Genomic DNA, 68920 nt, shown 5'->3' on the forward strand with positions numbered 1-68920 from the left:
TGATTCTTTTCCATGAGGGGAATTCTGCTGCTTTCCCACATTCACTGCACATGGGGAGAAGGATGCACTGGCCAATTCAGTGCTTACACCTGAAAAGGTTTATCCAGCTGCTCCTCAGTGAGGTTTGTGGAATGAAGGAAGCCACTGACTGCATTTTCTTGCTGGCAGTGAACTATTTTGGGCTGCATTTGCTGTGACAGAGGCTGGAAAGTTTCATTTGTTAAAGGATTGTTCACCCCTTTCACTCCTGTGAACAAATCTGGTCCCAGGAAAGGATGTGCTGAAGAACAACACAAGTGCAGCACCTCACGGAACCATGGAACCATGGAACCATGGAATCATGGAATGGTTTGGGCTGGGAGGAACCTTAAAGCTCATCCAGTTCCACCCTAGGGACACCTTCCACTAAACCAAGTTGCTCCACCCTGGCCTTGGACACTTCCAGGGAAAATGCATTCTAAGGCTGCTCTAATAAAAGACAACCTAATTGACAGAGGAGGAGGCACTGAAAAATCTCTTTCTAAATCCAGACCAGAAGTGAGGCTCCTTCATACTCAGATCCCAGCAGATTTAGGCTCCATTGTGCATCATCCAGTGCAATCATTGTGCATCATCCAGTGGCCTCTGGAAAGAAAATGAACCTGTGTGTGAAACCACTTATTCCACAGTGTCAGAAGACATGGGAAGGGTGAGGTGCTCCATGTTCCCACCCCAGCTTTGCTGCTGAGGCTGCCCTGAAACACTCCTGGCAGGATCTGTGGGAGCACATCCCACAGCAGGGGAGGCAGAGCTGGGGATCTCTGGTGTCTGTGGGACACACAGCTCTGTGGGATGGGATGGGATGGGATGGACACACAGATCTGTGGGATGGACACACAGCTCCATGGAATGGACACACAGCTCCATGGGATGGGATGGGATGGGATGGGATGGGATGGGATGGGATGGGATGGGATGGGATGGGATGGGATGGGATGGGATGGGATGGGATGGGATGGGATGGGATGGACACACAGCTCTGTGGGGTGAGATGGACACACAGCTCCATGGGATGGACACACAGCATCCCAAGGCACAGGGAGAACCAGTTGGAATCATTGCAGGAATCTTTTCTGTCATTTCTGAAAGGTCATGGTGAAAAAGGAAGCTCCTGAAAAATAAACCTCAGCATCTCACCCATCTTCCAGAGGAAACTCAAGAGGAAGTTTGGGAAATACGAACAAGTCAGCCTCAGCTCAGTCCCTGGGAAAGTCCTGGAAAAGGATCCCCATGGAAGCATTTTATAGCCATATACAGGAAAAGAAGGTGACTGGGGCAGCCAGCAGGGCTTTGTTAAGGAAACAAGCAAGGGAAAGTGTAAAAAAAAGCTTTTTTTATTATTTTCCTTTCAATTTTGCATTCAGTTCTGCCCTTAAATGCATCTTCAGTCCAAGAGGAATGTTTCTGATTGCACTCTCTGGTAGGAAATAGCTCTTGAGAGCCTCTTTAACATTTATCAGGGAATTTCAGCTCATTTCCCACAAATGACAGGATAAGATTGCCCTCGTGTGGCTTACAAGAAAAATAAAGGCAGGAAAAAAAATTAAATCAAATTAATATAAAATAAAATAAAATAAAATAAAATAAAATAAAATAAAATATTTATTAAATTAAATTAAATAGTTTGTCAAACTCTGGTTCCTGCTGTCCTTCTCACAGTCATTACCCCTTCCATCATCTTATCCTTTTGTATTCATCAAGAGAGCTGCACCTCAGGGAAGACATGCAACAGCTGCTGTGATTCCAGAGAGGACAAGTGTCCCTGGAGGGACAGACAAATAAGAGAGGACCAAAAAAAAAAGCAGAAAATAGATATGATTGAGGTAAGGATGAAAACAGTCCTTGGGTTTGTAGGGAGTTGATAAAAGATGACACAGCTGCCCCATCCCTGAGGGTGTCCAGGGCCAGGTTGGACAGGGCTTGGAGCAGCCTGGGACAATGAAGGTGTCCCTGCCCAGGACAGGGGTAGAACAAGATGGGCTTTAAGGTGTTCCTTTCTACCCACACATTCTGGGATTCTATGAACTGCAGTAAAGGGTTGATTCAAAGAGATAAGGTTTCAATAACAGACATGATGAGGCTTTGGACATTTATGAGGAAATTGCAGAACTTCCCAGGTCTGTCAGGCTTAAGAATGAGTCAGACAAGCACCTCCCAGGAATGACCTGGAAAGAATTGCTTCTGCTTTTGTAGAAAATGTACATCTGTAGTTCAATGTAAATCTGTGTGGATCAAAAGAGCACACAGACCTATCAATGGATGGACCTACCTATCCACAGATAGATCTGTAGATCACCACAAATCTGGATCAATAGATCTGCAGCTCACCAAATGTGAATCATTAGACCTTTATCTCACTATAAATCTGCTTGGATAAATAGATTTGCAGCTCACTGTGGATCTATCTGGATCAGATCTGTGGCCCAGCAGCCATGTGAGCTGCTCTGGTTTCATAGGGACCCGTCTCCTGTGGCTCCTGGTGGCACTTGCACCCTCTGTTTCTGCCCTTCCACTCCTAATGCACTGAACGAAGAAAGCAAAACCCACCCACAGAGCTGCACATTCCAAATGTGAGCTCTGGAGTCAGAGCAGAGGATCCCAGTCCACAGCAGGGGCAGGAATGAGATGGTCTTTGAGATCCCTTCCAGCCCAAAGCATTCCATGATTCTGTCTCTGTGCCCGGTGTACAAAGAATCACAGAACATCCTGAGCTGGAAGGGACCCACCAGGATCATCCAGTCCCACTCCTGGCCCTGCACAGATACCCCAACAGTCCCCTCTGTGCCTGACAGCGCTGTCCAAATGCTCCTGGAGCTCTGGCAGCCTCGGGGCTGTGCCCATTCCCTGGGGAGTCTGGGCAGTGCCTGCACCCTCTGGGGGAAGAACCTTTCCCTGATATCCAGCCTAAACCCCCTGGCAGAGCTCCAGCCTTCCCTGGGTCCTGTCCCTGGTCACAGAGCAGAGATTGGAGCTGTCCCTCTCCACACTCCAATCTTTAATCTCACTGTACAAATCTCTTCCTTCACTTTCCTCTCCCTTAGGTGCCTCTGTCACCAGCCCAGGGATTTTCTCTCTCCCAAGACTCCCTCTAGCTGGAGGCTCTTCTGATCCTCCCTTGACTTGTGTCCTGGAGAGATCCCTGTGACCCAGCTGAGGGCCATGCCCTCCCACAGCAGGGCCCCAGAGGATCCCCACAGGGGGGGATGGTGTCCATGGACTGCTGTGACCCACCTGGGGACAGCGGGCACAGCTGCTATAGGCAGCTTCTGGAACAGCCATGTCACAGTCCTGTGCAGAGCTTTATCAGGTAATAAACATTAACAATCCCCAGCCCAACTGCCAGAGTATTGCTGGGATGGATCTGTTATTTTTATGAAGGAGAAGATGAAAGGCTGGTGGGAGAGAAGGCCCCAATTACCTGGATACCACCTGACTGTACACCCATAAAACTTCACCACAAAGGAGAGTGTTTTGAACCTGGCCCTATGTTGGTTTTGAATGACACAGTCTCAGTAACCAGGATCTGCAATTGCCCCTATTTCACAGAGAACAAACATCATTCCTGCCATAAACTCTTTGAGTCAGGGCTCCTGTTTCATTTGCATTCATTTGCTCAGGCTCTTTTCCAAGCCAGTTCCTGACATCCTGTACTCACAAACCCCACAAGTGACTCTCAGAGACAGTCCCTGACTAATTTAACTGAGGGCTCTTTTCTGATGCTGCTTCTCATGGGGAGCTGCAAATCTGGTACCCCAACAGAGGCAAGGCTGCCACAGGCCCACCAGGCTCAGCAACACTGAGCGTGTATCTCCAGTAGCTGCACATGAACCCAGTAGCTGCTCCTGGATCTTCCCACTGACCCCTCCAGACTCCAAGACCTCTCCAGCAATTGCCCAGAGCCCTCTGAGCCTCTGGTAGCCAAATCCCCTGGTTTTCACACCCTCATACACATGCAGACTCCTGGCCCCCAGGGTTCTTACCCAGCTGGTCACTCCCTGGGATCACATCCCCACACACCCACACAGCTCCAGCCCCTGGCACACCAGCCCTGCAGCCACAGTCCCACTCCAGGGGGCTCTCAGACTTCTCTGCAGAGGGAATAAACAGCCCCTGACCCAGGGAAGGATTTAGGAATGGAGGTTAATGAGAAGCCACGTCACAGTGGCTGATCAGGATCAGGATCACACTACCCAGTAAGCTCTTTACACAGCACTGGCCACTCTTGTCCCCTTGGCCTTATTTTTCTTCCCTGTTTTTGTTTCTCTCCAAATTCCATCAACCCCTCCATTTCCCCATCTTTGCTTCCTTCCCTGAACATTCTCCAGTAAATCAAATGGGATCCTGAACTTGCCTTCCCATGAACTTCAGAATATTTCCTACATCCCTACACAGGGAGAGAGAGAAGAGAGAAAATTCTGTTGGACTCATGGTGATGGATTTCACACCTGGATTACAGAATAGTGGAATATCCTAAGCTGGAAGGGACCTACAAGGACCATCCAGGCCAGCTCCTGTTCCTGCACAGACCCCCCAGCAATCCCACCCTGTGCCTGAGAGCACTGTCCAAAGGATCTTAAAGCTCATCCCATTCCACCCCTGCCACAGGCCCACTGTCCCAGGCTGCTCCAAGCCACATCCAGCCTGGCCTTGGGCACTGCCAGGGATCCAGGTGTGACAGTGTTCACAGGGGTCTTAGAATGAGGGAAGAGATGAGGATCTGACTCCATGTTTCAGAAGGATTGATTTATTATTTTATTATATATATATATTACATTAAAACTATACTAAAAGAACAGAAGAAAGGATTTCATCAGAAGGCTGGCTAAGAATAGAAAAAGAAAGAATGATAACAAAAGCTTCTGTCTCGGACAGAGAGTCTGAGCCAGCTGGCTGTGATTGGCCATGAATTAGAAACAACCACATGAGCCCAATCCCAGATGCACCTGTTGCATCCCACAGCAGCAGATAACCATTGGTTACATTTTGTTCCTGAGGCCTCTCAGCTCCTCAGGAGAAAAAGTCCTAAGGAAAGGATTTTTCAGAAAATATCATGGCTACATCCAGGAGCAGCCACAGCTGCTCTGGGCACCCTGTGCCAGGGCCTGCCCACCCTCACAGCCAGGAATTCCTTCCCAATATCCCATCCATCCCTGCTCTCTGGCAGTGGGAGCCATTCCCTGTGTCCTGTCCCTCCATCCCCTGTCCCCAGTCCCTCTCCTGCTCTCCTGGAGCCCCTTTAGGCCCCAGAAGGGGCTCTGAGCTCTCCCTGGAGCCTTCTCCTCTCCAGGTCAACCCCTCCAGCTCTCCCAGCCTGGCTCCAGAGCAGAGGGGCTCCAGCCATGAACATCCCTATGTCCCTCAGAGGCTTTTGTTGACTAGCAGTGACAAACCAGGTTTTGGTCACATCATCCACATGACATGCCTGAGATGCCCAGAGTTACCATGGGACAGTTCCTTGGCACAATCTATTTTCTTCCTGGAGCAAAGAAGAGAAATCTCTGTGTGATGTTCTGTGAATTCACTGCTCTCTGGTGATATTATCTCTGCTGTTGACTTAGGAGGGTTCAGACCTTCCACCCTCCCCAAACACAATCTGTTCAGCAGTTGGATTGCTGGAGTGGCACCTTTGTTATTCCTGCAGGTTTCGTGTTGTTCTCTGTGCCTTTGTGTGCTCACTCAGCCACATCTGCTCCTGCTGACCTCATTCAGAGCCAGCACAAGAGCTCTGTGAAGGTCTGAGTCAAAAAGAGATCAAAGAGAAGGAGCAGCTTTAGAGCACACAAAGGCAAATTACACCAGACAGGGGGAATTTAGCAAAATGATTGGGCAGCAGGTTCAGAATAATCATAAATATTTCTTTTTCGCCTACAAATATGCACCACACTTGGTACAAGCCTAAATTTATTTTTTTCTTAAATCTTCCAGAGGTATTAATAACCAAGCAGTTCATAAACAAACTGAGACATGGATCCTTGAAGGTGTCAGAGAAGTGTCACTGGATGTGGCTTTCTGAAGGATCTGGAAACAACAGACCCTCCCATGATTAACCTGTCCCTCACAGTTGCCCCCCTCACCCTTTTCTTCTCCCCTTTCCCAGATTAAAGAAGTTCATCTCCCTCCACTGATGTGCCACAGGCCCCTCACCACCTCGGTCACTCTGCACTGGATTTTCCAGTTTTTTTCCCCAGGTATCTCCCAGGAGAGGGGTTGGACTTCTATCATGAGATACCAAAAATCAAAATTGCCTGGGGTAAATCACCTGAGTGACAATTGAGGCCCCTGCTGGGACACACCACACTGTAGGGTATTTGCTCTTTAAAGCAGCTGAATGCCAACAGGAATATTGGGATTCACTGTGTCACTGGGACAGCAAAGCAGAATATTTACTGATCTGGTCAAAAAGTATCTTATCATGACAGGACTGAAAACAGCAATAAAATACCTTTATCATTAATTCTGATTAGTGAAATATAGTGGAATATCCCTGATAGGGAAATATCCCAGGCAGAGGAGAACATGGGATTAGTCTTTCAGGCTCCTGGGAAAATGAAAAAAATTAAGATCCTGGAAAGATCAAAGAGTCTTCCTATCCCATAATAGATATCCCTATCCCATGATGATAGTTTTTATCAGAACAAGGCAGTGATGCAAAATATTTAATGCAAATTTTCCTTGGCTCTGCCGTTGCTTTTATGGCCTTTTTATTGCTTAGAAACCAAATCACGTCATCGCTGGTACCTTCTCTGACCCTTTGGTTAAAATGTTACCCCAAGGACAATCTCATCTTTGTGTGCTCAGTGCTTGCTGAGCACTCCAGGATCCCTGGATTTGCATGGGGTGGGAGCAGAGCCCCACCCAGGGATGACAACAACCCCATCAACAGCGCCTCTAACCCTGCTGCATTTTTTCCATGAAAAGCACTGAAATTTCTTAAAAAAAAAAAAAAAAAAAAAAAAAAAAAAAAAAAGCTTAATTTGAAATAGCAAATCTTCTGTTCTTCTATCTCCTAGGTACAGGCAAGTCAGAAATTGACTGATATTGAATAAAAAGACAAAAAGAAGGGTGAGTGAGTGAGAACTGAAATGGGCTGCTCAGAGTGGTGGTGGAGTCTCCATCCCTGGAGACATCCAAAAGTCATCTGGAAACAGTCCTGGGCACTCAGGTCACAGAGAGGTGGGACTGGATCACCCCCAGTGTCCCTTCCAACCTCAACCACTCCAGGATTCTGTGAAGAACTGGGTTTGAGCCTCCATATTTTTGAGCATTTTAAAGGAGGAAAATGTTTTTGATGGTAAAACAAGTTCTTCTCCTGCTTGCCTCAAATTCTGGATTTTTCTATTTAGGGAAAAAAAAAAAAGACAAAAAAGAGGGGGGAAAATTAAGACTAAGACATAAAAAAAAAAAAAAAAGAAAAAAGAAAAAAGAAAGAAAAAAGAAAGAAAAAAGAAAGAATGAACAAATGAACAAACATTCTGAAATACAGGAAGAATATGGGCAAACCATGAAGTGATAATGGCCAGAGGGGTGGGAAGACAGAGGTTAATGGGAACAGAAGCAGATAGACACAAAATTTCTGGATAGAAGGGATACAGGAATGGGACTAGAGGGTAATGTGGGTGGGAATTGGAAAGAAACTATGGGATTAGGATTTTAAAAGGATCTAAAGCTAGTTGTTTGAGAACCCTGGTGGCTAGAAGAGGGAGTCAAAATATGAGAAATATGTAGAAATTATAACTTTTAAACTATTAAAGAATTATCAGTCCAGGGAATTTTGAGCTTCAGCAGAATAGAGGGAGAAATGGGCATGGAAATCCCAAAAGGACCAAGAGAGTCACAGGGCAGGAATGAAAGAATAATGAAAGCTGGGGAAAGAGCCACATTATAGAATCAAGGAGGGGAACTCCAAAAATTAAAGGAAAGGTCTGGGGGTGGTGGCAGTAGGAAGGACCAGAACTGGCAGCCAATAACTGAATACAAGGATGTATCAGGAAAAGCCTGGATGAGGCAGAAATTAGGAAGAGCTTAGCAGAAAGGTAAGAGAAATCTGGGGGAAGGTGAGGCAAATTTAAGGGAGAACAGGCACAAAAGTCTGTGCATCCAAAATAAGTGAGAAAAGGGGAAATCCCACCTTCCTGATGACTGTGGGCATCAAAACACAGAATGACAAAGGGACAAGGGGAATCAGGGGCTGGGAGTGGCCAGTGCTGGACAGAGGGAAGAGCTGCCAGTCTCTGCATTATCCAGCACTTCAAGGAGGTCTTGGAATTACAGAACTGATGGAATTTGTCATCTCAGTGCTCAACAGCTGAGGAAAAACTCCAGCTGTTGGCAGCTGGCAATAAAGGAGTGTTATTTATGCTGAGGTTCAGGCCTGGGGGTGTCAGGGCAGTACAGACCACACTGCCCTTCCTATGGGTCAGAAGGAAAGAGGGAATGATTCAGAAAGAATTCATAGATTATAAAGCCTAAAAAACCCCTCTGCATGTGCCCAGTGTGAACTGGGATTTGGCATGTGCTAGAGAAAGCTGTGCATGTGTTAAGGAGGAATTCGTGTGTGGTTAAAGGATGTGGATGTCAAGTCTGTGGTTAAGAAAGATAATTCAGGCAATACTTTAATTAGCAGATGCTCAATCTCCCTTCCAAGCTGCTCATTATTTAATCACATACTTTGAAAGGAAATGGTGTCTAAAACTCTGAATCTAGCCACCTACCATTTTGTTACACCCCAACATAAAATCCCCCTTCTTATCAATCTTTCCCTCTGTGCAAGCTTCCCCGTGTGTCAGGGAGTTCTCTTGTCCTGGCTGAGGTAACTTGTGTAATTCCCACACACATTCCATGGGCAGGATCACCCAAGGAAGAGCAGCTTTGAGCAGAGCTGCCAGCTGTGGCTGCTGTCCTCATGGACAGCCTCTTGCTCTGTTCAGTGCTTCTACTCCAGAATTTCCTCCAAAGATCCAATCTAAACTGCTGAAGGCCATTCTCCCTCACCCTGCCACCTCCTGCTCTCGTAAAAAGTTCAAGCTCTTCATCAGAAGAGCAAAGGGCTTTGTTCCAAAAATGAATATTTGCCACCATGATCACGAAAAGCCTTTGAAATCTCCAACCCATTTTTTTCTTTGGAAGTCTGTGGAAACCCAGGGCATTGGGAATATTTCTGTGTCTGCTTTGGGGTGCCCTGACCCCCAGGGCAGCACTGACTTTGACCCTTATTCATGGAGAAAGTTTCCCAGACTTCAAGATAGACTGGAATCCACAGAAGTGTGCAATAGATTATAGAGAGTAGTGTAGGTGGATCACTGGGTGAGAAATTGAGGTTTGGGGATTTTTAGTATGTTGTGGATGGCAGCAAGATGGAGGGCACAGGGTGTTGTCCTGGGTTTCTTCTTCATGCTGCTTCTTCCTCCTTCTTCATGGGTTTGGGTGGCATTTTGTGATTGGGCAGAAAAGTCTGCATTGGGGGCTCTTTGGGATCAGTTATTGGGTTAAAAGGGAAAATAATCTAGGTGTCAGCTCTTAATTGGCAGCTTAGTCTTAAAAGATCTTGTAACAATAGATAGGCATTTGTGCCTTGCTGCTGAACTCATTGTGAGACTGTTTTACTGATAAGAAATAATAAACACCTGAGTCTGAACAGGAACTACTGTCTCAAGTGCCTTCAGTCCAGACCCAGAGAAACTGATAGAAGTCAGCCCTAAATCTCCTTTTAATCCCCCCCACACATCACTGCTGTACCCAGGAATGGGGCAGTTTTATTACACAGCAGCAGGAGAGCAGAAAGTTCCTTTTCTCCCTTGCCAGTTGTACAATCTCTCTCCTGCAGCCCTGAGTTATCACCTCATATCAGCAGAACTGGTTTGCACATGTTCTCATGAGCAAAGGGTACAGATAAATTTGTGCTGCTCAGTAGGGGCACTGTTGTGCTACCAGAAGTACCCTATAAATTTCAGCAAATTCTCCCAAAAAAAATCACAGAAAATTATACATTAGGGGTCTTTGTGGCTTTTCCCTATTAAAACCATGTTAGTCCCTTAAAAGAGCAGAAATGTACAGAATAACAGATATGGGCATGAACACGGGCAAGTCCTAAACTCCAAAATTACACTAAAACTCTCCTGGGTCAGCACAGCCTGTATGTGCTTAAAATCTGATTATGGAACTGCACATCTGGGCATTCCAGGACATTGGAAGAGAATTCACAACCAAGGCCAGGGCAGCTGGAGTAGTCAACAGACTGATGTAAGGAATCCCCTTCTTGACAGCTGCCCTGTCAAGTGAAATAGGGGTTTACACATTTAATGCTACTTTTCTAACGTCAGTTCTGGATTTAGGCACCAGATTCCTGGGATAAGGGTGCAGCTTTGGAGCCTTGGCAGCCTTGTAGAACTTGGTTGATGAGTTGAGGGCCTCAGATGGAGATGATAATTCAAGAGTTACAAGTAGGAGGGAAAAACTTAAAATCTCTGATACAAACTTGTGTTCCTTACAGGGGTCTGGGAAAGGGGCTCAGCCTGGAGCAAAGGAGGCTCAGGGGGCCCTTGTGGCTCTGCACAGCTCCTGCCAGGAGGGGACAGCCGGGGGGGTCGGGCTGTGCTCCCAGGGAACAGGGACAGGAGCAGAGGGAACGGCCTCAGGCTGGGCCAGGGGAGCTCAGGGTGGACATCAGCAGGAATTTCCCCATGGAAAGGGTGGCCAGGCCTTGGCAGGGGATGCCCAGGGAGGTTTGGAGTCCCCGTCCCCGGAGGGGTCCAAGGAAGGCCTGGACATGGCACTCAGTGCTCTGGGCAGGGGACAAGAAGGGAATCAGACACCGGGTGGACTCAGTGTTCCTGGAGGGCTTTTCCAGCCTTAGTAATGCTGGGATTCTGTGACCAAAAACTAGTTTTAGTTCAGGACACTATTAAATGATATCTTTTATTCAAGGAAGCCCCAGACATGAAACAGCTTATATTTGCAAAAAGTAAGTAAGCAAGAGTATCCTAAAACCAAATCTACCACAAAACCTAGCAATAACATAAAAATCCAAATTATTCCTAGCTTTTATTTCCTATACAGTATATAAACATGGGCAGATCCTTTCTTCACATTCTTGCCACCAATAAATAAAAGCACAGGCAATGCTTTCATTTCAACATGATTCCAGCACTGCAGTTTGGAATTCCTTCCTCCTAAAGGGAGTTTAAAGAATCTCAATGCACAATGAGGGAAGATTTCCTTTGCTCCTCTACATCCATTCCCTAATCAGTACAAGGAACAGGCTGGTTTCTGGCTGTCAAAGTGTTCCTGAACACCAGGAATTCATCTGGAGTTACTTGTTGCAGTTCTGCTACAAACTCAGAGGTGCCACCTGCAGACAGGTGGAAGGGAAAGGGATCCAACCTACTGGGAATGAGGGCTGAAAAAGGGGATAACCCAGTGCTGCTTTTGTGTGTATGGGAGGCCAAACCACAGACAGGTATTAAATATTAAATCTTAATTATTAGGCATTAAATATTAGCTATTAAGTATTAACTATTAAATATTAGGTATTAATATTGCCTACTAAAAGGCCGCAGGAGGTACTGAGTTTCACCCAGTGTGTTCAAACCCAGGCAAAATAGTGGGAAATGAAACCCAGGGCATTTCCATTCCAGTGTCACCCAACTCCTGCAGCACTGGAACCTCTCAGAGGAGTCCCAGCCTCCTTGCTGGCAGATCTGCTCTGCTGGTGGCACCTGATCCAGGTGCTGCAGGACTGCAGGGATGTCCCCATGAGCTGGCAGCTGCAGTTTGGCTGCAGTGGGAGATGGAGCCCAGAAAAATTGATGGGTGCAAGTACGTGATCCTGCTATAGAAATGCATAAACTTCCCAGCTGGACATGCCTTGTGTGGGTTTTCCCACCTTCTCAGAAGCAGATGGTGCAGGCAGCATTGGCACAGATCTCACACAGGTTGTCCTCAGCAGCCAGGCCTGTCTGGGAGGAAGGAGGGATTCAGTCAGATGCCAGGAGAGCAGAGCCACCTGCCAAAGCATTTGGACATCCCTTTCCACTCCTGTTTGATTACTTCGAAGTCCCTTGAAGGTATCTCTGCTCTAAGTAAAATTAGCTCGTGCTAAAACTGGCTTAAGGAATTAAATCAAAGCTGAATTCATTGGGATGGGAACATTTGAAGGCAAGAGGACAAGAGGACAGGGAGGATTTCTTCCTAAAGTGTCCCTTACTGGACAAAAGATAAATGCAATATAATAACATAAAAAGAAAATACTGCAGCAGCAACAGGCCATGGCACTTTGGACAAGGGGGATTGTCTTCAGCTGAAGGAATGTAAATTTAGATGGGATATTGGGAGGAAATTCCTCCCTGTGAGGATGGTGAGGCCCAGAGCATCTCCCAAAATCTGCTTCCAAGTGCATAAAAATCTGCACCTACAAAAAGGTGCCAAGCACACTGGAGTTAAAGGTGCTTCAGGCACAGGTTCCCTGAACTGCAGGGTAACTCTCCCAAGCCTGGCTTTGGGCTGCTCCTCCTGCACACTGTGTCAGCCACGCTGTGGGAGGGATTTGGGAGCCCCTCTGGGACCCCCAAGCCCCAGTGCCAACCAGCAATGACACTGCCAGTGCCTGCAGCCCCCACCCCAATCTGTGTCGCTCAGCAGGTGGTTCCTGAGGTGGCACTTGGGGACATTCAGGGGTGGCCTCACCCGTGCTGGGGCAGCAGCTGCATGTGATGGTCTCAAAGTGCTTTTCCAACCTCAGGGATTCCATGGGGCATTCAGGGATTGACCCAGCCAGACAGACAGGAACGACAAGCAGTTACACATTGTGAAAAACACGTTCACTCTCCTGTGAAAATTTAAGAAGTTTAATAAGGATAATAGGAGACAAGGACCACAGAGGAAAGGTTGTTACAGCCAGGTGCATCTTGGCACTCAGCTAAGAGCACACCTTCACCTTCAGGGATACCCCTTAAATACCTTTTCCCTTACATCAGCCTGTGGCATATTCATAGACTCTTATGCATATGCATAAACTAGTTTACATATTCCAGGACCTCTTTTACATGGCCTCTCCTTGGGTCTGCCTTTTTAGATCATGTGTGTTTCTTGGCTGTGGTTTTGGCTCCTTCTCACTTCCAGTTTAGGCCTTGGTCCACGCTGTCTTCAGACAGTGAGTGCTGAGAGTTGGCAGATCTGTAGCTGGTGTCCTCATCCTGTGTTAATTGGATGTTATCCCATCCAAGCAGGTATTTTAACCTGCTTGGATGGGATATAGCTATTCATACTATATTTTTAACCTGCTTGGATGGGAAACAGCTATTTCACTACTATGTCTAAGCTTAATTAACAACAGAAATAAAAACTATATCTTTATAGCAAAGTTATTTTAACGCCACACCTATAAAATCCATTTTAATATTTGTGAAAGCCAATATTGTAATATGTATCTATAACACACATAGATTATACTGCCATGAGCCAGAGCACCTTAGGGCATCATTAAGAGAGCACATAAAGGAGGAAAAACACACTCAGTTACACCACTCTGCAGCTTGCAAGTGGGGCATGATCACCACTTCATCCTGATCTTGGCAGCCCTAAGGAAAGCAGCTATTAAGGAGGCACTGACGATGCCATTTGTTTGACACTCCTGCCCCAGAACCACAGCCCAGCAGGTCTCTGTGGCAGTCTGAACTATTTGTGTCCCTCAGAAGCTGCACACCCCTAAAGCAGTGCCTTGGGAACACACAATTTCCCACGTGCCTTTTATAGTCCAAGCTGTATTTCCAGCACATTCCAAGATGGTTTAAATCAGAATGAGGTCACTGGGAGACAGCACAGCATTGGATCAGGCACATCAGGAGACTCGCCAGGCAACATTCTCTATGGGCCCTAGATGCCCAAAATCTAGGCAAGGACACAGTACCCCACAGGAGGCCTACAGAGCAGATATTTGTTTATTGGACACTGGGAGTGAGGGGGATGGCTCCACCACAAACTCACTCATCCGTTCTTCTCACAGCACTCTCTTTTACACTTTTTTACTAATGTGCACACTGTACTTTCCTAACCTTCATGATGTAACATATTTTCTGATCACATGATTATGTAAGCACTTGCAGCACATGAGCGGTTTCTGCACGAGGTGGTTGTCAGCCTCCTGTGGTTGTTTTTGATGAAGGCTCAGAAATCTTCCTCAGGCTTGAACTTTTCACCTCTGTTTCTACACATGCTCTATAAGATTGTCTGCTCAGATGGCCAGTGGTCAGCTTTTTGTAATTAGCTTGTTCTGCTAAATTTGCTGATTTCTAAAAAGTGCTTCATACACATACCCATTGTTATAAATACATATCATGTTGTCAGCTTTTTGCATATATTAGGATGAATGTTATATGCATAATGTTCAAATAACTTTGCTTTTATTTCTGCTATTAACAAAAACTTAGACATAGTAGTAGTGGTAGCTGACATAGTTCTGAGTGAACTGTCTGTTTAGTCAGGATAACATCCAACAAACATGTAACGAGAACCCTGCTATTGATATGCCAACTATCAGCATCTGCCATCTGAAGACAGTGTGGACCAAGGCCTAAACTGGAAGTGATAAAGAGACCAAAACCACAGCCAGGAAACACGCAAGCTCTAAAAAGGCGGACCCAAGGAGGGGCCATGTAAAATAGATCCGGAATATGTAAACTAGTTAAGGCATATGCATAAGGGTATATGAATATGTAACAGGCTCATGTAAGGGAAAAGGTATTTAAGGGGTATCCCTGAAGGTGAAGGTGTGCTCTTAGCTGAGTGCCAAGATGCACCCAGTCATAATCTATTAAACTGTTTAAATTTTCACAGGAGAGTGAACGTGTTTTATGCACCTGTTACAAAGTAACTTCTTTCTGCATAGTTACAGCTTTTTGCATAGCTCAAGCATTATCTTGTTGCATCGACATCACTCTCCATTCCCATCGCTCTGTCTGCAGCACCCTTGTTTCTCACACACCTCATTCTGTTCCAAGTGCTCCCGCTAAAAATGGATCGCTGTGCCCAGGATAAATCCCCATTCCCCTCTGGCCTGCAGGCCACACCACCGAGCAGCGGGGCTGCGGCCCTGCCACTGCCTGGCACCGCCTGTCACCACCTGCCACTGGCTGAGCACCGCCCTTGGCCCCAGGCCGGGAAGCACCACAGCAAGATCGCACTCCAAGCTGGGTTCAGGGGGAAAGAGGCTCCCTTCTGAGGAGAGAGGCTCCCTTCTGAGGAGAGAGGCTCCCTTCTGAGGAGAGAGGATGCCTTCTCAGGAGACAGGCTCCCTTCTGAGGAGAGAGGCTCCCTTCTGAGGAGAGATGCTCCTTTCTGAGGAGAGAGGCTCCGTTCTGAGGAGAGAGGCTCCGTTCTGAGGAGAGAGGCTCCTTTCTGAGGAGACAGGCTCCCTTCTGAGGAGAGACACTCCCTTCTGAGGAGAGACACTCCCTTCTGAGGAGAGAGGCTCCTTTCTGAGGAGAGACGCTCCCTTTTGAGGAGAGGTGCTCCCTTCTGAGGAGAGGCGCTCCCTTCTGAGGAGAGGCGCTCCCTTCTGAGGAGAGAGGCTCCTTTCTGAGGAGAGGCGCTCCCTTCTGAGGAGAGAGGCTCCGTTCTGAGGAGAGAGGCTCCTTTCTGAGGAGACAGGCTCCCTTCTGAGGAGACAGGCTCCCTTCTGAGGAGAGACACTCCTTTCTGAGGAGAGAGGCTCCTTTCTCAGGAGAGAGGCTCCTTTCTCAGGAGAGGCGCTCCCTTCTGAGAAGAGAGGCTCCCTTCTGAGGAGAGACGCTCCTTTCTCAGGAGAGAGGCTCCCTTCTGAGGAGAGACACTCCTTTCTGAGGAGAGGCGCTCCCTTCTGAGGAGTGTTAAAAACACCAATCACTTGTTTTCAAAATTTTAAAAGTTTAATAGTAATAAAATGATTATAAAAATAGTAATAGAATTAGAGTAATAATAATTTGGACAAACTGAATTAGGACAATATGAGACAACAAATACAAAGAGTTACAGACGTCTGGGTACCTTTTTCTGGGCAGCACGAGCCTGAAAAAGGACCCCCGTTAACAAAGGATTAACCCTTAAAAACAATGGCCTGCTGCATATTCATACACTTCATACATGATGCATAAATTCCATTCAAATACAGGATTCTGTCTGGTCATCATCAACTTCTTCCTCCAAATCCTAATAGCACCTTTGAGGCAGGAAGAAGTTGGTTTCTTCTGATAAGAGGGCCATAAATTCTTTTTCTCTGAAAGATTCAGGTGTCCTGTGGCTGCTATCTCACTGCGAGTCCTTTCTTTTTTAAAAAAAGTATCCTACATAGCATCATTTCTATTTTAACAATTTTTTTATAACTTAAAACTATATTTAATACAGTACTTAAGAAAACTAATACAGCATTACTTTCTAACACAACACATATAATATTCATTTTAATATTTGCAAAAAGCCAATCATAAAATACACGTGTTTTTCACAGGAGAGAGGTTCCCTTCTGAGGAGAGACGCTCCTTTCTGAGGAGAGAGGCTCCCTTCTGAGGAGAGAGGCTCCTTTCTGAGGCGGGAGGTTCTACCGCGATTCTTTGGCCTCCCACAAAAGCAAGCCTAGCCTGCCGCCATCTTGGGAAGGAAGGCTTGGTTCGGCCGCCCGGGCCGCCATCCTGAGAGTGGTGTGGCGTCATTTCCTGTACACTGTCACCATCTTGAGTGTGGCGCCGCGAGGTTAGTTGGGTTTTTTTTTTTTTCTGATCCGCCATCTTGAGTGCTGTGACATGTGATTCCTCCCGCGGTCGCCATCTTGAGAGTGGAGCGACGCCAGTTCCTGCAACGCCACCATCCTGAGTGACTTGTCACGTGACTTCTTGCAGCCGCTGCCCAATGCCAGCTGGCAACCGCGCCGCGGCTCCGCGGGCTCCCTGCAATCTTCGCCCGACACTGCCGCCACAGCCGGGACCAGGGGCTGGTACTCCCACGCTGTTCCCGGGCACCGGCAAGAGGCGGCGGCCCGACGAGTCACTGCGCGTGCGCGCGTTTCGGAGTTGCAGTACCGCTTTTGATCTGCGGGTGAGGCCAGAGAGCCGTTTAAGGCAGTGCGCATGCGCACCGGCCTTGCGGCAATACTAACTTTGGCCTGCAGGTGCCGCCCCCCGAGCTGTTGAACACGGCGCGCATGCGCAGTGCCCCGCGCCCGGCGCAGGCAGCAGCCCTCGAGGTCCGGCCGAGATCCCGGAGTTGGTGATGCACAAAAAACTTTTGAGCACTCAGAGCTGCTTCTGTTGCCTTCATAGAGGTCATATTTTCTCCTTTTTCTGGCCCTTTATTGTTTAATTTATATATACAAAGCTTATATTTGTATTTTCAAATCTTACGTACATTGATATTTAGAATTCCTTATGCCCTAAGATCCTTCATTTAAAACGGCAGATATGGGATTGTTAAAAATAGGTTAGAAACTGTTGATAGATTGTTAAGCATGTACTGTTAGTTTGGTTGTTATATTGTAAAAGGGGTTAAAAGGGTAGTTATAAGAAGTACGGTACTCAATGTTCCGTATTACACCTCAGTAAAGTGCACCGCCCCGCAAGGGAAACCTGCCAGCCTGGACAGAGCTGCAATGGCCAACCAAGAACCTTAAACCTTCATGCAAATGAAGGATCCAAACAGAAACCAATCCAAAGGGACAGAAAATAGGATCAAAAGGGGCATCTGACCCAGTGAACCTGTGCTGCTCCACCTGGAACACCGGGCACATCGCTGCTGAGCAGCCCCAGCGCCGGCACTGCAGCATTCCTCCACGGGAATGCTCCTGCTCGGCCTGGGCCCCCTTGCTTCAGGCCTTTCTTTTATTATAATAAATGCTGAAATCACTTTAGTACTGGGAGCCTGCTCTCGTTTTTAACAGGATTGTACCTGGAAATCAATTTTTATATATATTTTTTTCTGCATATATATAAGGAGATAAAAGTTACCACTTTTAGTATTTTTTGCACAGGATTTGAGACAGACACCCACAGACGAACACATTGTGCACAGACAAAATCAGTGGTGTGACTCAGAGATATAAAACCCCTGTCTGAACCATGAGGGCAGCAGCAGAGATGCCACTGGGGCCCTGCAGGAGCCAGGGATCACCCATTCCCACTGGGCAAAGGCTGCCAGGAAGGGTTAATTCTGTCACACAGGAGAAGTTCCTGCAGCAAGGCTGCTCTGTCACCTGGGGACACTGCCACTGGGACACCTCAGGAGGAGAAGGAGAAGGAGACGGAGAAGGAGAAGGAGAAGGAGACGGAGAAGGAGAAGGAGAAGGAGAAGGAGAAGGAGAAGGAGAAGGAGAAGGAGAAGGAGAAGGAGGGAGGATGCCAGTTTGGTGAAAAGGTGCAGTGAGAAAGCACAAGTCTGGGAATGGGACAGAGAAAGGTAGAAAAGACAAGGACAAGAAAAAGGATAGGAACAGCAGTGAAGGGGAGGGAAGGGAGTAGGAGAGAGATAAAGAACCACAGAACCATTTAGGTTGAGGAAGACTCTGAGATGATCCATGTCCGAGCATTAACCTGGCACTGCCAAGTCCACCACGAAACCACCTCACATGAAGGCAGCACCACCTGCCCCACCTGGGAAATTGTGCCTGGAAGCACAGGAAGGAGCAGGACAGGCAGAAAGAGAGAGTGAGAGCAGGCCAGAGAAAGGAAAATGAGGACAGGGTGCCAGGATGGAGATGAAGAAAATAAAATGAATGGGCAGCACAACACAGAGTGATTAAAAAACAATAGGGGCAGGGAACAGGACAGAAAGATACAGTAAGAAAAAATGGTACAGAGAGCAGGACAGAGCAACAGAGAATAAAAAAGAGGGATCATGAAAGGGGCATGGAGGATGGGCAAAAGGACAGAGCAGAAAAGAAGGGCAGACAGATAAAAGGACAGAGCAACAGGGAAAGGGTGTCAGAGAGGAGGACCCTGAGCCAGAATGAGAACGTCAGGGGCAGTGAGCAGGACAGAGTGGTAAACACACACTATTTTTATTTCCTTCATATAGGTTATCTCTTACATTTTCAAGCCTTTTTTATTTAATTTATATATAGAAAAGTTCTGTTTATATTTCCAAAGCCTATCTAATTATATTGATAATTTCTTATATTCTAAAATACTGTATATAGTAGACATATTTTTATTTTGAAATCAATTAGTATATAAACTAATGGTACTTTTATCTATATACAAAAATGAGAAAGTTTACAGTTTTTAATGCATGAATTAATATGAGCAGAAATTTCATATTTATTTAGGGCCTGATGATATCCACAGCTACACAAGCATAGTGTGACAGTAGTATTTCATACTAGGTATTTAATACTAGTAAGTATTTAATACTAGGTAATTAGTAGTATTAGTATTAAATTAGTGTTAGTAATTTGTATTAATTAGTATTAATTTCTTAATGATTTAATTTGTATTAAATATTAATTATTGACTATATAGTAAATATTAAATAAATATTAAATTTTTAAATTATTCATGAATTTAAGTAAATTTAGTATTAGTATTAAATACCTAGTAATTAACACTGGTAGTATTTAATACTAGGATTCTCTAAATGGCAACACACACCAAACCAAGTGTGTCTCATAATCTGCTATTCAAATATCAATAAGAAGCATGCAGCTTGGAATCTATCTGTGGTTAGAATACTCCTGGTTAAATTGCAGCTCTAAAACCTCTGATAAATCACAGCCTTAAATAAATTATTCCTCAGGCTGAAATAATTGTGGCAACATAATAGCATTCTCAGTAAAAAATTATGTCCTTGCATATAGATAACACAGAACATTTTCAAATAAAAAAATGTATTGAAAAATCTATTTAGTTTGGTTTTGGGTATTTTGTGAATACAGCAAGTTACCATACTGTGTTGGTGGAAAAATAGACTTTTAATGTGTCCAGTTTCTAGAGAATATTTATGGGATAAGAGCAAATACTTGCAAAGGTCTGGTTTCACTTCTGACCTCTTCCAAGCAGTTGTCTCTGCTCAACTGCCTGTATTTCATTATTTTGAAGTACTCAAGTAAAAGTACATTTTTATTTGTACCTGCAGATGACTTGCTTCAATAAAATATAAAAAAAACTTTGCTTTTAATTCCTCAGAGAAAGGATTTTGTGAGGAGCAGCTGTATTACTTTCATATGACTGAAAGACATGGGGTTAGGAATTAGAGGGGTATTGATTAGAAATAGATATTTAGATGAAATACTGTTTAATCAACTGCTCTCTATGATAATGTGGGTTTCAAGTGATTACAGAAGAATTTGTCTGTATTTATTGCAAGGCTGAGAGTTTCACACATATCTTGCATATCTTTAGTATATGTATTTCCACAGAATGGTTTTTGATAGTTTGAAATGGGTCTGTAATTCAGCACCAAAGAAAATTTGAGGGAGCACTTGCAAAGTTTTCAGCACACACCATCACTATTTTCAGGTCTCATTGTTATAAATCACAAAACATCCTACAACTTCAAAAAGCAACAAATAACATATTAGTTCATTGTCTCTAAAAATGCAGCACGTAAAAACTCTGAGGGTCAGTGCCATGATTGGGACTGTAATTGCTGTTTACTTCTTTTTTCTTTTTCTTTTTTTTTTTTTTTGGTGTTGAGAGATTAGGAAAAAATGGCTTTCTTACAGAAGAAAAAAACAAATAAAAAAGAAAACAAAACCAGCCCTGGGCCATAGGTAAATGCACCACAAAGCACACAAAGAACTGTGCTGTTGAGACATAAACTTTAAGGAATTTAGAGATTTTAGAGGAGCTAAGATTTTAGTTAGAGATAAGCTTTATTGGAGTTAATTAAAATAAATAGGTAGGCCTTGATGAAGTTAAGAGTTAGTAGTTAACTAATAATTGATTGCTTGTCAACATCATGTTTGCTTAGCTGGGTTTATCATGAAGAATATAGAAACTCATAAATAGCTTTTAGGAACATAAGACAATTGTAGGCCACCTCTGTTCTGAAACCAATTGAAGATGGGGAATGGGAGTTCCAGCAAGGGTTCATTTGTCATATTTGCATTGAAAATGTAGAAAGTTCAGAACAAGGAAGACTTCATTTATTTCCTCATTTTGGAACCCCTCCCCATGAAAGGGACCACCAACTCATTTCAAGGGACAGACTACTCATGCTTAATAGCTTTGGAACTAATTACCATATGAAGCAGGAAATGGGATGTACCAAAGTTATGAATATGTATTTGTACTTTATATATACAATAATATGGTATTCAATAATACATTTATATATACAATAATACAGTATTCAATACTTGTATAGATAAAAGGACTCTGTAATCACCTGTAAATCACAGTGTGTATTTGGGAGCTATCCCACAATAAACATTCACTTTCTAACTTTAAACTTTTAGAGAGTTTTTGTCGGTCACAGTTGAATATCGTTACTAGATCAATATCCATATTTTTTTAATAAATCACTGTGACAAGGCAACACAAACCATGCTTCCATTTCAGGGTAAAAAATGTGACATAGCTGCATGTGGGTAGCACAATGGGGCCCAAGCTGGTTTCTTGTCAAATATCGAAGCAAAAATTTTCACTGCAATATTTCCTATGCATCACATGCCTGGGAGAAAGATCTCCATAACACAAGAAGTAATTTTTTTTTAAGTTAACAACAGAAAAGCAAATTCAAAGTCTCTAAAAATGCAGATAATCTCTAATTTTAGACATAACAATACATTTAACGTCAATTTAAATCTTCTCCCTACTTATCCTACCTTCTAATTAACAACTCTTCTTGTTTGTCTTAATGTAGTTTTTTAGCAGTGGTACTGTTGCCTGTCTGAAGTCAGAAGCCTTTTTGGAGTTCTATAAATGGAACACATTTTAAATCTTAAATTCATAATTTAATGTTGAGAGACATCAAAAAACTACCAAAATTTAATGCAAGTACTTGGCTGCTCTTGTCACAGGGAGAACAATGTGAGGGGCAGGAAAGGACAACAAACAATTTAAGGGAGGGAACACCTCTGCTATAGGAGCAGGACCAGAGAGTTGGGGTTGTTTAGCCTGGAGAAGGGAAGGCTCCAGGACTTCCAATTGTGGCCTTCCAATGCCCCATGGGGCTGTGAGAGAGTTGGAGGAGGGCAGGTAGTGATAAAAGAAGGGAAATGGCTTTAGGATAGAAGAGGATTGGTTTCCACTAGATATTGGGAAGAAATCCTTTACTGTGGTAGTGGTGAGGCACTGGCAGAGGCTGCCTGGGGAAGTGTGACAGGAGAAACCCTGGAAGAGTTCAAGGCAAGTTTAGATGGGGCTTTGAGCAACCTGGTCTAGTGGAAGCTGTCCTTGCCCATGGCAGGAGGAAGAGGCTGAAAATAGGTCATGGTTCAGGTCCCTTCCAACCCAGGGATTCAGGGATTCTACTGTGAAAAACACATTCACTCTCCTGTGAAAATTTTAAAAGTTTAAGAAAGGCCAATGGGAGACAAAGATAGTAAAGCAAGGATTATGGCCCAAGAGCACACTGTTCTCTTTGGGGATACCCCTTAAATACCTTTTCCCTTACATCAACCTGTTGCATATTCATAGACCCTTATGCATAGTAAACTTTTCCCCAAACTAGTTTACATGTTCCAAGAATTATTTAGCATATCTCCTCCTTGGATCCACCTTTTTAGAGCATGGGTATTCCTTGGGTGTGGTTTTAGTCCATTCTCATCACCTCCAGTTTTTGGGCCTTTGTCCACCCTGCCTTCAGAGGGTGAGTGCTGATAGTTGGCAGATCTGTCCAGGTGTCCTCATCCTGTGTGCATTGGATGTTATCCCATCCAAGCAGGCATTTTAACACAAGCATACTTATATCAGCTATTTCACTAAGCTTAATTAACAACAGAAATAAAAACTATATAGCAAAGTAACTTTAACACTACACGTATAAAATCCATTTTAATATTTGTGAAAAGCCAATATTATAATATGTATCTATAACACAGAATCTGCTGAACCTCTGACTGCCACCTGATGCTCAGATGCTGTCCAGGTGCACTACACACCTGCAGCTGGTGGCAAGCCTCCACTTCTGTGTGTGTGGGTTTATCATTTGGAAAAGGTACAGGACAGAGTATCTGAGATGGAGGGAAGAGAGAAAATGAGCTGAGAGACAAGAAAGTAAAAAGAGACAAAAGAGAGAGTAAAAGGGGCAAAGCAAAGAGGAAAGAGAAGAAAAGAGAGAGAGGTGGAGAGAGAGCAGGACAAAGATGGCCAAGAGAGAAGGAGAGAGACTGAGAGGCAGGGCAGCAAGCAAAAGAGAGACAGGGAGAGACCCAGACAAAGACAACACAAAACACAAAGAAAAAAGAGTAAATCACACCAAAGAAAGAAGGAACAGAAAGAAAAATCTTTATTACAACTTCATAGCATTACTTATTTTGTTACACTCAGATACACTTCTGTGCAGCTTAGTCATGCGAGAAACAGTTCACCATTTAAAAATTTTGTAAAAGTTTATTAAGGGATAAAAGGGATAAAATCCAGCACTGAGGTGCTTGGCTATTTGCCAAAAGCATATGGTTAACTTAGCACCATGTTCTCTATGTACTGTTACATTGCAGGGGCTACAAGCATATTCCTAAAGAATATATACATATTCAAACATTCCTTTGAGTTTAGATGTTCTTGTGCTTAGTTTTAACCTTTGACTTGTCTTCATGCCATTTTGTAGATTAAACCAATATATTTTATTTCTTCTTGTGGTTCCATCCTGTTGTATTTTCACTCCCTGATAACAAGGGTCAATAAATTCTTCCTTTTTTTTGGTGCTCTGGTTTCTGTTGTCTTTTAGATTTCCTGAATGTGAGAAATCACCTGATTATTTCACACCATTTTCCGAGTTAGTTACATGAAAAAGCATTTTAACATTTCACAGTCTCTATTATACTACAGTCTAAGATAGTGCATATTACACTACTATTTATAAAAGCTGTACAGTGTAAACATAAACTGACAGATGGTACTATATCAAAAGCAGTAATTACAAGTTGTACTATATCAGGATTTTTGTGATCAATAATACCTTGCAAAAGTTGATACATAAATGCAAAAGCCAATAACTATATTTGTTATTTATATCAGTCATTTGAGAGTGAAATTTGACATCAGTTTCAACACAGATTAATACAAGACCATGGAGTGACAGGACAAAAGGGAATGGCTCCAAACTGGTAGAAGTTTTCAGGGAAGCTCTGATTTGCCAAATGTGCCACTTCTATCTCAAAAAGGAGCACAATGAAATCTTGCAGGACTGTAGGGGGCAAAGTGGGGGGTGTTGGTGGCAAGTGGGTATTTTTCCTTTCTATTCTGTTGAAAAAGGGGCTATGGCAGCCTAGGACAAGGAATATTGATGGCAAAGTGCTGATGGGTGACAGCATCCACCTGACAGCAATGTTTATCCCCTTCCCTCAGGTTGCAAGACCTGTCTCTGTGTGTGTGGCAGCATGACATGAAATAAAATATAAGTAAAATGAGGGCAAGAAGTCCTAGCAGGTGGCAGGGCCCCTGTGGGTTTGGGATACGCATTCCCACGTGTGTCCCCAGCTGATGGGATCGGTGGCCACGCCGGCGCAGAGCTGTGTTGTGCTGCCGGGACAGTTGCTTGGAAAAAGGAGGAAAAAAAACCTAAACAAATCGAAGAGGAAAAACTCACCCAGGCAGGCAGCAGCAGGCTCCGGCGTGGCCGAGGTTTCCAAGGCTACTGCAGCCACACTGCCAGCTGGGACACGGCCGCTTTTGGGGTCGCTTTGTACAATTTTTACTGTTTGAGCTGGTAGAGCCACTCGTGCTCAAGTTGTGTTTTGGGGGGGAAATTGCTGACTGAGGACTTATTTGTTTGGTGCAAGCCTTGCTAGGGGGGGTTGGGCAATGCGAGCTTTCCTAAAGAGCTCGGAGGGGTGTTTCCAGCTGAAATCCTACACCACGACCATCGGGAGCCACAGAGGGGCTGACATCGTCCTGCAGGTAGGGCCAAGGCGGCTGAGCATCCTAAAACGGGAGGGGGATGGAGGGAAGGGAAGGTTTGGGAAGGGAAGGGAAGGTTTGGGAAGGGAAGGGAAGGTTTGGGAAGGTTTGGGAAGGGAAGGGAAGGGAAGGGAAGGGAAGGGAAGGGAAGGGAAGGGAAGGGAAGGGAAGGGAAGGGAAGGGAAGGGAAGGGAAGGGAAGGGAAGGGAAGGGAATGGAGCCCTCCTTGCAAAGTGTGGCGGTACCAGATTGTGCTGGGATTGACGGCCAGGAAAGGGGCTTGGCAAAGCAGGGATGAACCTGAAGCCACCTCCAGCAGCGTTCCCTGCCTGTCCCTCACCTGCTCCCAGTCTGCAGGGGTAGCAGAGCGCCATGCAGCCCTGGAATTCTCCGCCTCAGACAACAGCTTCATCCTTCAGGACTTCAACTCCCCCCAGGGCACCTTTGTCAACAGCTGCCAGGTGCAGAACGCGGCTGTCAGGGTGAGGCCGGGGGACATCCTGAGCTTCGGCACCGCGGGAGCGTCCTTCGAGCTGGTGCTGGAGGGGGCTGCCCAGGTAGGGCTGGGGATGCCCAGGGAAAGGTGCCCGGGGAAATTGGTTGGGTAGGTGCTGCTGTCCAGGGAAGGCTTCAGAAGCAGGAACTCGCTCCCAGCTCATCTGGAGATCCTGAGGAAAGGTGCCAAAGATGAGTGTCAGGAAAATCCACAAACGCCAGAGGTTTATGTCCAAAAAGGAGACAGAGTAGTCCTTCACCTTTATTCAGATTAATTCTCCCAATTTATCTCCCAGATAAATTATTCTCCCAACAAAGGAAGAGAGTCCAGTGAGGCACATGCCCCTGGGGTTTTCTCTCTCTCAGGGTTTCGGAGGGCTCAGCCTCCTCTTATCCTCACTCCTGGCTGCACGGTGCCTGCTTCCTTTTCCCTCTGGCCGAGGTACTAGGAAGGTACAGCCTTCCCGAACCACCTACCACATATTTCCCCCTTGAACCTACTGTTTTACCCCAAAGTTCAGGAGTTCAGCCTTGTGCAGACCCTTGCCTATCTCAGGAGCCAAGCTATCTGGGCTCTACAACAAACCTGCTGCCCAAAGTCAGTAGAGACATTAAGACCCATTTCAAAGATGTCAACACCCATACCTTGACCCATCAAATTATTTGTAAAGACAGTAGCTCGCATCTTTCCTGTCACGGGGGAGGAGGAAATGAAAAGCTGGAGCTCCCTCTGCTGAAGAAACTCAGGCAGTTCGGTAGGAAAATGGAAAAGCATGGGATAGAGATGCATTAGCAAAGGAAGACCTGGAAAATGTCCTTTCCCTCTATTTGCATTTTATGTTTCCTCCCAAGCCACTTAACAAGAGAGAAGTTTGGTTTCAAATAAAACATAGAGCAACTGATAATCCCCAGTAATATTTTTATTATTTTGCCTCTTGAAGAATCCAAGATGCTGCCTAGGTAAAGCTAGATTGTGCTGGAGCAGTGACAGTTGAATTCCCAAGGGCAGGTGAGCACAGGATCGGGTCTGCACAGCGATGCAGAGCCCGTCCATGGGTGCCTCTTCCTTGCCCTGGGATCCTCCTTTGGAGGGGCAGCTTTGAAGCCTGACCCTGCTGCCTGCAGGGAGGGAACCACCTCACTGTGAAGTGTCTGACGAGGGGAGGGATCTCTCCTCTGAGTCTGAGAGGAGGTGCTGTGCAGAGGAGCACACCTGGCTGGGAATCACATCCTGCCATGCCCAGACAGGACCCTGTCAGGTTTTGTGCCATCCTGCTGGGAGCCAGCGCCATGGGCAGCAGCAGGAGCAAAGCAGCAGGGCTGGGATGTGCCCTGGAGAAGGGAAGGTGCTGGAGGTGCAGGGAGCCTGCACTGGGGTCTGGGGCTCTGTTAACAGCCGGAGGTTGAAGGACCCACGCCCAGGTCTGACCCCCTGGCAGATGTTTAATGCAGCCCTTGTCACTGAGACATTGGTGGTGGCTTGTCCCCACTGCCCTGGAAAGCTCTGCTCTTTTGGAGAGCAGCACACAGTGTCCTAATTCCCAGTCTGACAGGCCCAGCTGATGGGAAGGCAGGAACGTAATGAGAGGCTTTGGTTTGCCTGGGAGAATGGGAGAAACAAATGGGATAGGACCATGTGTGAGCCAGAAGAGCTGTGAAAGGAGTGCTCCTGGATTGTGCAAATGATGTGCAGAATTAGGGCATTCAGATGCAGAGGGAAAAGCTCAAAAAGCAGAAAACCCCAATAATTTCCTTCTGTTTCAGCAAAGCATCTGAATGCCCTGATTAAAATCTGATCCTTGCATAATGGAAATGGGAAAAATCTAAAATTGTGCTTCTGCTTAGATCTGTGCCTGCATTTTCCACAACACAGTGCACGTGAATCCAGGGCTAAAATATTTCCTAAAATCTTACAGATAACTTGGTGCTTTCCCACCGTAGATGTCCTGTCCCCCCTTGAAACGCCACGTGGGGTGGAGTGGGCAGCTCCAGGTGGCTGCAGAGCCCAAACCCTGGACTCCTGCATCTCCTCTGTGCCTGCCCTCGCTGCAGGGGCAGCTTCCCCCTGACTCCCTGGGCAGTGGGGCCCCCAGAGCCCCTGGCCGTGTGCCCCATCTGGTGCTGCCAAGGCGACCTGCGAGTGCCCGGGACAGGAGCACAGCCAGTGCCACCTCTCTGGACACCTCCAGCAGGACCTCTGCCGTGAGGCCAGGTACTCCATGGTGCCAAACCCAGCCATTTCTGTCCCAGTGTCCTCACAGAGCCACTTGATTGGAGCAGAGCGTTGAGCAACTGGGTGCAAGTCATTGTCCCCTGGAGCTGATCAAAATCCATGTGTGGTCCTGGGTGGCATTTGGGTCAGGGAAGAAATGAGCAAATGAGCTGTGCCATCCCAAGGGGAATGCTGTTGCCCTTGCAGAGGGACATTTTCGCTTCCTTTTTCCTGGCATGGGACCCAGAAAGGCCATGACTGACTTTATCTGCACCACTGACTCTTGTACCTGTTCCTGACTCCCGTGTAAAGTGGGTTTTTTTCCTCCTTTGAAGTGGCTGTCTCAAGTGAAAGCACTTTAAAATAGACCTGTATCCAGTGCACCTCTGGAAATAAAGTATGTGACAGAGCAGGGCAGAGGTGAGGGTTTGGGCTGGAGAATGGGACATTTGCCATGGATGTTGTGGCCTGGTGCACAGTGCTGTGTTTTTCCTGCTGTGGGCTTGGGATTTTTGAGCTGTCATGAGCAGCACAAAGCCAGCAGTGAGGCAGCACTGTGCAGTCCCAGTGCTGAGCTGAAAACCTCAGTGAGGGCAAAGGCAGGGACACACACAGCCAGGGTAGCACAAGCTCCTTTTTTTGAGAACAGCCCAAAGGATCTCCATGCCCTAATGGCAGTGAGCAGAGCTGTTCCCATGTGGAAAGACAAAAAAGCAGAGCTTTCTGGGGGGCTGGCCAGTGCTGAAAAATAAAGGCAGCCTCTCTCTGCTGTGTCTCTGTTGCTTTTAGGCTGTTTTGGTTCCCAGAGGTGAATTAACTCTGTCTTCTGTGCAGACTGTTTGCAGTCTAAGTTTTTTGCAGTCTTTTTTTTGATTCTCTGCTGGTTGTGAAGTGAGCTCATGCCCTGAATAGTGGCCACTGCCTTGGAGTAGTTTTGGGACAAGGGAAAAGGGTGTTGCAGGGAGCATTTTTGCTGCCTGCAGCCACCTCTCATGCTGATAATTTGCTTTCTTCCAGTCTCAGCCAGCTTCTCAGGTGATGGTGCAAGCAGTGTGGGGAGAGCCCCTTCCCTGGGGCCTCACAAGGTGGACCTCCTCCTGCAGGGGAAGGTAATGCTAGGCAGGGAGGGGAGAGGGGGGACCCTGTCCTGGTCCTTGGAGGAGCAGGTGAATCCTGTCCAATGTCTGTGTCCCACCAGGAGTCCCAGCAGGGTGTGGGGGCTGCCACCAGAGCGGGTGGATGGGGACAGTGGGTGGCTGGAGCATGTGCCAAGCTGGGGACAGAGGGCCCCTTGCTGATGGCCTTGAGTTGGTACCCCTGGGCATCTTCTGTGGCTGCAGAGTGACCAGTGGAACCTGGGTCTGCCAGCAGGGTGAGAAGCTGCTGGAGAAGGAAGTGGGTCGCCTTTTTGGTTTGGAAACAGAGTTAAAGGGGAAGGATGAGGTGATGAGAGACCTACAGGAGGAGATCGCAGCCATGGCAAAGAAACTGGCCCAGGCAGCCGTGAGGAACGAGGCTGAGCTGACCCAGAAGCTGCTCACCTTCAACCAAGAGCTGGGAGCCCAAACAGAGGAGATCAAAGCCCTGAGGGAACAGGTACTGGAGGCTTCCATAGGCACCGAGCAGGGAAAACACCTCTCAGGTACAGGTGTGTTTGTGGGGTAACCCAGGTTTGGGCAGGAGAGGTTTGTGTGTCTGAAATCAAGGGAAATGAGGGAGAGAACCAGCCTTCCTTCCTTCCTTCCTTCCTTCCTTCCTTCCTTCCTTCCTTCCTTCCTTCCTTCCTTCCGCCACTTCCTTCCGCCACTTCCTTCCGCCACTTCCTTCCTTCCGCCACTTCCTTCCTTCCGCCACTTCCTTCCTTCCGCCACTTCCTTCCTTCCTTCCTTCCTTCCTCCCTCCCTCCCTCCCTCCCTCCCGCATTAGGATTTCAGCCGGAACAGCCAGAGCACATTTAGAGCTCACCAGACCACAAGTGCCAGCTGACCCTCTCTGAAGGGGTAGCAGTCAGTGAATGTTCTGGTGAGGAGCACAGGTAAATCTGTGTTTTGCAGATCAATGACCTGCAGAAAGGCTCAAACCAAGTTTTCAGCCGTTCCCTCCATGAGAGAGACCTGGAGGTTGGGAGGCTGCAGAGGGAAAGTGAGAAGTTGAAGAGGGACCAGGCTTTGACTGCAGGTATTGTATCCCTGGAGCTTTGAGTCAGGGCATGAAGCAGATTGGGACTGGCTCTGGATAAGGAGCAAGCATTGGCCAAACTGTACAGGCAACAAATTATTCCTAGTGCCTTGTGGGAAGGGACCCTAAAGAGCACCTCATTCCACCCCCTGCCATGGGCAGGAGCACCTTCCACCATCCCAGGCTGCTCCAAGCCTTATCCAACCTGGCCTTGGGCACTTCCAGAGATGGGGCAGCCACAGCTTCTGTGGGCACCCTGTGCTAGAACCTCCCCACCCTCACATGGAAGATTTTCTTCCCAATATCCCATCTAAATGTCACACCTGGGTGACCTCTGACCAGAGTTGTTTTCCTCAGGTCTGGTGAGCAACATGCAAAGAGAACTCCTGCAAAAAGAGCAGAAAATCCAGCAGCTCCAGCAAGAGACTGAAAAACTGAGTAAGGAAAACCGAGAGAAGGACAAGCAGCTGGCCGTGGTTTCAGCCAAGGTAGCACTAATTAGGGGCTCAGTAATTTATGACCTCCTGTTTGACATGGCCATAAGGTGGGAAAGCAGGTGAGAAGGGTTGTGCTTCTCCCTGGTGAGGATGGTAGCAGTTGTATCACTGGGATATAGTGGTGATGGTCCCATGACCATGTCTGGGTGTGCCAGGATGCCCATGGATCAGGGTCTCCTTCCCCAGCTGGATCTCCCTCCTTGCTCTGCATCAGGTCCTGTGTGCTCTGGGCTCCTGTGAGCACAGTAGCTGTTTGTACACACAAAATATTCCTGCCAAGCTCCTCTCGAGAAGCCATGTCACTGTGCCATGGGGCTCCCTGTGGCCCAGCCTGGATTTGTCCTTAAAGAAGGTGGCTTGTGCAGCAGCAGGTTGTTCCTCTGCATGGGCAGCTCCTCCTCAACTGGCAGAGCTGCATTGGGAGCATGATAAGGGCAGAGACTGTGTTGGCTGCAGTGTACCAGGAGATCACAAGGATTGATTTGTGAGTCCCAGAATTGCTGAGGTTGGAAATCGCCTGTAAGATCACTGAGTCCAGCCATTACCCCAGCACCACCAAGGCCACCACCAAACTATGTCCCCAAGTGTCTTTTAAACTCCTGCAGAGATGTCAACTCAACCACTGCCCTGGGCAGCTTGTGCCAGTGTCCCATTCACAGCAGGAGCAATGGTACCACTGCCCTGATGGTTATTTTCCTTGGTTGCCATTCCTTCTAGTGCTCAAGAATTAAAGAAGAAACAAAGCACGAACTCAGAGAGCAAGAGCTAATCTCCTGCAGAAACGTGAGTCAAAAGTCACTTTGGGTAAGCAGTGGCTGCAGGAACACATCAGTGAGGGAATAATTAACTGGGCATTGTAAGGGAGCTGTTTGGAACTCAGCTCCTGTCCTGAAAGGCACACAATGGGCATGAGACCTGAGCAAGTCCTGGACCTGCAACGCTGGTTTACAGTGTGAAGGGGAGGGTGGGGGAGAGGGGGCTTGGGGGGATGTGGTCAGAAATCAGCTTGACTTCCACTTGTAAGCTGATATAACCACAGTAAGTGCAGGTTAGAAGAGAATTGCAGTAAACAGAGTGAGTTAGATGGGCAGGAAATCTTGCTGATCAGTGGAGGTCATCCAGAGGGGCAGTGCCCAGCTGCCCTGGTGAGACCCCCACCCTCCCTGGGCTCTTGCAGCGCATCGAGGAGCTGCAGCGGGACCTGGAGGGGCTGCAGGGGCAGATCCAGAAGCATGAGAGTGTCCAAAAGCAACTGGCTGAGAAAGCCAAGGTACCGTTGGCTGCAGGGGACACACAGAGGGCAGGTGCCATCATCCCAGAGGGGTGGGATGGGGACCAGCAATCCCTGGGAGCACAGGCTGGATGGGCAGGGCATCCAACTGCCCTGAGCTCTACCATGGACCCTGATGGAAGAAGAAAAATAGATGGCCAAGTGCCCTGTGTGGGTGATGGGTGAGGAAGTCAAGGATGGACAATGTCCCAGGGATGAAACCCAGAGAAAAAGTGCCATGAAGGGTCCATGCTGCACCCCACTCCCTGCACCAGGACTGCTGTCTGTCTCCTGCTATTCCAAAGGCACATTTGGATTTGTCTGATGGGAGCAGTGGTTGAAATGCCCGTGGCATGGTTTTGGAAGTCACTCTGAGATGCCAAAGCTCTCGTTGCAGGCAGAGGAGGAGCTGAAGGCAGCGTGGTCCCAGCAGGCGCGGCAGCTGCAGGAGATGGAGCGCAGGGAGCGCCTGCTGCGGTCTGATGTGCAGAGAGCTGGGGAGCAGGTAGGGATGGCAGGGATGGGAACATCACCACTGGGCTGTGGGCAGCACAGGGATGCAGCTTCCCATGGGGAAGATGTGCTGGGGAAACAGAAACCCAGAGTCCTGAGCACCAAACCCTGGCACGGGACTTATCTTGTCATTGGGTGAAGTATAAAAGGCTTATCCAGAATTGGTGTGGGCAGTGTGGACAACTTAGCAGTTTATTAGCATACAGAAAAGGAATCTCTAATCTTAGTTATGCTGTCTGGGAGCCACACCAACCTTCCTCAGTGCCTGGGTAATGCAGCTCTGGGCAGGGACAGCCCTTTGCAGATAACATCACGCTAGATACGGACCATCAGTGATCAGCAGAGTGGCTGTCAATGATTGGTGGTGTTTGTTTCCATGTGTGGATCCCTGCTGCAGCTGGAGTCCTTCAAGACCCGAGTGATGCAAGTCTGTTCTCCATCAGCAGCTGGCAGCACAGGGAAGCCTGTAACAGAGCAGCAGGTGAGTTTGGACAGCAGCTCACAGAGATGTTGGGAGCCTGCAAAGCCCCAGCAGCTCACAGCAGCTGCTGCAGAGCAGCCCTGGTGCCTGCTCCATGTGCAGTAGGGCTGCAGCACCCAGGCTTCTCCAGAGGAGGATTTGGGCTGTGGCTGTCCCAGGTTAATGGCACTGCTCCACTGTTACAGCAAACCAGCCCCTGGCTGGGTAATAATTGGCACAGACTCCATGAATTCACAGAAGGCTGATCAATAATCTTTATTAAGAAACCCATTGCTCTTTTTATATCCTAGTTCCCTACAGGTAGAATTGATTGGTCTTTTAATTAAAACATCATCACCACTGGCTAATTAAGAAACCACCCTTTGGTAAACAAATCTCCATAGCACATTGCACATATTCACAATACCAGGTGCAGAAAGTTAAGAATTGTTTCTCGTTCTTTTCTCTGATCTTCTCACAGACTTTCCCAGAATGATGACTGGGAAAGTTGTGTGTTTCTGTGGCCAGAGCTGCTGCCACACTCCATGACACAAAGGGGACACAGTTCTTTTTGTCTCCCAGAGCTTGGAGGGAGTCAGTGGTCTGCAACAGGGACAAGCCCAGAAGTCTGATGTGGCTGCCAGATTGCAGCAACTCTCAGTTGTTGCTCTCTGAGACAATCCCTGGCCCCTCAGCTGGAAAACAGCATGAGCCTTATCCTCCTCTTTCTTCACCCACTTTTGCCAGGTGATAGAGAAGGTCTGGCAGATCTCTGATGAAAACAAACAAAGCCATGAGAGAGAGAAGACTCTACAGAAGGAATTAAGCTCCAGGCTTGCAAAGGAGAGGGAGGTGTCTGCAAACATCGAGGTGTTCAAGAACTCCCTGCAGAAGCTCCAGGTCAGCCCTTTAAATACTGAGGACCAAATGGCAGCTGGGAGATGGCAGCACAGGGTGTTTTGTTGGCCTGAGGGAAGGTCAGAGTAAAGATACAACCCTGAAATAAAGCATCTTCCCTAAGTGTTCATGTTCCTTGGAGTTTGTCACACTTTCTCCATAAAGCCCATCCTGTTCCACCCCCTGCCATGGGCTGAGACACCTTCCACTGGACAAGGCTGCTCCAAGCCACATCCAGCCTGGCCTGAGATGTTCAGAAATGTTGTGTCATTTTCCAGTCCCTGAAGGCCACTGACAGTGGAGACTGCCTTGTTCCCCACTGGATCCATTTGTTCCAGGCTTGCCTGAGGAGCCCCTGCAGCAGTGCCAGCCTGCAAGGGGAGCTGGAGCAGCTGCAGCTGTTGTGCCTGGATCCCTCTGTCTCAGCCATCAGGACAGCAGTGGTGGACATGGCACGTGGTCCCCTGTCCTGGCTGGAGGGTGCAGAGCAGCTCCTGGACAGCGCAGGGATGGACCTGCACACCTCTGGCAAAGGTATGTGTCATCCCTGGGAATGTGGGATGTCCTGGCAAGCCAGATGTAGAGGAGAAAGTCCAGCATGAGCCACTCCTTGGGGAGAAAATCACAGAATCGTGGAAATTTTAAGGCTGGAAAATACCTCCAAGGTCACCAAGTACAACCATTAAGCCAGCACTGTTCCCAAGTGCCACAGCCTCACACTTTTTTGAACACTTCCAGGGATGGTGGCCTATTCCAATGCCTGACCATCCTTTTCATGAAGAAATTTTCCTGGATATCCCTAATATGGTGTGTGAGCACCCCACACAGTGAGGCTCCATTGACTTTTGCAGGGCTGTTGGCTGCTCTCGGGAGCTTGTTGGAAAAGAGTCAGGAGATGGCACAGAGGAATCAGATGTTGCAGGTACAGAATATTTATGCACATAAACCAGGTGGATTTGGACTCTTTCTATGGGCAAATATGATGGCAGTCCCAAGCAAGCCAGTGTAGCACCTGGACTGGGGATGTGCAGTGTCTGAGATCCCCGAGTGTATGGGAAATGTAAGGTAAGGGAGAGAGAGCCCACTGTCAGTGTGTCCTTATCCCTAATGCAGCAGGATGGAGAGGAGATCTCTTTTGTGAATTTTTTGTGAGTAAATGTACACGGGAGTTTTATTTCTTGCCCTGCTGCTGACACACTTCCTTTAATACCTCCATGTCTCCCTGCAGGAGCAATTAGAGAAGCTCCAGGAGCTGCAGGCAGAGCTGCTGCAGGAGCACACAAAAGAGCTGGAAGCAAAACATGAGCAAGACTTACAGATAAAAATCCAGCAAATTGTCCTGGAAAAGGACAAGGAGAGCAAACAGGTACAGTGACATGGTTGGTGTTTCAGAAGAGGAATGTTATGCAGGAAAAATGGATGTCTATAGGAGTGTTGGATAACAGGAGGAGGAACCTCTAGCCCCAAACTGAATGCAGTCCAAGGGACTAGATATCCTCCCATATGGATCCAGGAGGTGTAAACTCACAAAAATACCCATGGTGGAGCTGGGAAGCACCTGCAGGTAATATCAGGATGCACAGCCTCCAGTCAGTCACCAGAGGAAAGGGGAAAGCAAGGAGCTTTGTGATCCATGAGCTTAGGGGAAACATTGCCCTGCTTCTTCTCAAGCCTTCTCCCCCTCCCCCTGCTGGGGTCCTGTTGGCTCCTTTTTGGCAGGAAAAGGATATTCCTGTGGAGCAGGGGGCAGCAGTCCCCCTCAGCCCCAGAGGGGCCCAGGCAATTGCACCAGTGGCTCTGGTGTGGGGTGCAGTGTCAGTCAGGATGTGAATGGGTGTTTTGCCATGTGTGTGTTGTGATCATGGTGGCCTTGTAGGACAGTTTCCAGTCTGCTTCCGTGTCTGGCACCTTGGGAATGGTGGTTTCCTGGTGTTCAGTTTTCTGAGGATTCAGGCAAGAAGCAGCCAAGCAGCTCCTACCCAGTCTCGCAGCTGTGCTTTTCCCCAGGTGCTCCCATCCTCTTTCACTGAGTTACCTTGTGTCCTGCCAAGCTTTTCTCACATCACCTGCCCCTGCTCTGGAGCAATGACCCTCCCTGCAGCTTTCCTCCTTGGAGCTGAGGTCTTTTTTTCCTGAAGTGAATCTGTGGTCCCTTGATTCACAGATTCTGGAAAGCGCTGTCACTGAGGAGAAGGACAAGTGCAAGAAATCTGTGGAGGAAGAGCAGAGGAAGATCCAAGAGTTGGAAAGCCACCTAAGAAGCATGGCTGAGGTGAGCATGAGAGGTGAAGCAGAACAGCTCTCTCTTGGAATGAAGAAAAGGGAAAGTGTAGTGTGATGTTCCAGGGGCTCAAATCAGTGGAAGAAGGGGTTTCCCTGCCCCCCCAAATACACAGAGAGCAGCTCTGCACAAAGAAAGGTGGATTCCTGGCTAACCTAATTACTGCTAATTTCCTCTGATAGGCAACAGCAAAGAAGGCAGAGGAGCAGGAACTGACAGAGGGGAAGCTGAGAGAAGCTTTGCACGAGCTGAAGACAATCACTGCACAAGAGGTACTTGCACCGACCTGTGCAGGTGGAGGATGCAGTGCTGGAGAAGAAGGCTTCCCCCATCCCAGAAATCCTTCCCTTCCCCCATTCTTGTGATCACCATCCAGGAGAGATGATGCTGATGGTGATCCCAAAAGAAACCCCAGTGCTTCCAACCAAGCTCCCACATCTTGTTTCCCAGGCTGTGTTACAGCAGCAGGTGCTCCAGCAGAGCCAACAGCTCAGGGCTGTCCAGGAGGAAAATGAGTTGCAGAGGCAGAAACTGCAAGAAGAGGTAGCAGGATACAGGGAGCAAAGCAGGCAGCATTCCCTGACCATCCTGGCTTTAGAGGACAGGCTGCTAGAGGCCACGCAGCAGCAGAAGGTGCTGGAGGAGGAAAAGGCAGCACTTGTGGAAAAGATGGAAGGTAGGTGAGGGTTGTATGGGATGTGCCTGTACCAGGAACTGGCTGGGTTAACATGAAATGTGTGTGGAGATGGAACAGTGAGTTTGCTGCTATAGAAAACATTGGGAAGATGTTGAATGAAGGTTATTCCCCTGCAGGAATTCCTCTGTGAGGCTCTGCAGAAGCCATTTCATTGTTTGGTGGTTTTGGAGAACATTTTTTCATTGTTTGGTGGTTTTGTCAGGGCTTTGCCACCGAGGGCTCTTTGCCCTCTAAAATTACAGGACTGGCATGCCTTGGGCTTCTCCAAGACAGAAGCAATCCCAATCAAGGCTGGATGTCAAGAATTGTCCAGTTGGCCTTGGAACTGGGCTCTCAGGGACATGGGTTTCCCAAAGAGACAGTCCTCAGAGCTGCCACACAAAGGAAATTATTTGTGTAGAAGAAGCAGCAAGCATGTGTGTGCTACAAAGAAGTAATAGACCTTTTTTTCTTGTGTCCTTTAGGACTTCAGTGTGATGCCCACAGCTCAGCATCAGGAACTTGGCTGGAGATTTGTCCTGCCATGGAGTCTCATGTTTGTCTGAGGTGAGCAGCACTCACTGATGGTGATCGGAGATGCTTAGAGAAGGGCAGGGACCGCTTGGGAGAGCCTAAGGAAGTCCAACGCCACCTGTCCCAAGATCTTTTTAGTCTGGGACAGGACTTGAGTCCCTTTGCTAGGCTGAAGTGATTCTAAGGGCAAAGAGCATCAAAGTGATGCCAAACAGCACGTGACAATCTGCCATCCCCTCTGGATGGCTCCAGGTGACAGCAAGTGGTGTGGCCAATCCCACACCACAGGGTGACCCCAGGGGACCAAAAGGCTGGTTAAAAAATAATTAAATAATAAAATATTAAGCAGGAGTGCAGCACAGGAAGGCATGCATGGGCTCCCTGCAATGAGGTTTCCCAGTGGCTGTGAGATCTGCACTGATCTTTCCCAGGAAACTGCAGGAGGAGCTGGCAGTGGTGCAGGGCACACTCCTGGAAAAGAAGGCAGTGATCAGCAGGCTCAGCAGGGAGCTGTCAGAAACCAGAGCCAGGATGTCGGACATGAGAGGTGGGTGATGTGCACTGTGTGGCTGCCATCATCCCCATCCTCCTCCAAGCACACACAGATCACAGGAAATTGATGTCACAATTCTCAGGCAATGCCTTGTCCTTCTGAGGGCAAAGCAGGCAGTCTGTTCCCTTTGGGAAGGTGAATTTTTCCCCATCCTTGGCTAAGTAATAGCAGTGACAGTGAGAGAGCAGAGTAATCAGGGGGAGAGCAGGTAGACAAAACTGAGCTCAGAATCACCCTGGTGAACTTCTTGGAGCTGAAGATGTTCTAAGCCAGTGGACTCGGAAAGCCTTGCCTGGAATTCCTCCATGAGCAGAGCTGTGAACATGAGGACAGAGCCCACGAGGAATGCGTGGAGTCAAAAACTGCAAGTCAGGAAATGCTGGTGACCTGTCCTCCTTCAAACTGAAGGAAAATTGCCACAGTAAGGAATTGCCCTGGCTTGTACCTCCACCAAGAGACTGGGATTTAGTAGAGCAGGATGTCCTGTTGGCATGGCCCAGGATCTGAGGGCAGCTGTCAAGGGCAGGACTCTGCAGGGATGAGCCCCATTGTTGCTTCCATGAGGGTGCACCAGCTGCAGATCCCCCAGGACTGGGTGATGAGTCAGCCAGCATCCCACGAGGCTGTTCTGTGCTTAGGGGAGCTGAGTGAAGAGCAGAAGGTGGAGCTGGAGCACAGCCAGAGGCAGCTGAAACACCGGGAGTGGGAAGTGCACCAGCTCCAGGAGAAGCTATCCGAGATGTCCAGCCTTGTGGAGGAGAAGGATCAGGCCCTGAGAGCAGCAGCTGAAGAATTAAGGTACACCCTGACATCACCCAAGGCTTCACAGATGCCACTCTGTGTGTCCCCAGCAGCTGATGGCGTTTAGGGTTCTCCTCAGAACAAAAGGCACATGTGAGAGTATCAGGATGGAACTCAGCTCTGAATCCATGACACAGGAACTGAAATGGGAGTTTAGTGGAGCTCATGCCAGTAGATCTGTTACTCAGGCACTTGTATCTAAGCGAGTGTTCCCACCCACACCATGGTAGTCATCAGTGGGTGCCCAGGGTGCTGCTCTCCACAAGCTGTTTGGGTCACCTTCATCCAGCATGGGGTCCCACAACTTCTTGTCTCTCCACACAGCCAAGCCCAAAGGCGCTGCCAGGTGCTGAGGGATGCTTCCCAACAAACACTGGAGAGCACAGAGGATGCTCCCAGGACACCAGTGCAGCTGAGTGAAGCCTCCCAGAGGGTGAGTGCTCATGGAGAGCACCGAGGTGTGGGTTTGCCAAGAGCACTGATGGCACGTGGTGTTTCTCGGTGAGAGCCAAGCCCGGAGCTGCCCTGCACTGGCCCGAGGGTGGGATGGCCGGGCACCCTTACCGAGCCAGGGCTGCCTGTGCTGCCTGTGATCCGGGGAGCCCACAGCCCCCACCAGGCTGCTGCTGGTTAATGAGCTGATGTTTGCACAGCACTTTGGAACCACCAAGTGTTGTGAGTGCTAATGGCTGCGTTAATTGCCAATTAGAGGGAATAGCAACATGCAAGCATTCCTTCCTTTTCCCAGCTTGCCGAGCTGTGGATGCTGGCTGTGCAGGTAGTGCAGAACCAGTTCTAGGGTTCTATGTGCAGAAGTAGGGGCAGCTTGTTGCACAGGACAGGAAGAAACGTTCCTCATTCTCCTGTGCCAAATCCCTGTTTGATTTTCCCGAGGCTGGAAAAGGGAAGAACTGGCAGGTGGTGGCGGCAGCAGATGGAGGGGCTGTGGGAATTGTACATTCTGTACAGCGAAGGTGGCAGCCAGCAGCGTGCCAGCGAGGCCGGCTGGCTGCGGGGGCGCTGTGACTCACTGCCAGCTGATGAGGGGCGGGAGGCACTGCCCGTCCTGCTCCACATTCCCTGATGGGAGGGGGAGATCCCAGTGCCGGGGGTGCCAGTCAGGAGCGGGATGGGCAGAGATGTGGGGAGACAGCAGCCAGACCAGAGCTGGGGGTCTGCAGCCATCATCAGCCCTGTGGCCCTAGCCCCATCACAGATTTTTGGATGTTTCTCATAATGTGGGGATCTGGATGGGGCTGGGAGAGGCAGTGCACATGGTAGAGAGTGATATCCAAGTCTGTGTAGGGACACAGTCTCTGAAGTGCACCAGTGTTTGTGTGTAGATGGCAAATGCTCTCTGGTGGTGCAAAGGGCAAGGGGAAAACGCCAACGTGGCTGTTCAGAGCTGTGCACCAACCTCTCCTGGCTCTCCAGAGCATTTGCAGGGTTCATATCCTGACCATGGCACAGCAGAGCAGGAAGGAGGTCTCTGACAAGTCTCCTATACCCCCCCAATCCATGGAGATGCTCCCCAGGCTTTGCTCTTGTGCCAAGTGCCCAGTGTCTGGCAGCAAGGCTGTGTTTACATTGAGCTTGTGCTGTGCCAGATGCAGACTGGGGGAGAAGCTGTCTTCTTTCAGGAGCCACCGTCAGCCTTGGCTGAGCTCGGTGCGAAGTGCCGAGGCCTCAGGCACGAGGAAACGATCCAGCGCCAGAAAGAAGGTTTGGCCGAGCTCCGGGAGAGAGTAAAGATGCTGGAGAAGAGACAGGGCTCAGGTGAGCAGGGCTCTCCTAGAACTATGGAATGGTTTGGCTTGCAAGAGACTTTAGGGACCATCTTGTTCTGCTCCCTGCCTTGGGACACCTGCCACTATCCCAGGTTTCTCCAAGCCCCATCCAGCCTGGCCTTGGGCACTTCCAGGGATGAAGCAACCACAGCTGCTCTGGGCAACCTGTGCCAGGGCCTCCCCACCCTCACAGGGAGGCTGGGAAAGCTGGGCAGCCTCAGAGTTGTGTGGAGAGTGGAACAATTTGGCACCTGCTTGTTTGCCTCCAGGTGCTGTGAGGAGAGATTCAGAGCCACTGGTGGTCTGGATGGAAGACTTACCAGAGAATATAATAGCCCAACAAAGAGGTCTTGAGCTAGAACCTGCTCCTGTATTGGGAGAAAAACTGAGGGCTGGCAAGGTAGGGAGGCAGTGTGTGGTTTGTAATGCCTGTGACTTTGTTTGGAAAGTGCACCCTGGGAAAGGGAGAAATAGGTTTTCAGAGCTGCTACATAAGAAATCAGGGTAGGAAATGCAGCCTAATGGATGGCAGGCAGTGCTCCTGCAGAGGGGGGCAGCTCCATCAGGACCAGCACATTGCCTGGGATGCCATGGGCTGAGCGGGGTGGGAGGCTTGGGACCACAGCAATACTGGAGTGGTTTTCCCATGGGATGAAAGGGAGGCACAAGGCCATTTGACCAAAAGCCAGGCCCAACATGGGCTCCATGGGTCCTTCCCTGTCTTTGCAGGTTCCTGACCATGTTCCTAATGGGAGCTCATTCAGGATCACCAACAGCACAGTGAGCTTGGAAATGGCTGAGGCGACAGACTTGGGTGAGAAGATGGTATGTCAGGGATAGATGTGGTAAATGGTGTAGAGTGTGTGTACAAGCCCAGAGTGTGTAGAGTTTAGATGTTTTTTGAAAACATTTCAGAGGTATGTCACATCAGGATGCTGCAGGAATGTTGAAGATGAACTGCTCTGTGGTCCAGTTAAAGACACCCCTGTCCATGGCAGGGGGGATTGGTTTGATGACCTTTAAATTTCCCTTCCAATCTAAACTATTCTATGGCCCAGAGCACATTGTGTGTCTGCCAGGACATCCTGGGACCCCAAAACATGCCATGGTACATCAGAGAGGCTGGGGAGCAATGGAGGGAGCTGCCAGGGAAGGGGTCCATGGGTAGCACAGCTGGTGGGTTGTGCAAAGGGGTTTCTTCCCTCCAAAAATGCAGGGAAACACCCAGCAGGGAAATCAGTCATCTTAGAAAAGGAAGCAATCCAATTCCAGTGAGCTGTGCAGGTGGGAATGAGATGCAAACCTACTTTCCTTGGGACACTGTCATGTCCTCAGGAAAGCAGACAGAAAGCAGATGACTGAGCAGCGTGATGGAATGCAGCAGACCTGGTAAATAATGCATTCCCTCTTCTTCCCACAGTACCTTGATGTAATCGGTGCTCTGGGAAGCCTGGTGGAGATGAAGGAGCTGTCAGGAATGCAGCCTCTGCAGCACCTTCCTCGGGAGAGAAGGGCAGAAGTGGGGCTGCAGAGACAGAAGGCCCTGGAGCTGTTGTACAAAAAGATCAGGAACCTCCAGGTTCTCCTGGAAAGGAAAGAAGAAATGCTGAAAGATTATGAGGGAAGTGTGGAGCAGCTCAGGTATGGAAAGCCAGGGTTCTGAACGAGACCTGGTCCTTGCATGCCAAGTGACAGGGAGCTTGGGGCAAGAAGTGACATGACACTGCTGAGTCCTGTGTCTGTCTGGGACCAGTCTGTGTCTATGGCTACGGTACAAAAATCAAATGTCAAGAGGAGTGCATCTCCCAGTTCTCTGCAGTGGTACCTTCTGCAGCCTCACACAGTTGAGCAGTGTCAGAGCCAGGAAAGCCTTGACAGGTTCCCTTGTCCTGGGTGGCTGGAGCCTGGGATAGCAGTGGCAGCAGCTGGGGCAGAGGGACGGTGTCAGCAGGACCAAGGAAGGCGTGGGAGAGCACATCTGAGGGTCAGGGTGTTGGTAAGGGCAACAGACCAACAGAATCCTCCCCTCCTGTTTTGCACAGGCAGAGCCAAGCTTCCCTGCAAAGGTGCCAGGAGGAGATGTCCAACCTGGAAGATGAAGCTCACAGGGAGGCAGAAGAGAAGGCCCTGCTGAGAGAGGCTCTGGAGAGGATGCAGCTCCAGCTGGACCAGGAGAAGAGGCTGCGGCAAGCGGCCAAACGGCACAAGGTGAGAAGGCAACACCCAACCCCTGCTCTTTGTACAACAGCCAGCTCCACCTGTTGGGAACCATCCACAGAGTGGTCAGTTGGACCATCCCAAGAGGCTGGAGGTTCCAGGCCCCCAGTGCTCAGCCGCAGCATCATGGCCACATCCCTTGATGTGGCTGGAGGAGGTGCAGACACCTGTAGCAATGGGTTTGCACCATGTATGAGAGCGAGGGAAAGGAGCAGGTCATTGAGCTCTCGAGGTCAATGCTGTGTCTGTTGTCTCTGTTCTGCAGCCTGGAGCCACAAAGACTCTCTGCTCGGGCAAGCCGAAGGCCAAGGGGTGCATGGCAGGTGCTGCCAAATCGGGGAGCTCATAGGAGCAGCACCACAGGGACCTTCACTAGGGGATGGTCTGCAGTAGGAACAGTCATCGCTGTGGACTCTGTCAGGGTGGAGGTGGCACGAGGTGAGGGTGCATTTTGAGGAGCTCCAGTTTGTATCCTGTAGCTCCTGGGCACACTGGTGTGACTGCACAATGCAGGACCTGACTTTTCCACAGTCCATGTCCCATAGAGTGTGGTGGGGTTAATGGCAATGGAAAAGGTGGTGAGGATATACCCAGTGTACATGTGTGTGTGTATTTGTGCATGTGAATACAGCCCAGTAATGTGTAAAGTCAGTTGTGGGGGGCATGTCCTGTCCTTGCTGAAATGGCCTCAAGCACATGAAGCCAACATGGCCTGAAATATCCCTTGCAACTCCTGTGTCCTCCAGTCTCCATTGTGTCATGGGGAAACTGGAACATAAGGCATGACGTAGTACGGAATTCTGGAGTTCCTGGAACGCCCCAGGAATGCTCACTTACTGATTCTGATCCTTAGCAAAGGTGAGAGCAGACCCTGGATTTTGGGGGGCAGCAGTGTTTTGGGGAGGGGGTCCCTGCAGGAAATAGGTAGCTCCACACATCATCACTGCAGCTGCTCTGCCTCAGCACCGCTCGGAGCAATCCATGTGCTGAGTCCTCTGCAGACCCCTTCAGGTGAGGATAATTTGGATGTGAGCAAAGCTCCACTGCAGTTTCTTGGTCTTTATTTTTTAATAGGATAAAAAGGTCTGGAAGCGGAGGGCTGCAGCGGGCTGATGCAGGGCTGCATCATCTCTGGGCATGCAAAGCACCCCTGTGTGCTCAATGGCCAGTCCCTAGTGGGGCTCTGGGCATTGGTGTGGCCTGGTTTTCCTGCTCCCTGTGCTGGGAGAAGCTGGATCCTTCCCTGTCTGAATGCCTGGGTTTGCTTTGGGATAAAGCATGACCTTGTAGGCTTGAATAGGTTAAAGGTGTGCTGCCGTGGGCATCCTCTGCAGGTGTATCTGGAGATGTTGGGCTGCTCCATGACTCTGTGTGTCCTCTCCATGCCACCCTTGGCAAAATCTGGATCACGAATGGATGGAGATGGCAAGAGCACGGGTGGTTGTGAGTGCACCAGACTCCCCGTACCCTCCTTCGAGCCTATGGACTCATAGAATCATGGGTTGGTTTGGGTTGAAAGGGACCCTGAAGATGGTCCGGGGGATCCCACCGGGGTATGGTGATGCCGGGCCCTAAGGATCATCCAGGCTGGTCCCGCCGGGGGATTGATGAGCCCAGCGGATGCTGCCGGTGGAGGGGAGGGGGTCTGAAGGGGCGGTGATGGCTGATGGAGGGCGGCGGGGAGGGCCCCCCCCGGGGCCGGTGCGGGAGCCTGGCGGGCGCAGCGGGGCCGGCGATGCTGACGGGGGCGGGCAGCCGGAGCCCCCCGGGGCGGGCGCGGAGCCGGGGGGCCGCAGCCCGGCCCCGGGGCGGAGCGGGGCGGAGCGGCGCGGCCATCCGGGCACCGCACCATGGCGGCGGCGGCGGCGGAGGAGCCGGAGGGGCGGCGGGGCCGGGGGCCGCGGCCGGGGCCGGCGCCGGGCAGCCCCGCGGGGCGGGCGGTGGGCGAGGGCTCGCCCGGGGGCAGCGGCCGCCGCGTCTTCAGCCCCGCCGGGGAGTTCCGCGAGTTCTCCCGGCGGCAGCTCCGCGACATGGAACGGCTCTTCCGACAGTGAGTGTGGGGCACAGGGAGAGGGGGGTCCCCGGATGGCAGTGCCGGGGGGCACGGGAGACCCAGGACATCCCGGTTCCTGCATCCCGGCATCCTGGCTTCTGGCAGGGCGGATGTCCCAGCGCCTCCCGCCCCGTGCTTGCGGGCAGGACCCCCCTATTCCTTTTGAGAGGGACCCCCATGCACCCCAACTTCTTGCGGGAGGGATCCCCCCGGCTCCTTGTCGGAGACTCCCCCTGCCCCAGCTCTGTGCAGCAGGGATGCCAAGGCACCTCCAGTTGCTTGCAGAAGGGATCCCCCTCCTGCCCCTCTCAGGAGGGATGCCAGGGACACCTCTCTCCTCCCAAAACCCCTCCCAGGACTGGTGCCGGGGACACCTTCCCCAGCTCCTTGCCGGACGCGTTCCTGTGCGCCCCGAAATTCTCGCAGAAGGAGCCTCCTGTCCCCCATGAGGGGGTACCCCGGTGCTGAGGCCAGAGAAAGGGGTCTGAAAGAGGGGACCGGGGACCTTCACATTCCTTCTGCCGCATCACCGAGGGATCCCACATCCCTGCAGCTGCCGGGGCCGCAGAGGCCAGGCTGGCGTGTCCTCAGCATCCCTGCCCGCGCTGCGTGCCACCACGCGTGGCGGAGCGTGACTCGGAGCACGAGCTCGGCCCCTGGGAAGGGGGGGCTGGCAGCGAGCCTCCAGCCCTGGAAATTTCCAGGGGGAGCCAGAAATTGGGGTGACTCCAACCGTGGTCACGCTGGTATGCGCGGGAGTAGCCAGGGGCGAACGGGACAGCCCGGAGCATCCCCATGGATCCCGCGCTGCGTGCTTTGTGCAGGAGGCGTGGACACAGCGCGACTCCGGGAAGGCGCGGAGATACAGCACAGGCGAAGGCATGGCTGCGACATGCCAGTACCCTCAGCCCGTCTGGCACCGGGGGAGGATCCGCATCCGCGTCCGGGGTGGTCTCGCTCGGACCCGAGCGGGGAGGCGGAGGAACTGGGGAGCCGGAGGCCGTGACCCCCGTGACACGAGGCTGCGGGGATGCGTGGGGTGCGGGCACACCCTGTCAGCAGCCCTGGCGGTGCGCGGAGCCTCCCGTGCCCTCGGGGGGGCTCTGACCCCCGGCAGCACACGGCAGCGAGCCCCGCGCTGCAGCGGGGCTGGAGGGAGCCTGCGGCGGGGACAGCGCGCTCGGGGCCCGCGGGGGGACAGCGGCCGGTGCCGGGGAGATGGTGGCCGTGCCCGTGCTCCCGGCGCAGATGGCGGGGCGGGTGTCGGCGCCGCGCAGGCGGGAGCGGCGGCCGGAGCCGACAGCTCAGTGTTTGCTCTGACAGCTGCGGCGTCTCGCTGCAGCGAAAGGAGCAGCGCCGGGGCTGCGAGCCACTGGGGAGGTTTGGGAGCTGGGGCTTTCCCAAGGGAAGGATGCTCTGCAGCAGAGCCGTGCCACGCTGTCCTCACTGCTGCTGCTGCTGTCCTCGGGATGTGACAATCCGGCTGTAGAGGATAAAGTGAAGCAGGGAAGGGTTCTGGCTCTCCACAGGGGAGATGGTGCCCTTTGGGAGATGCAGGATGCTAGTATCCCAAAAAAACAGAGAAGGGGATTGAAGGAAAGGAAGTGCCCTGCATCTGGGGAGGTGGCATGCGTGGGATGAAGGGGCAAAGTCAGGCCAGCTGACCTGCCCCTTGCAGAGAAACTCTGTGGGATGCAGGATGGAGAAGGACTTTGGACAAGGGCATGGAGTGATAGGACAAGGAGGAAAGTCTTCAAAAGTGACAGAGGGCAGGATTAGTTTGGATACTGGGAGGAAGTTCATCCCCATGAGAGTGGTGAGGCCCTGGCACAGGTTGTCCAGAGAAGCTGTGGCTGCCCTATCCATGGAAGTGTCCAAGAACAGGGCTTGGAACAATCTGGGAAGGTGTCTCTGCCCATGGCAGGGGGTTAGAATGAGGTGGTCTTTAAAGTCTATTCTAACCCAAACCATTCTATGATTCTATGATCAATCCAATCAGTCCAAGTGGGGTACTAGAGGCAAAAATCATGTGGGATCTGTACCCACAGCCCCACTCTGAGGGTGATGGCAGCAGTAGGCAGGGATGAGCAGGACCAGCCCCATTTTGGGGTCCCTGGCAGATCAGGAAGGTGCTGCTGGAGACACGGACAGAGCCGACAGCAGCAGGGGAGGTACAGATGAGTCACGGACCTGCTGCATGGGGAGCCGGGGCTCTGCGTGGCTGCTGCAGTGACAAGATACCAAAAAAAAGCTTTGTCACAACGGGTGCAGTGTGTAGCTGCCCACCTACAACGTGTGGAGCTGTACAAAGCGTGGCTGTGTGCTGGCTCCCCATGGAGATCCTGCTGTGCCACGCCAGCACGCTGCTGGCACAGCCCACGGTGCACAGGCAGTGGGCAGGGGAGAGAACAGCAGGGTGGCTGCGGGGAAGCTGGAGGGGACTGTGACATGGCCACAGGCAGGAGTCAGAGGAGGGGCATTCCTGACAGGTCTGTAGGTAGCATCAGTGAGCAGAGCTCACTGTGACCTGGGGAGCAGTGCCCAGGGAGCTAAGCCCCATGGTTGTTATCCCATGCTGCAGCCAAGGGGAGCGTGTGCTCAGGCTCCTGGCACAGGGAGCTGGCAGCAGACTTGGCAGCATCCTGGCAGGTTCTCCTGCCAAGTGCCACACGGAAACAGGCACGATCCTGGATAATGCTCCAGGGGGTTGTTAGCAGTTCAGAGGCAGCTCCCTGTGGTCTGGAGAGCTGCCGGAGACCATCAGTGCCCAAGTCCTTGCTCAGCCCTCTTTGCTTCCCAGCCAGTGTGAGAGCACACAGGGGTCTGCTGCTGGGGGTTCAGTGTGGGGGGCTGTGTGGGCTCTGCACCCCGTGGTGATGAGTCAGGATTGTGCCACCATCCTGCAGGTACGACGCAGGGAAAGATGGCTTCATTGACCTGATGGAGCTGAAGCTGATGATGGAGAAGCTGGGGGCTCCACAAACACACCTGGGACTGAAGAACATGATCAAGGAGGTGGATGAAGACCTGGACAGCAAGCTCAGTTTTCGAGAGGTGAGGGGATAGGAGGCTCCACGCTGGCAAGGAGATGTGCCCAGCCACTGTTCAGGCTGGTGAGAAGGTGGGCAGTGGCTGTGGTGGCTTTGAGGTCTTCAGGGAGCCAATGCTGCCATCTCCCCTCACAGTTCCTGCTGATTTTCCGGAAGGCAGCAGCAGGTGAGCTGCAGGAGGACAGCGGGCTGCACGCCCTGGCCCGGCTCTCTGAGATCGACGTCTCCACAGAAGGCGTGAAAGGCGCCAAGAACTTCTTTGAGGCCAAGGTGAGGCAGGGCTCAGGAGGTCCCATTGCAAGATGGCAATGCACCAGGGCAGTTTGGTGGCGGGTAGGCAGGAGGTGGAGATGTTGGGGTGGGCAGAAGAGCTTGGTGGAGGTCACAGCTGAACATTTCCATCTACAGGCACAAGCCATCAACGAAGCCAGCAGGTTTGAGGAGGAGATCAAAGCAGAGCAGGAGGAGAAGAAGAAGCAGGCAGAAGAGCTGAAGCAGAGGAAGGCAGCCTTCAAGGAGCTGCAGTCCACCTTCACGCAGTGACAGGGCCAGGCAGGACTGGTCAGCGGTGCCCAGCGTGGCAGCGCTGCCTGTGCCAGGTGCCAGCCGTGCCGGGAGCGATGCCCGAGCCGTGTGCCGCCCACGATCCCGGCGCAGGCTCGGCACGGCACCCACCTTGCTGGCAGAGCCCGGTCAGCCCCAGCTCCCCCCTCCCCTCTTGCTGTGGTGTCTGTAGGTGTTGTTTGTGCCCCCACATCCCCAGCGTGCCCCCCACCCTGAACAGCACCCTGTTCTCTGCCCGCAGCTGCACTGGGGGTTGCTGCTGCTGAGTCCCAGGGGAGCTATGTCCAGAATGTCTGTCCCTGGGACACCTGTGCCCAGCCTGTTTTATGTTGTGAGTGCATTGGGAGGTTTGCAGGATGGGGGCTTGTGCAGGTGGCCGTGGTGGGTGTTTTGGTGGCCATGCTGACCCAGCATCTGTTGGTATTCCTATGTCTGATACCAGTGACAAAAGCTGTGGCAAGGGCCAGGTGCTGGAAGAGGGGCTCTGTGTTTGTGTGTGTGTGAGTGTGTGGTGCTGGAGGTGCATGCCCACGTGGCTGAAATGGAGCCCCTCAGGAGCTGTGTCTCTCTTTATTTTGGTCAAAGACATACAGAAAGGCAGCTGCTGGCTCATGGGGCTGTATTATGTTTTTTTATGTTGTATTCAGCCTGGCAGGATGAATGTGGTGGCCACAAGTGGTTGCCATTGGTCATTGAGACTCTCGTGTTTGTGGGTGGCTGTAAAAACCCACATCTGTCCCGCAGTGTCCCCCAACTGGTGGTATAGGGGGTGTGTTATGTTTTTTTTTAATTTAATCCCAAATAAATATTATATTTCTAAAGTGCCGGTTGCTGGTTGGGTGGGGGGAAGGAATCTGGGGAGTGGGGTGTGACCGTGGGCATGCAGTTCCCACTGGAGGGGGTGGCATTTAACAGGGATGAGCTGTGTCTCATTGTGCCATCTGTATGGCACAATGGTTTGGGAAGCAGCAGGGGCCTGATCCCGGTGTGGGGATGTGTACCAAACACCATCAGCAGCGCTGCTGATACCTGCGCCTGCCCCACCCTATGGAACCTGGGGGGCTGCTCTTGACCATCTCAAGAGTGAGATAAGGGGACCTTGTGCCTAGGGGGTGGGGGGGTGAGAGAGCAGTGTCCTGGGGGAGTCACTGCTCAGGGCTGGGGGGCAGCAGGGCTGCCCAGCCCCTCACTGACAGCATCATGGCTGGGGGGCTGTCCCAGGAGGGAGTGACCCTGTGCCCCAACAGGGACCCTGCCCCTTCCCAGAGCAGGGCCAGGTGTCCCCACCATGTCCCAGCATGGTGCCAGCACATGAGGGGCAGATGTGGCCATTCCCAGGCAGGACCCTGAGTGCGATAAGAGCGGGCAATGGGGCTGAGGAGCCCCTGTGCCCACAGCGTGGGACAGTCCCCATGTGTCAGCAGCCAGCAGGGACACTCCAAGGTCCCCAGCAGTCCAGACACTATAAGAGGGGTGAGTGGCCCAAACACCTCTTCTTTGCTCCGCACAACCATGCTGGGGGCCGTCTGTCTCGTCGTGCTGCTGGGCTACGGTAGGTACAGGGGATGGGGAAGGGTCAGGGCAGGGGGGACGGGACCGTGGCGCCTGCCCTGGCCCTGGGCACGGGCACAGGCAGCCTCTGATGTCCCTTTGCCGGGTGTCACACAGCCTACGGATGCGGTCAGCCGGCCGTGCCACCACAGCTGAGCTCCCGCGTGGTGGGCGGTGAAGACGCTGTAGCCCACAGCTGGCCATGGCAGGTGAGGGGGCACAGGGACAGGGATGGCGACAGGGATGGGGACATTCCTGCTCTGACCCTGTGCCTCTGCCCTCGCAGATCTCGCTGCAGTACCGCAGCGCTGGATCCTGGTACCACACTTGTGGCGGGACCCTCATTGCCCCCCAGTGGGTGCTGACAGCTGCCCACTGCATCAGGTGGGTGTTGGGGTGCTGGGGGGCATCTGTACAAGCAGCATGAGATATCTGTGGGGACTGACACTCTCTCTCCCCCTGGCAGCTCTTACATGACCTATCGTGTGGTGCTGGGCAAGCAGGACCTGTCAGAGGATGACGAGCCTGGTTCTGTGGCCGTGGGTGTGGAGAAGACGATCGTCCATGAGGATTGGGACTCCTACCTCATCATGTAAGGGATGGGAGTCATCAGGGCTGGGTTGTGGGTGGTGTGGCCACAGAGCCTGGCTGGCCTGGCCAGGGACCCTGTTCTCATGGCCAGGGACCATGGTTCATGTCTCCTTGCAGCAACGACATTGCCCTGATCAAGCTGGCAGAGGAGGTGCAGGAGACTGACACCATCCGTGCCTCCTGCCTGCCGGCTGCTGGCAAGGTCCTGCCCAATGACTACCCCTGCTATGTCACCGGCTGGGGACGCATCAGGAGTAAGCAGAGGGTCCCCGGGAGGGTCTCCAGAAAGGGGATGCAGGCAGAGGGTGAGAGGTACGAGCTTCTGCTCTCATTGCAGCCAACGGGCCCCTGGCCACGATCCTGCAGCAGGGTCTGCTGCCCGTGGTGGACTATGAGACCTGCTCCAAGAGGGACTGGTGGGGCAGCCTTGTGGAGGAGACCATGGTGTGCGCCGGCGGCGACGGCGTCGTCTCTGGATGCAACGTGAGTGTGGGCACTGCGCGTGGTGGATCCCCAAATGGTGTGGAACCGTGGGCACTGGGAGGAGAGGGGATGGAGCCATGGTGGTGGATGGCCGGAGGCATGAGGGGAGTGTTGGCAGGTGCCCAGGACAGATGGCCCTCACTGTCTGTCTGCACAGGGCGATTCTGGGGGCCCCCTGAACTGCCAGCGCGACGATGGGATCTGGGAGGTTGAGGGCATCGTCAGCTTCGGCTCTGGCCTGGGCTGCAACGTGGCCAAGAAGCCGACAGTCTTCACCAGGGTGTCCGCCTACATCGACTGGATCAACGAGGTGGGTGCCCCTTCCTCTGCCCCCACCCCACAGCGGGGCTGTTCTTGCCCCACTGAGGGTCTTACTGTGACCCCCCTGTGTCTTTTTGGCAGAAAATGAGCACGAACTGAGGACACGGCATTGTGGAGATACCACTGTTGACAAGATAAAAGCAAAAAATGCTGAGCTGGTCTCGCTGGTTTTTTGGGCGAGGGGATGTAGTGGAGCTGGGGACACACATCCAGGGCTGGCTCTGCTGATGCCAAGGTCCTGCTTGTGTGCTGGGGGAGGTGTCCCTGTTGTGCGGTGGGGTTGGGCAGGATTCTGCAGAGGCTGTCAGGCACCGCCTGCAAGATGCTTCCAGTCCTCAAGCCATGGCTGAGGCACGGGCCTTGAGGGTCGGCAATTACTTGGATGGGAGAGGGGCTGGGGTTTCTCCAGGTTATTCAGGGGAGCTCCAGGGAACCCAGCTGGCCCTTGGGGACAATCTGGAACACTTGGTAGCTCCCAGGGTGCTTTAGGGGACCTCGCTGGCACTGCCTAGATGAGGGCTGACTTTCAAATGGGGCCTTTGAAGGGAACTGGGTTGGCCTTGGGGAGCTTGAGTGAGTCTGACTGGTTTGGGAGGGGTCAGGGGTGCCTGCAGGAGCTCTCTTGGAGACAGAACCCTTGGCAGCTGCATGGCACTGCCGGCTCCAACAACAGGACCTGTGACATGGCCCAGGAGCGGAGCATCTTACCATGGATCTCCTTCTGTGGTGGCTGGAGGAACAAGGTGGGTGGTGGGCAGCACACAGAACCCCCAGCTGTGGGGTTCCCAGGAGGAGCCCGAGCTGCCCTGGAGGAGGCAGGGCAGGGTTCCAGGAAGAAGGCAGTGTGTTGGAGGGAGCAGGTGTGAAGGAGCTGTCCAGCAAGTGGGGCTGGGTGCCGCACCCTCAGCCCCCGAGCAGAGCCATCCATCACACCATCATCCCATCGTGGCTGCTGCAGCCCAGCCGGGATCCTCACGGGGTGAGGAGGAGGAGCAGAGCGAGCAGAGATGGACGGCAGCAGCTCAGGCTCAGTGGGGGACGTGGTGGACAGTGCCTGGTTTAGGAGCCATGGTGCCCCTGGACCATTGAGCGGCACCGTCACCAGCCCAGAGAGCAGCACTGGCACTTGCACTGCGGCCCAAGAGCACTGGCACGAGCCCTGGCACCCTGTGAGCCACTTGGGGACTCTCCAGGCACCCCCTGCCACTTGTCAGCCTGACCAAAGCTTTAGCAGTGAAGGGGGATGCAGGGTGGGAAATGGTTTGGATGGGCAGGAAATGTGCTATGGCAAAGGAACTGGAGGGATCACCCCAAAGGCGGTCAAAGGCCTGCCAGTCAGATGATGTGTGGAGGTGGCTACTCTGCACAGCAGGATGGGGCCAGGTACTTGGGACACTGGCATGGGACTGGCAGTATGATCTGCTGGCTTGGATGGAGAGCTCCAGGCTGTCCATGGGAGGCTGAACAATGTGGGGCACTCCTGTCCCCTCTGTGTGTACCCACCTGTGCCATGGGGACAGCTGTTTGAGCTGGGAGTGCAGGACCTTGGTGTCACAGCCTGTTGTGTGTGTCCTTGTGCATTGTGTCCCATCCTCAGAGGGGCTTTGGTGGATGGAGGAGCCCTGGACAGGGCCCCAGAGTGCCACAAGCCTCTCTGCTGGGGCGTCAGCCCTGCCCCACCCAGCCAGGCATTGGCATCCCCCCACAGTGTATGTCACCCCAATAACCTGTGTCCCCCTGCCCAGGAGGTGGTCAAGAGTTGTGATCCCTCTGGGTGAAGAACCTTTTTCTAACATCCAGTCTTTCCTTGGCCACATCTCCACCCATTCCCTTGGGTCCTGTCCCTGGTCACAGAGAGCAGAGACCAGAGCTGCCCCTTGGGAGGAGCTGCAGCCTCCAGAGAGGTCTGACCTCAGCCTCCTCCAGCTGAACTAACCATGTGACTTCAGCCTCAACTACTTTTAATCTCTATGGCTGCATAGAGTTTAATGAATATTTGATACACTTACATGTTAATTATCAATTACTGTTGTATTCTGTTCATACAATTTATAACTGACACATTAAATCTACAAGTTAACCTAAAGAAGTGTAAGCTTTATTTTTACTAAATGTCTAACATCTTATGTACACCCTATAGGATGTGTCCATTAGCAAGTATTTAACAATATGGGAGAATAAGGGAAAATTTAAAAGAATACAACAAAACTTTGTGAAGTTCATTACTTTTACTTCACTATTTAAGTATAAGTACTCATACAATCCCTTCCATAAAAATTACATGTCAAAAGTGGTCTTTACCCACTCCTGGGAATGAGAGCTCGGGACACCCAGGGACACATGAACAAACTCCCCTGACACTGAGCAGCATCCCAATGCTGATGGCTCAGAGCATAGGGAAGCACTGCCCTGACACATGGTGCCAGTCCACATCCTGGGCTCCCCTCAGGGGCATTGTCTTAGGGTGTGTTCTCTTCCTATCTCTGGAGCAGTTCTGTTAAATTGGCAGTTTTATTTATCTCTTCCACAACCAATCCTCCCTCTGGGGAGATATCTTCTGTTAATGGGCCAGTGAGGCTCCTCATATGACTCGTAAAATTCCATCATCCCATTGTGAGAAGCTCTGTGGAAAGGGCGAGCCAAGTATTCCTACCTGGATATCATCAGAGATCTGGAACACCAGGGCAGCCTTTTCCCACTGCATTCCCAGAGGTGTGGCTGTCTTCTCCATTGGATTTCCAGGGCATGACCAGGCCCATCTACGCCACCACTGGACCTACATCCTTCTCCAGGATCACTGCTCCAACAGAACCACAGCTGGCACTGCAGGAGGGCTGAGCCAACATTTAATGGGACTGCTGCCACCTCCCTGACCCACAGGGGATCAGGGCCTATTCTGACTCTGTCCATAGTTTATTTGTTTGTACTATTACATTTGTGGGTTTTTTTAGTTTTCCTAGTAAAGAACTGTTATTCCTATTCCCATATCTTTGCCTGAGAGCCTTTTAATTTCAAAATTATAACAATTCAGAGGGAGGGGGTTTATAGTTTCCATTTCAGGTGAGGGCCCTGCCTTTCTTAAACAGACACCTGTCTTTTCAAGCTATGACAGATTTTTGACAGCCAAGATGGGGCTCGAGGGCATAGAGAGAAAAAGAGTGAAAATAGGGAATAACAGTTCTTGAGTAATCTAATTTTTCTGTGCTAATATAGAAACTCTGTTTAGTATCACCGTGTGGTCCAGCTTACCATGGTTTGGGTGGCATGTGATAGTTGCTGTATTTCTCCCATTCAGGCCATTCAGGCCCTTATCTAAATATGGGTCCTATAACTGTGCCTACTGTGGCTGTTTTCCAGTTTGTTTTATGGGTTAATAAGGTGAGGAATTAATGGATCTTTAAGTTCCTCTGGATGGCAAGCACATGAATTCAGAGCTATCACACACTGACTGTATGTTTTTGGGGGTTACTTTAATAATGGTAATTACTGTGAGGAAATGACACCGGGGGAAATTTTCTCCTAACCCTTCAACCAGCTTTTTGGGTCTACCCTACCAGTTTTCGAAGGGTTCAGGTGCACTCTAAATGCTAATGCTATCATACAATGGTTGGTGTTACCGATATGCCTGTTCTATTTAGCATTTAGAGATAAGGGAAGATTAACCTGGATAACCACCCTGACACCTACCTCAAAGACTAGGGATGCTGCTACTCTAGAGCCTGACCCTGCCTCTCAGCCCACCTCAGAAATGAACCCCCAGACTGGGTGGGGGTTCCGGAGAAAGAGAACGGCGACGAGCCAGATGTAAGGAAGTACATTTCCCCAGCTGGTGAGAAGCCCTCACCCTTCCTCAAAGAAGGAGAATCTGATGGTGCAGCAGTGGAACCCACAGATGTTACAACTGCCTAAGTTCCAGGTGAACCACAAAGGCAGTCACAGCCAGCAACAGCTGCCCCTGTGGAAACAAGGAAGTCTAAGATGAAATCAGAACACCCAGACAAGGATAAGATTGGAGGGCCTTCAAAATCCACAGGGTAGCCAGAGGCTGCGATCATCACCGAGTCTCTGACGTACAAAAGTCTCCATAATCTGCACAAAGACATTGTACAACGGGGACGTGAAGCTTATACAAACTGGCTACTTGGGGTCTGGGACCTTACAGGCATGCAACTAGATGGTGGTGAGGCAAAGAATTTGGGACCCTTGACCCAGGACTCAGGTATGAATCAGATTTTTGTAAGGGAGTCTGACACTGTTGAGTCAGGGACAGTAAGAAAGTCTCCAGTCTTCAGGTCAGAAGGCTCAAGAATAATTCCTTTATTAGCAAGAAGTTGCGAGCTTTTAAGTCTCACTCGCTACACTGAGACCTGATTGGTCTCAAAGTAGAAACATCTCACATTATTGGTGACTATGAATAGCACCCTGTGGAAAGCCATAACAATAAACAATGATTCCAGAAAGAGAGATAATAATTGTTTGAATTCTTTTGTCTAAGATTCCCAGGCTCAATCTGGGAGAAATTGTTTCTGTTCTCTCTTCAACTGAACTGAGATATGCACAGGAGTCAGAGTCCCTTTCCCTCTGGGAGCAGCTTTTAATGAGTGTCAGAGAGAGGTTTGTCCACAGGGAGAGAATGCAGGACCACCACCACAGAATGTGCTGGAAGGCCCTTGAGGAAGGGATCCAACAGTTGAGAGACATGGCAGTATTGGAGGTACTCTTTGGGAGGGATGGACAGCACAATAATGACCCTGACAAGGTCAGGTGCACAGGGCAAATGCTGTGGAGTCTGGCAAATCTAGAGCCATCTCAATACATCACCTTCTTTACAATGATTGATGCCAATACTAACTGAGAGACAGTGGGTTCTGTCGCCAACAAGCTTAGAAATTATGAGAATATGATCAACGGCCTGGTGCAGGATCATGTCTCTGCTGCGATTAAGGAGTTCAAAGAGGAGATGAGGGAGATGAGGGAGGAGGTGAGGAAGATCAATGCAGCACCCATGGTAGTCAAAGGCCCCAAAGTCAGAGCCCAACATCCCCCTGCTAGAGAGAGAGGGTACACCCCACGGTCTGACCTGTGGTTCTTTCTGTGTGACCATGGGGAAGACATGGGAAGGTGGGATGGGAAACCCACTTCTGTCCTGGCAGCACGGGTGCGTCAACTCAAGGAGGGAAACACTAACCGAGGGAATTCCACTAAAGTGAAGGTAGTCTCAACCATGACTGAGCTGCTGAGTATGATCTGTCAGATCCCCTTGAAGGTACCTCTACCATGTATGCCCAGGAAAGAAATAATAACCAGGGTTAGAGGGGCCCTGCCTCTAGCCAGGGAGAGGCGTGGGGAAACCAGATCTTCTGGATGGCATGAATCCGATGGCCTAGGACATCAGAGCCACAAAAATACAATGCCTTAGTTGATACTGGTGTGCAGTGTACCCTAATGCCATTGGGACATGTGGGGGCAGAACCTGTTTCCATTGCCGGGGTGACGGGGGGATCACAGCAATTGACCCTGTTGGAAGCCAGGGTGAGCCTGACTGGGAAGGAGTGGCAGAAACATCCTATTGTGACTGACTGAGAGGCCCTCTGTATTCTGGGCATAGTCTTCCTCCAGAATGGCTATTACAAAGACCCAAAGGGACTCAGATGGGCTTTTGGCATAGCTGCTGTAGAGGCAGAGAATATTAAGCAGTTGAACACCTTGCCTGGACTACCAGAAAGCCCATCTGCAGTAGGACTCGTGAGGGTGTAAGAGCAAAAAGTGCCGATTGCCACCTCAACGGTGCACCGCCAGCAGTATTGAATGAATCAGGATGCCATGATCCCCATCCACAGAATTATCCATGAACTGGAGAGCCAACTGGGTGGTCAGCAAAACCCACTCACCCTTCAACAGTCCTATCTGGCCTGTGCCCAAGTTTGACAGAGAATGGAGATTGAATGTGGACTATCATGGCTTGAATGAAGTGACTCCACCGATGAACGCTGCTGTGCCAGACATGCTGGAACTCCAGTATGAGGTGGAGTCCAAGGCAGCAAAGTGGTACGCCACTGTTGACATTGCTAACCCATTTTTCTCCATTTCTCTGGCAGCAGAATGCAGGCCTCAGTTTGCTTCCCCCTGGAGGGGCGTGCAGTACACTGGAACTGACTGCCCCAGGGGTGGAAGCATGTCCCCACCATCTGCCATGTTAAGAGTATAGATACTTGTAGTGCAGAAAGCATACAGGCTTGGCTGATAGAGAAAGGGCACGGTTATCTGCAAGGAGTGCATAACCAGGCTTGAAGCCAGCAGACAATCCTTGAAATGCCCTTGGCCAGGCGATAAAGAGAAGTTGGTCAATTACACAATGCCTCCAGGCCTGCTAGCAGACTATCAGTAAACTGCAAGGCAGAACTATTGCAGAAGTAAGCAGAAGCATGAACGGCTGGCTTGCACCAATCATAGCAATAGTAAAGACGCATGAACAGATATTTGTAACCAATAAAATGTAAGCTAAAGCTGTGTGGACAACTAACAATAGTATAACAGAACATATCAAGCAGTAATAAATCAAACAAGATGCATACCTCATATTGAGTCGCTTCTTGATTCCAGACCCCTTCTAGACCCCTTATCTCTACATCTGGCGCCCAAACAGGGACCTGTGCCCGATTTTAGAAAGCCTTCGATTCTTGGTCGGATCGCTAAGAGGGAAACTGTGACGGGAAGAAGGGGAACAGGGAAATGGCATCTGCTCTGCAGGTAGCTGGACCAGACTGATTGCGACAGTCAACGACCGCCACGGTAAGACCGCTTACTCAGGTCATGGATAGAGAAGCGGCACTCTCATTGCTGGAGAAAATGCTCACTAAGTGAGAAGCCAGCATGAGTACTAAAAAGCTCCATGAGTTTTGCAAGTGCACTAAGGAAAATGGTCATCTTTGGGATCCTGGATTGATGTTTAGCTTGACTGAATGGAATGAGGTTGCAATTAGCTTGTGGGACACTTCATTAGACAACAGCAGTAAAACTCTTTCGCAGTTGGGCAATACCTGCCGAGAGGTGATAAACACCCTGAAGAAGATGGCTGAGGAGAAAAGAATGGCACTTACTGCCTCAGAATTACTAGGGAAAGACAGTCCACCGCCTGAGCATACACGCATTTTTGACAATGAATGCTCCCAAACAGCGAAGGGTGTTGTTGCTACTATTAAGAACAGTGTCACAGAAATCATTTCTAGCACAAATGAGGGAGCAGGCTCGTCTGAGGTTGCAGGTTCATCTGCGTCCTCTCAATCCCAGGGAGACATAGAGGGACCAAGTTGCCGTCTGAAAATACCAAAACCTGTTATTTCTGATTCGGATGGACTGGGAATTCAGTCAGACCCTGAATCAGAGACTGAAAGACCATCCTCCCCACTATCAAAGCAAAAAAGGTGAAATAAGCCATCTGACCACCGAGTAGATTCAGTCCTTCAGCAACTACCAGACTTGGGAGCGAAAGATTTGAAGGCAAAAGAAGCAACTCCTGTGGGGGATATGCAAGTAATTACAACTGAAGAGGTAACTATTAAGCCAGTGACCCCTCAGAGCTGGTGGTCGGGCGTTATCCGCGACGATATTCTGGAAGGTGAATGGTAAGCGTCATCAGCTATTGCCTGCCTGGTGTGTATGGTCAACTTAGGAGACAGGTGGCAGGCTGGTGAATGGAAACTGTTTGAGTGGAAGCTTATGCAACAGATACACAATACAGTCTCAGACTATGGGTTGCATTCTGAACCGTCAAAACAGCTTATGACCTTCCTTTCTGGCGCTGAAATTCTGACACCCAGTGACTGCATGACTGTGGCAAAGCTTCTGCTGACCCTGGCACAATATATATTGTGGGAAAAGGAGTGGGAAAGGCAGGCACAGCACGTAGTGTCAGTAAATCGGCCAGTGCAAGACCCAATGTATGCAATTAACATTGACATGCTTCTGGGCCAAGGAAATTATGCCAATGCTGAACACAACTTCAGTTTCCTGCTGTCTTCCACAACATAGCTGCTGAAGCAGCAAAACAGGCTCTATTTCTAGGCACCTCTGAACGCAAGGCTCCTTCATATACTACTATTAAACAGGGACTACAAGAACCATATGAGAGTTTTATCAACAGACTGGCGCAATCACTTGAGCAGGCTCCTGATCTATTGGATGACATGCAGAATCAAATGCTGTGAACGTTTGCATTTGAGAATGCGAATGGCAAATCCAAGATGATTTTATCGACTTTGCCGAGAACCACGACTATAGAAAAATGGTAGAACAAATGGCGCACAGTGCCTTGAGCCAACAAGCTGCCTTTGTTTCAGAAGCTGTGAAAAGTGCTGTATCTACTCAAACTCAAGTTCTAGCTGCAGCATTAAAGCCACTGACAAAGACTAATAATCGCCCTAGACCCGGGGATAATAGAGGTGCCTGTTATCGATGCAGGAAAAAAGGCCACTTGAGTAGAACTTGCTCCGTCACGGTATGGTGTGACTACTGCCAGTCCAACTCCCACTCCACTTTGGCGTGTCGCAGTTTGGGAAATGTAAAGAGGAGTGTGGGGAGCAGCTGCGCACAGGCAATAATGGCTGCTCAAACTCCAGAACTGGCCAACCAGCAATCCGGGGGAGCTTGGGGATCGACCTGGCAACAGCAGTAGACATAACGCTAATCGATGATAAGCCACTCCAGATCCCTACCTCGATAAATGGCCCATTGCACGAATCACAATACCAGACAGGGGCCCTACTGATGGGCCGATCATCCTCCGGCCTTAAAGGAATCATAGTAATACCAGGTTTGATTGATGCAGATTTTACTGGGGAAATCCAAATTGTCACATATACTATGCATCCACCCCTACACATTCCAAAAGGCAGCAAGATTGCACAACTTGTACCATTGCAAAATCTTACCATCCAAGTATGTAAAACCCCCTTGAAAGAAGTCGGTGTGCAAGGAGATGCAAGTTTTGGTTCCACAGGAGAGATCGTCTGCCTTATATTGGATATGCATAATAGACCAGAGCAATGAGTGACCATAACGAATGGCAGCGAAACTATTACTTTCAACGGCCTTGTTGGACACTGGAGCTGATATTACTATTGTTTCAAACAATATTTGGCCAAGGCATTGGCATCTTCAGCATAGCAACTCAGTGGTGAACAGAGTTGGAGGAGTGTCCTTGGCATGCCTAAATACTCAGCCCATCACCTTCCAGATAGAAGATTGCTACCATACTAGTTACAGTATTGTCACTGCTGAAAGGAGTGAACACCCTGATTGGAAGGGAATGCATGACACAATGGGGAGTTGTTCTTACCACCCCAGACACAGTTTTCTGGCAATGGTCCCTGTCGAGCAGCCCCCCATTCTAAAGCTGACTTGGGTAACAGATGAGCCTGTATGGGTAGAACAGTGGCCACTAAGCCAAGAGAGGCTGCAAAAGGCACATGAGCTGGTCCAGGAACAACTTGCAGCTCAACATATCAAACCATTTACCAGCCCCGGGAACACCCCCATTTTTGTCATTCCCAAGAAATCTGGAAAATATCGGTTGCTGCATGATCTCAGGAAGGTGAATGAGCAGATGCAAGCTATGGGAGCCCTACAACCTGGTCTGCCATCACCTTCTATGTTACCAGGAAGGTGGCCCCTGCTAATTATAGATCCGAAGGATTGCTTTTTCACCATTCCATTGCACCCTCATGATACTCAACATTTCACCTTCACCCTGCCAGCAGTAAATAAGGACCGGCCCGCACAAAGATTCAAATGGGTTGTACTACCACAAGGAATGCATAACAGCCCCACTATGTGTCAGTTGTTTGTGGCCACAGCATTGCAGCCAGTATGGGGACTCTGGCCATGCGCCCTGATCTATCGTTATATGGATGACATCTTATTGGCACAAGAAAATCCTTTCACCAATGATCAGTTGCAGATTCTAACGGCAGTCCTCTCCAAGGCAGGATTACAGATTGCACCTGAAAGGTCCAAGGCACCTCATCGTGCAAATATCTTGAGTGGCAGATCACCAATAGTGTTATTTGCCTGCAAAAAAACCACCATCACTACTGAAATCAAGAATCTTACTGACATTCAAACCCTGATGGGCAATTTGCAATGGGTCCAACCCCTCGTGGGCATTACAAATGACGATCTGGCTCCTCTGCGGCCTCTCCTGAAAGGTACAGATGCTGCAAAACAGATTTCTCTCACCCCAGAGCAAGAACAGTGCATTTCTAATATCGGCACCCTTATAACCACACAGTGGGCATCCCAACGCCACCTACGTCTCCCTGTCCATGTCCTGGTCATTTCTCGACCGACTTCTGTGTTTGCCATTGTGGCGCAGTAGAAAAAGAAAACCAAGAGAGGAAGAAATGAAGACAAACTATGTATCCTTGAATGATATTTGTCAGTTTCCAACCTAAATGAAGTATTCAAACCCAACTGGATACAGTAGGAGATGTGGTCCGGAAAGGACAAGATCAGGTGACAGCTATCTTGGGGATGGAGGCTGCAAGTATTCAAATCCCTATGAGCACAGCTGACTTTGAATGGGCACTCAGACATTCTACTGCTCTGCAACTTGCGCTCTTAGATTACACAGGGTACATTTCAACAGCTCTTCCCAAAGGAAAAGAAGCTCAGTTTCTTACAGAGCACTCTTGGATAGCATTGGAAAAATATTCACGTAGACCATTAAAGGATGGCCCCACAGTATATACTGATGCTGGAAAAAACACCAGAAGAGCCACTATCACTTGGTACCAGAACAATCAATGGAAAAATCTAATTTTGCAAGCCCTAGCAGAGGATACACTCCAAACATTAGAGCTGGCAGCTGTCTGCTGGGCCATGTCACAATGGCTCTCTACACCGTTGAATATTGTCACAGACTCTCTTTATGTTGCTGGAGTGGCCCAAAGGATAGAAGATGCATTCATCAAGGATTTACAGAACGAACGGTTACTTGCCCTTTTCCAGCAACTGCAGAGATCCACAAGACAAAGAATAGCTGCCTATTGCATTATTCACATTCGGAGTCATAAGTGGCAAGAAGGACTTGGGGAAGGAAATCACAGAGCTGATCAGTTGGTTAGCATGGTAAAGAAAAATCAAGCACCAGTCAATCAATTTGAAGCAGCCAGAATCTCCCATGAACAGTTTCTTCAGAATGCTAAAGGATTAAGGTGGCAATTCTCTTTATCAATAAATGAGGCCAAAGGCATAGTCTGCACTTGCCCTCAATGCAGCAATCATGGACCAGGCCTCAGAATAGGAGTAAATCCAAAAGGTTTACAAGCCTTAGAACTCTGGCAAATGGATGTAACTCATGTACCCAAGTTCAGAAGATTAAAATATGTTCATGTCACCGTCTATACCTTTTCAAAATTTATATGGGCCACTGCACAACCAGGAGAAAAAGCTGTTCATGTTTGTAAACATTTGACTGCCTGCTTCACCGTTTTGGGCGTACCAGAGCTGAGAAAAACTGATAATGGGCCCGCCTACACCAGCAATGCGGTCCGACAATTCATGCTCACATGGCGAGTGCAACACAAAACAGGCATTCCAAACTCCCCTACAGGACAAGCTATTGTAGAGAGAAACAACAGAACTTTAAAGGACTATTTAAGCAAATTCAAGGAGGTCCTCAATCCAAAAGAACTAGTGAATCGAACCTTATTTGTGTTGAAACATCTTAGCAAGCAGCTCAGCTCTTTGAGTGAGATCAGCTCTTTGATGAATTCAGCTCTTTAATAATTTCAGCTCTTTGCTTGCTAAGTGCCTCAGCAGATGCAGGGATGAGAGAAGAGAAGAGTTGTATGAAGTTCCACAGATTTTTATAATAAGCTTTATTGGCAGCTTCTACTAAGGGTGACAGTGACAGCTCTTCTGCCAAACTGGGCAGAAGTAGGGATTATATGGGTATGTGGGTTTTGGCAAACAGTCCAACAGAAAGGGTCAAGGTGAATATGACCTATAGTGTTACAGAGAGATAACAAGGGTCTGAAGGTGGAAGAGGGGTTTCTTGGTCCAGTCATCATGACTAGGCATTTCTTATCTTAGGCAACTGACCACCAGGGAGGCCTTGCAAGCCCTGTGGCTGCTACACTTGGGGGAGAACCCTTTAGAAACAGGGAAATGGACTTAGCAAAAGCGACCTGGATGGTCAATACCCGAGGGTCCATCAATCGAGCTGGTCCTGCCCAGTCTGAACCCTTGCACACAGTGGATGGAGACAATGTCCCTGTGGTACATATGAAAGGTATTTTAGGAAAGACTACTTGGATTAATCCCACCTCAGGCAAAGACAAACCCATCTGTGGGATTGTTTTTGCTCAAGGACCTGGTTACACTTGGTGGGTAATGCAGAAAGATGGAGAAACCCATTGTGTACTACAGGAAAACCTAGTTTTAAGTGAGAACTGTGTGTAAGATTTCATTGAGTAGAGTTTATTTATTTGAGTATGATGCAGAGAGTAATAGAATAAGGAGTGAGTAATGCCTTAGGCTGGAAATGGGTGTGTGTATTCTCTTCCTATCTCTGGAGCAGTTCTCTTTTGTTAAATGGGCAGTTTTATTTATCTCTTCCACAACCAATCCTCCCTCTGGGAGATATCTTCTGTTAATGGGCCATTGAGTCTCACCACATGACTGATAAAATTCCATCATCCCATTGTGAGAAGCTCTGCCCAGATGGAGGAGCCAAGCATTACTACCTGGATATAATCTGACATTTGGAAGACCAGGGCAGCCTTTTCCCACTGCATTCCCAGAGGAGCAGCTGTCTTTCCACTGGATTCCCAGTGCAAGACCAGGCCCATCTAAACCAGCCCTGGACCTTCAGAGGAAACTCCACCCTTCTACAGGATCCCTGCTCCAACAGAACAACAGCTGGTACTGCAGGAGGGCTGAGCCAACATTTAATGGGACTGCTGCCAACAGGGTGTCAGGGCCTATTCTGACTCTGTCAATAGTTTATTTGTTTGTACTATTACATTTGTATTTTCTTAGTTTTCCTAGTAAAGAACTGTTATTCCTATTCCCATATCTTTGCCTGAGAGCCGTTTAATTTCAAAATTTTAGCAATTCAGAGGGAGGGGGTTTATATTTTCCATTTCAGGGGATGTTCCTGCCTTCCTTAGCAGACACCTTTCTTTTCAATCCAAGACAGGCATCCAGCACTGAAACGCAAGGAGGAGGGAGAAGAACAGTGGGGCCCATGGAGTAAGCCCAAAAGAGTATTTCCCCATCTCTCCCTCAGCCCCCACTCTCCTCCAGCTCCACCACACACCCCAACACCACAGCTGTGCCACTGCAGTGCTTCTGGTCTGTTCTAACCTCCACCAAGAATGTCCCAGGAAGGGACAAGCCACTGCAGTCCACATCATGGAAGAAGGAAAAGGAAAAGATGGAGCCATCTCTGCCCAAACTCAAGCACCAGCTCCCTGCACCCCCAGCCCATGGGACAGCCCAGTCCCAAGGCTCCACTGGCAAGAGAACTGGGGAAATAAACAGGGAGAAGAGTGCAGGGTCACCTTTCTCAAAGGAAAACATGTCCAGGGGAGATGGGATCAGCCCCAGCACCACCTGTACACCCAGGTGCCCTGTGCAGAAGTAGCCAACACAGAACAGGGCAACCCAGATTCTCACACCACAGGTGGTGGGGAAGGGGGCACATGTGCAACTGAGTTTTTGGAAAACCTTGGGCAGAGGCAAGGCCATTCCAGCCACATCCTGGCTCCTGCTGGACCCCCTTGGGGTGCCTGGCTGGCCCTGGCTCCCTCTGGCAGAAGTAGCCACACCTGTCCAGGTGCTCTTCTCCAGCCACACGTGGGCATTGGCCTCCACCACTGCCCTGGGGCACCCACCACCAACCAAAGATACAAAGATACAAAAAGAACCCCCAAAAATAAACTTCTACAGTTATCTTCAAACCATAATCACAACAGTCTAAAACGACAACATAAAGCAAAGCAAAGACCAGCCAAATCCTCAGGCACGAACTTGGCAGTCACACATGGCACAGCCACTTGCTCCCAGGCTTTCCTGAGCACAGAATGTACCACCAGCACCCAGAATGATGCCACAGCCAAGGCAGCAGCCAGGAAGAAGCACCCAGACATGCCAAGGATGGAGACACAAGGTGAACAACACTGACAGGGACTCAGAGATCCCCAGTGATGAGCCTTTCAGGAAAGGGAGAACCCTATCTCTGGGGAACTGAGGAGCTGGGTGTTAGGAAGGATGAAAGTTTGAAAAAAAAGTCAGACAGATATGCATGCTTAGCAGAAAGATTTTTGGATGTAGAATCCAAAGAAGGAATAGAAATGAAAGGAAGTTTGGATATAGAAGAATAATGTGTTAATTAACAATTGCTGATCCAGTTATGCTAGACAACAAAAAGGCAAAGGTTATGTCGAGATGGTAAGAGGTTTTATGACTTAGAGAAAAGGATAAACCCACCTCAAAAAAGAAAATTATTTTACCAAGCAGAAAGATAGCACAGGCAAACAAATCTGCCAATCTTGCAAGTAGAAAAAAGGTCTCAGAATTTTCCACTGAAAGAAAACTGAAAAACAAATTCTAGCTTAAACTGTAACGAACTAACTTTTAGTGATTGGAGAATAGTAACATGAATCTGGTAATTATAGCAGTTATGATAGGCTACAGGTAAAAGTAAAGGTATAGATTGTTTCTAGTGCACTAAAATACACATCAAAGAAAAGTATAGAATTGATTGTATCCAAAATTAAAGGGTCTCCAGGCCTTCCTGCAGCTGGAACTGACAGCTGTAGGCACAGGCTCTGTCACCAATGATCCTGGACTGCTGTAAATTCTTGGATGTCATAAACTGCATTTTGGAGAGCCACCTGGAGTCACGCATCCCTCATTTCGGCTCTTGCAGCTGGGGGCAGAGAGTGTCCTGGGGGAGTCACTGCTCAGGGCTGGGAGGCAGCAGGGCTGCCCAGCCCCTCACTGACAGCATCATGGCTGGGGGGCTGTCCCAGGAGGGAGTGACCCTGTGCCCCAACAGGGACCCTGCCCCTTCCCAGAGCAGGGCCAGGAGTCCCCGCCATGTCACAGCATGGTGCCAGCACATGAGGGGCAGATGTGGCCATTCCCAGGCAGGACCCTGAGTGCGATAAGAGCAGGCAATGGGGCTGAGGAGCCCCTGTGCCCACAGCGTGGGACAATCCCCATGTGTCAGCAGCCAGCAGGGACACTCCAAGGTCCCCAGCAGTCCAGACACTATAAGAGGGGTGAGCAGCCCCACCACAGCACCTTTGCTCCGCACAACCATGCTGGGGGCCGTCTGTCTCGTCGTGCTGCTGGGCTACGGTAGGTACAGGGGATGGGGAAGGGTCAGGGCAGGGGGGACGGGACCGTGGCGCCTGCCCTGGCCCTGGGCACGGGCACAGGCAGCCTCTGATGTCCCTTTGCCGGGTGTCACACAGCCTACGGATGCGGTCAGCCGGCCGTGCCACCACAGCTGAGCTCCCGCGTGGTGGGCGGTGAAGACGCTGTAGCCCACAGCTGGCCATGGCAGGTGAGGGGGCACAGGGACAGGGATGGTGACAGGGATGGGGACATTCCTGCTCTGACCCTGTGCCTCTGCCCTCGCAGATCTCGCTGCAGTACCGCAGCGCTGGATCCTGGTACCACACTTGTGGCGGGACCCTCATTGCCCCCCAGTGGGTGCTGACAGCTGCCCACTGCATCAGGTGGGTGTTGGGGTGCTGGGGGGCATCTCTACAAGCAGCATGAGATATCTGTGGGGACTGACACTCTCTCTCCCCCTGGCAGCTCTTACATGACCTATCGTGTGGTGCTGGGCAAGCAGGACCTGTCAGAGGATGACGAGCCTGGTTCTGTGGCCGTGGGTGTGGAGAAGACGATCGTCCATGAGGACTGGGACTCCTACCTCATCATGTAAGGGATGGGAGTCATCAGGGCTGGGTTGTGGGTGGTGTGGCCACAGAGCCTGGCTGGCCTGGCCAGGGACCCTGTTCTCATGGCCAGGGACCATGGTTCATGTCTCCTTGCAGCAACGACATTGCCCTGATCAAGCTGGCAGAGGAGGTGCAGGAGACTGACACCATCCGTGCCTCCTGCCTGCCGGCTGCTGGCAAGGTCCTGCCCAATGACTACCCCTGCTATGTCACCGGCTGGGGACGCATCAGGAGTAAGCAGAGGGTCCCCGGGAGGGTCTCCAGAAAGGGGATGCAGGCAGAGGGTGAGAGGTACGAGCTTCTGCTCTCATTGCAGCCAACGGGCCCCTGGCCACGATCCTGCAGCAGGGTCTGCTGCCCGTGGTGGACTATGAGACCTGCTCCAAGAGGGACTGGTGGGGCAGCCTTGTGGAGGAGACCATGGTGTGCGCCGGCGGCGACGGCGTCGTCTCTGGATGCAACGTGAGTGTGGGCACTGCGCGTGGTGGATCCCCAAATGGTGTGGAACCGTGGGCACTGGGAGGAGAGGGGATGGAGCCATGGTGGTGGATGGCCGGAGGCATGAGGGGAGTGTTGGCAGGTGCCCAGGACAGATGGCCCTCACTGTCTGTCTGCACAGGGCGATTCTGGGGGCCCCCTGAACTGCCAGCGCGACGATGGGATCTGGGAGGTTGAGGGCATCGTCAGCTTCGGCTCTGGCCTGGGCTGCAACGTGGCCAAGAAGCCGACAGTCTTCACCAGGGTGTCCGCCTACATCGACTGGATCAACGAGGTGGGTGCCCCTTCCTTTGCCCCCACCCCACAGCGGGGCTGTTCTTGCCCCACTGAGGGTCTTACTGTGACCCCCCTGTGTCTTTTTGGCAGAAAATGAGCACGAACTGAGGACACGGCATTGTGGAGATACCACTGTTGACAAGATAAAAGCAAAAAATGCTGAGCTGGTCTCGCTGGTTTTTTGGGCGAGGGGATGTAGTGGAGCTGGGGACACACATCCAGGGCTGGCTCTGCTGATGCCAAGGTCCTGCTTGTGTGCTGGGGGAGGTGTCCCTGTTGTGCGGTGGGGTTGGGCAGGATTCTGCAGAGGCTGTCAGGCACCGCCTGCAAGATGCTTCCAGTCCTCAAGCCATGGCTGAGGCACGGGCCTTGAGGGTCGGCAATTACTTGGATGGGAGAGGGGCTGGGGTTTCTCCAGGTTATTCAGGGGAGCCCAGGGAACCCAGCTGGCCCTTGGGGACAATCTGGAACACTTGGTAGCTCCCAGGGTGCTTTAGGGGACCTCGCTGGCACTGCCTAGATGAGGGCTGACTTTCAAATGGGGCCGTTGAAGGGAACTGGGTTGGCCTTGGGGAGCTTGAGAGAGTCTGACTGGTTTGGGAGGGGTCAGGGGTGTCTGCAGGAGCTCTCTTGGAGACAGAACCCTTGGCAGCTGCATGGCACTGCCGGCTCCAACAACCTGTGACATGGCCCAGGAGCAGAGCATCTTACCATGGATCTCCTTCTGTGGTGGCTGGAGGAACAAGGTGGGTGGTGGGCAGCACACAGAACCCCCAGCTGTGGGGTTCCCAGGAGGAGCCCGAGCTGCCCTGGAGGAGGCAGGGCAGGGTTCCAGGAAGAAGGCAGTGTGTTGGAGGGAGCAGGTGTGAAGGAGCTGTCCAGCAAGTGGGGCTGGGTGCCGCACCCTCAGCCCCCGAGCAGAGCCATCCATCACACCATCATCCCATCGTGGCTGCTGCAGCCCAGCCGGGATCCTCACGGGGTGAGGAGGAGGAGCAGAGCGAGCAGAGATGGACGGCAGCAGCTCAGGCTCAGTGGGGAACGTGGTGGACAGTGCCTGGTTTAGGAGCCATGGTGCCACTGGACCATTGAGCGGCACCGTCACCAGCCCAGAGAGCAGCACT

General features: G+C 50.4%; 3 protein-coding genes and 2 long non-coding RNA genes across 24 annotated transcripts; 4 read left to right on the top strand and 1 right to left on the bottom strand.

Moving 5' to 3' along the window:
• The first annotated feature begins 16515 nt into the window (after window positions 1-16515).
• Window positions 16516-18377, top strand: LOC139600838 (uncharacterized). The gene is made up of 2 exons (XR_011682684.1): window positions 16516-17326; window positions 17601-18377. It is a non-coding gene; the product is annotated as an uncharacterized lncRNA (long non-coding RNA).
• A 5049-nt stretch (window positions 18378-23426) lies between these two features.
• Window positions 23427-24883, bottom strand: LOC139600837 (uncharacterized). The gene is made up of 2 exons (XR_011682683.1): window positions 24748-24883; window positions 23427-23891 (listed from the first exon to the last, which is right to left on the bottom strand). It is a non-coding gene; the product is annotated as an uncharacterized lncRNA (long non-coding RNA).
• LOC139600833 (EF-hand domain-containing protein D2-like) lies at window positions 24692-48917 on the top strand. Of its 20 annotated transcripts, XM_071449328.1 has the most exons (30): window positions 24700-25058; window positions 25409-25615; window positions 27495-27765; window positions 28783-28874; window positions 29134-29361; window positions 29820-29943; window positions 30301-30431; window positions 31158-31223; window positions 31618-31710; window positions 32108-32215; window positions 32621-32704; window positions 33431-33583; window positions 33919-34114; window positions 34432-34502; window positions 34809-34946; window positions 35745-35852; window positions 36044-36133; window positions 36312-36537; window positions 37023-37104; window positions 37503-37618; window positions 38263-38422; window positions 38750-38858; window positions 40033-40201; window positions 40482-40612; window positions 40942-41037; window positions 41633-41853; window positions 42255-42420; window positions 42695-42867; window positions 43176-43287; window positions 43764-44075. In XM_071449328.1, exons 1-28 carry the CDS (start codon window positions 24963-24965, stop codon window positions 42776-42778), a joined length of 3816 nt encoding a protein of 1271 aa, XP_071305429.1. In that variant the 5' UTR covers window positions 24700-24962; the 3' UTR covers window positions 42779-42867; window positions 43176-43287; window positions 43764-44075. The 20 variants fall into 20 exon arrangements, with proteins under 20 accessions (XP_071305440.1, XP_071305442.1, XP_071305438.1 ...); XM_071449327.1 differs by lacking the exons at window positions 43176-43287; window positions 43764-44075 and adding an exon at window positions 47389-47527; XM_071449332.1 differs by lacking the exons at window positions 43176-43287; window positions 43764-44075 and adding an exon at window positions 47389-47527 and having other exon boundaries at window positions 40066-40201.
• A 149-nt stretch (window positions 48918-49066) lies between these two features.
• On the top strand, window positions 49067-53131 carry LOC139600836 (chymotrypsin-C-like). The gene is made up of 8 exons (XM_071449348.1): window positions 49067-49648; window positions 49765-49856; window positions 49934-50031; window positions 50114-50239; window positions 50356-50492; window positions 50576-50721; window positions 50879-51031; window positions 51124-53131. Exons 1-8 carry the CDS (start codon window positions 49465-49467, stop codon window positions 51139-51141), a joined length of 954 nt encoding a protein of 317 aa, XP_071305449.1. The 5' UTR covers window positions 49067-49464; the 3' UTR covers window positions 51142-53131.
• Window positions 53132-66006: 12875 nt separating this feature from the next.
• On the top strand, window positions 66007-67959 carry LOC139600665 (chymotrypsin-C-like). Its single transcript, XM_071449021.1, has 8 exons — window positions 66007-66411; window positions 66528-66619; window positions 66697-66794; window positions 66877-67002; window positions 67119-67255; window positions 67339-67484; window positions 67642-67794; window positions 67887-67959. The coding sequence occupies exons 1-8, from the start codon at window positions 66228-66230 to the stop codon at window positions 67902-67904; spliced, it is 954 nt and encodes a 317-aa protein (XP_071305122.1). The 5' UTR covers window positions 66007-66227; the 3' UTR covers window positions 67905-67959.
• The last annotated feature ends 961 nt before the right edge of the window (window positions 67960-68920 follow it).

Source organism: Agelaius tricolor, unplaced genomic scaffold (genome assembly GCF_023055355.1).
Source record: "Agelaius tricolor isolate 1412-34295 unplaced genomic scaffold, bAgeTri1.0.p SCAF_28, whole genome shotgun sequence".
Taxonomy (NCBI): Eukaryota; Metazoa; Chordata; class Aves; order Passeriformes; family Icteridae; genus Agelaius; species Agelaius tricolor.

Excerpts from the sequence above, each read along its gene's own strand:
- LOC139600833 (XM_071449327.1), top strand. The coding sequence starts at position 24,963 with ATGCGAGCTTTCCTAAAGAGCTCGGAGGGGTGTTTCCAGCTGAAATCC. Across the intron at positions 27,766-28,782 it reads GACCTCTGCCGTGAGGCCAG|TCTCAGCCAGCTTCTCAGGT; the intron begins GTACTCCATGGT and ends GCTTTCTTCCAG. Across the intron at positions 38,859-40,032 it reads TGAGTGAAGCCTCCCAGAGG|ATGCAGACTGGGGGAGAAGC; the intron begins GTGAGTGCTCAT and ends GTGCTGTGCCAG.
- LOC139600836 (XM_071449348.1), top strand. The coding sequence starts at position 49,465 with ATGGGGCTGAGGAGCCCCTGTGCCCACAGCGTGGGACAGTCCCCATGT. Across the intron at positions 50,240-50,355 it reads TGGGACTCCTACCTCATCAT|CAACGACATTGCCCTGATCA; the intron begins GTAAGGGATGGG and ends GTCTCCTTGCAG. Across the intron at positions 50,493-50,575 it reads CGGCTGGGGACGCATCAGGA|CCAACGGGCCCCTGGCCACG; the intron begins GTAAGCAGAGGG and ends CTCTCATTGCAG.
- LOC139600665 (XM_071449021.1), top strand. The coding sequence starts at position 66,228 with ATGGGGCTGAGGAGCCCCTGTGCCCACAGCGTGGGACAATCCCCATGT. Across the intron at positions 67,003-67,118 it reads TGGGACTCCTACCTCATCAT|CAACGACATTGCCCTGATCA; the intron begins GTAAGGGATGGG and ends GTCTCCTTGCAG. Across the intron at positions 67,485-67,641 it reads GCGTCGTCTCTGGATGCAAC|GGCGATTCTGGGGGCCCCCT; the intron begins GTGAGTGTGGGC and ends CTGTCTGCACAG.